Source organism: Lonchura striata, chromosome 32, assembly GCF_050655825.1.
Source record: "Lonchura striata isolate lonStrDom1 chromosome 32, ASM5065582v1, whole genome shotgun sequence".
NCBI classification, from domain to species: domain Eukaryota; kingdom Metazoa; phylum Chordata; class Aves; order Passeriformes; family Estrildidae; genus Lonchura; species Lonchura striata.
Genome location: NC_140734.1, coordinates 991,445 through 1,063,051, shown reverse-complemented (window position 1 = coordinate 1,063,051; position 71,607 = coordinate 991,445). Strand labels below are relative to the sequence as shown.

The 71,607-nt window shown below is 49.4% G+C and overlaps 1 pseudogene; it reads left to right on the top strand.

Annotated features, from left to right (window-relative positions):
• Positions 1 to 16,550: 16,550 nt before the first annotated feature.
• Positions 16,551 to 54,161, top strand: LOC144247831 (serine/threonine-protein kinase pim-1-like; annotated as a pseudogene).
• The last annotated feature ends 17,446 nt before the right edge of the window (positions 54,162 to 71,607 follow it).

Below are 71,607 nucleotides of genomic sequence, written 5' to 3'. Positions count from 1 at the left end.
GAAGCCGGGATATTTGAAGCTAACAGTAAAGAGAACCCTCAAGTAATCTTAATGGACACTGCCAGTTCCGGGGACATTTGGGTCGGGAATGACTGGGGATTGCAAACACAACTGATAGGAGAAACAAAGCCCCCAGGATACTGTAAGCATTTAGAAGACTCAGCTCAGCAGCCCTATTATCGGCCCATCCGACTCGAAAGGGAGCAGAGACCTTGGGAAGGGGAGGGTCATGCCGAGCATGAAGATATTAGAATAAAATGTAGCTGGTTAGATTGTAATTGTTTCCCTTTTGCTTGCTTTTCTTGTAAAATTTGTAAAGGGCTGTGGTGGGCTCACTGTAGAAAGGGGAGGGCTCCAAAAAGTGTGTGTCAGCGCTGCTGGCTAGAACAACGCAAGTTGACCTCTGAAATATTGAATTATAAGGTCGCCACTCGGGAATTGACTAAAGAATCTCTCGAGTGGTGGGAAATTTTTGTGAAGGGAATAAATCCTGAATTCCATTGCTACCACTCCAACGAGCTTTCAAGTCCATTTCTTACGGACATAGTCCAGGTCAAGTGTCGCAGGCTGGTCAAGGGACTGAGGTGCGACACCCCACAATTAAATGAGAAAAATTGGAACTCCCGGAGGTCAAAGTGGGAGAGAGGAAATAATCCCGCCCCTGAAGAATATCTCTGCTGTCAAGAAGATGGCCTACCCTGTAGCTTGTAGCAACCAAGTTGACAGGAGAGACAGAGAGATAGCTAGTGGGGATGAGGGACCCTCCCAAATAGTAAGAAAAAACACTGACCACCATAGGCACGGGAATGGTGACAATGGAATGAGAAAAAGTAGGAATGTGAAATTGGGCATGATAAGCAGCATCCCCTGCAGTGCGTACTACTCAGCCCTAAAGATTCTTACATTTGTGATGATATGCTTTCCTCTCCAAAGTGTTGCTACTGAAACCCATGAACCCTTTAAATGGACATTAAGTAGGTGGGAAAATCATGATACTCATTATAACCTGCAGACTGTGATAACCCCCGGGGCACCAAGCTTTAAAGCTGGAGTATGTAACATGACCAAAAATCCAAGCTGTGGGCGGCTGTTAAATTTGACAAGTTTCTATATGTGCCCTGCTTCAAATTTAGGGAGGTCATATTGTAACCTCCTCGGGCATTACTACTGTGGTTATTGGGGTTGTGAGACAATAGCATCAGCATGGGCCCCGGGAGGAGGGTCGGATAAATACCTAAGGGTGGGATATGGACCAGCTGGATGTGTAAAGCCACAAGAATGGCCATGGACAGGGAAAGATTTACTGGGGAACTGTACTTTCATATACCTCAATGTTACTCATCCAAATGACCCGGGGTGGCTGTTGGGAAAGACATGGGGAATTAGGCATTGGATAGAGGGACACGATTTGGGAAACCTAATAATTATTAAGAAAGAACCTATTCCCTATGACCCTGCACCAATTGGACCCAACAAAGTAATAAGTGACATTAAAACTAAGACAATTAACTACACAGAGACAGAGGTTATTACCAGCCATATTAACATAGATGAGCCAGGTGTTCCTAAACCCGAGCATGCCACCTTGTGGAAAATAATGCAAGCCACATTTGGCGTTTTAAACTATACATACCCGAACCTGACAGAGGGTTGCTGGCTCTGTTACATGATGAATCCACCCTTTTATGAGGCGATAGGATCCTCTGCCAAAACCAGAAGAATTAATGGGACAAACCCAAGAGAATGTCTGTGGAAACAGGGAAAAGATAGCACCCCAGGAATAACCCTAGCACAAGTAAGAGGGAAAGGGAAATGTGTGGGAAAGGTACCCGCAATAATGCAACACTTATGTGAGACGACAATCAGCATCAAGAGAAAAGATAAACTGGCAGAATGGCTCCTGCCAGCGCCCAACACCAAATGGGTATGTAATAAACTCGGAACCACCCCTTGCTTATCCATAAGGCTTTTCAATGAAAGTTCAGATTATTGTGTACAGGTGTTAATTGTCCCTCGCATATCATATCACCCAAAGGAGTATGTACTAGAGCATCAAACAACTCCCGAACACCATCTAGTCAAAAGAGAACCACTCACAGCATTAACAGTAGCAATCTTGCTTAGTGTAAGTGGAGTTGGAGTGGGAACGGGGGTAGCCTCCCTAGTAAATCAACAACAAGGTATGAAAAATTTACGAGTATCCGTAGATGAAGACTTAAGCAGAATCGAAAAGGCCATAGATGGGTTAGTAAAATCAGTCAGATCCCTCTCTGAGGTTGTGTTACAAAATAGACGGGGACTTGATCTATTATTTTTACAACAAGGGGGGCTCTGTGTTGCCTTACGAGAAGAATGTTGCACTTATGCAGACCACACAGGAATTGTGGTTGATACTATGGCAGAATTACGCAAACAAATAGAGCAAAGAAAAAAAGAGCAAGAAGCTCAGCAAAACTGGTATGAATCATGGTTTACTCATTCCCCTTGGTTAACAACTCTTTTGTCTACCATTGCAGGACCGGCAATTCTGCTCATCTTAGTGCTAACTTTCGGACCCTGCATCTTTAATAAGCTTATTGCTATAGTAAAGAGTAGGTTAGAGGCCGCTCATTTAATGATAGTAAGATCAAAATATGAATCACTCACTCAGGTAGAGGCCGAAAACTATCTAGAGCTTAGTAGAAAAGAATTAATACGGTTCAACGAACAAAAAGAAGGATAAAAAAAAAAAGGGAGACATTGTAAGAGAAGGGTGACCTTTTTGTTCGATGCAGCTGCAGATAGTAATTTGTTTCAAAGAAGTTTGTTTTTACAGCGGTAATAGGCAACAGGCTGTGAATTGCTGATAATACGCATTCCTAACCTTTTACAGCGGTAGTAGGCAATAGGCTTTGCAGTGCTTAACTGATAACACGCATTTCTAAGATAACACGTATACTTGAGACTGTGAGAATCCCCAGATCAAAGGACACCTGTGAGGAAGACAACCAGCCTTCATCCCACGACCACCAGGAGGCAGAAAACGACCACCTAGCAACAGAATGCGACTGCGCAGAAGAAACGAGTGAACTAAGGAAGGAGATAAGAAGAGCGAGCTAGGGGATCACAGGGCGGCAGTTTGGCGGAGCGGTTGCTCCCCTCTGTCGCCGCAGCGCTGCTTTTTGCTTTGCTCTCATATACTCTCTTAAATGAATTAAATAAATTCTGTTAATCGGATCAGATGGCCTCTTGTGCTCACTCATAACAGGCACCACCGGAGTTGGTGCCCCCTTCAGTGTGTCTGCAGCCTGGATTTTTCGTTTTTGCCTGGACGTGACCCGACCCTTTTTGCTGGTGAGTGAGGGGGTCCTTGGGGCTTAGATTCCTGCTTTTTTTAAGGGTTTTCCTTTTCTCCCCAGGGTTGGGGGGAGGGATTCCCTCTTTGGGGGGTTGTTCTTGCTCCCTGGGTGTAGGGGAAAGACCCCACATTCTTTTGCTATTGCTCCCTTTCCCGGGGTGTGGGGAGCTTGAAGGGCAGGTGGTCTAAGTTGTTCAGGGTGGTCTTTTCTTTTTTGTTGTAATTCTCCTGGCTGTAGACTTTGTGGCACACTTTAAAATCTGTCAGCATGGGTGCAAAGCTGACCTTGCCACAGAGGAGACTGTATTCCTAAGTTGTGGGCATCCTAGTTGGGGGGGATAAAAAGTTTAAAAAATCAGATGTTAAAAGGTTTGTCCGGTGGGTGTCACAGAGCTTCCCAGATATTTCTGCAACCATATTATACCAAGTCCCCTTCTGGGACCAGGTTGGAAGGGAAATCCTCAAGCAGGGGGATCCTTCCTTGTCCAAATTTACTTATTTGGCACTGCATATTAGGGATATTATTAAAAACAATTATGAAGCTCTGCCACAGCCATGAGCTGACAAACCAAACCCCAATTCTAAAAATCCTACCCCTCTCTCTTCTCTCTCTTTCCAAAAACCGGGGATTCTTAGACAGGCATCCTGGCTATATCCACAGGCAGATTCTGGCCCCTCTGAGAATCCTCGGAACCCCTACCAGGACAGTGCTGGCACTGCTCTGGACTCTCCCAGTTCCCCTGTTTCCCTGCAATGTACAGTCCCATCCCGTAGACATTCTGTAAGCTTTAGTCTCCCTGATTCTGTTCCTAACCCCTTATCCCACAGTCCACAAAATGGTTTCCCCTATTCTCAAAGGACACAAGATGGCAGGGACCGCATGGCTTTTCCCTCCACATGTGCTCCTTCTTCCCACAATCCCTTTCCAGGCTCTTCCCGAAACCCCTTCTGACCAACAGCCAACCCCTTCCACTCCCCAGATTTTCCCTCCCACTTCTCTCCCTCACCCACCTCAGTCACCTCCCCTGTTGAATTATTTAACATCTCGTCCCCCAGCTCCACCTCTGGGGAGAGCTTTCCATCAGCCACTCCCCCTGGCCCTGACTCTGCCTCCTCCTCCTCCCCTGGTTCCCTCGCTTTGGGGTTCGGAGCGGGGGGAGCGTGGGAACTCTGGCCTGCCCCATTCCCTGCCTGCCTTCTCTGCTGCCCCTGTCACCTTCACCCCACGGCAGGGGGGCAGGCCCCTCGCACAGTGGTCCCCCATTCCTCAACAAGTCATCAAAGACCTCTGCAAGGCCCAGAAGGAATTCGGCCGTGAAAGCGAGTTTTTTAGAGGGATGTTAAAGGCAACACTTGCCTCTGCAGAGTATGTTCCCGCAGACATGTGAAGTCTCTTTTCATGTTTAATAACTCAGGCTGAGTTTTTAGTTTGGGAGTCCGCATGGAGGCGGGAAGTGAGGGAGTTTTTGGCAGACCTCTGGGCCAATGCAGAAACCTCTACGGATGTGGATGGGGGAATGTTATCAATTGACCATCTGTGTGAGGCGGGGGACTGGGAATTTGGGCCAAAGCAGGCTGAAAAAATTCCCAGGGAGGCTTTAGTAGTCACTGCGAAGGCAGCGGAGAAGGCCTTTTTTAAACTAAGGCCTGCCGGCCCAACTATTAACTATTTATCTATAAAGCAGGAGCTATTAGAGTCAATTGTGAGTTTTGTGGATCGTCTATGCTGAGCCATTGAGGCACAGGTTCCGGACGAGGGCCTCAGGAGAGGCATGATCACCGAGGTTGCCAGGCAAAATGCCAACGAGGCATGCAGGCAAGCCATCTTGAGTCTCCCTCTCGATCCGGAGCTTACATTACAAAGCATGCTGGACGTCTGCTCCCGCAAGGTGACCATCCCACCTAGAGACTCTCAGGGGACTCCCCGAGCACCATCCAGGAGAGTCCCCTTCGCTGAAGCCGTCACCTCATCAACTACTCCTGCTCCCAAACGCTGCTTTTCAAGGCCACCTCCAAGAGGATTTAATTCAAATAGACCCTGCAATCTTTGTAATAAAAGAGGCCATTGGGCTCCACAATGCCCACTGAGGGATGACTTTTTAAAATTCTGACAGCAGCAGCAAGGGCGAGGTGCCCCCAACCCAGGGGGAAACCAAAAAAAGTAATAGACCAGCGCAGTCTCTCCCTGCGCGCAGAAATAAATATGGTGGGACAATCAACATCCGAGAAGGGGAGGGACAAAGACATCACCACTAGAAACTACACCCTATCGGATTTGACTACGGCTGACAAACCAGCCTATATGGGGGAGGATGTGAATTTCATTTCAAAAGCCTGGCTTGGCCGGAATCCCAACCACCCCACGCCCATTCTTAATACTCAATCCAATTTCTCTCCCTATAGGTTGGCCCTGATCAAACCTTTACATCTGAAGGATACCGACTGGCACTTTATTACTGTTGACACCAAGGACCCCGGAACCTGGAGGAACCTCCACAGTAAGTGTATCGTTCTTGGGGACACAAAGTTCAAGCCACTCGACATCACCATTGCACCAAGTCTGACATCTGCACATCCTAAACACTTGGTCTTGTGGCTGCACTGTGCTCACTCGCCAGTCTTCCTCCCCAAGGGCCAAATCATCGCCCAAGCCATTCCTGTATCTGGGCCTCCAGTTTTCCCCGAAGACATATGGAAGCAGACACCCGACAAAATCTACCAGGCGTGTCAGGCCCAGATACTGGGGAAGAAAAGACCTAAAATTTCGTGCTACGTGTGGAAAGGTGGGGAGCACAAATATCTCAATGGACTTCTCGACACAGGGGCAGACGTGACAGTCATCCCCTCACGGGACTGGCCATCACGATGGGAATTGCAGGATGTGGCAGGACAGATTCAGGGTGTAGGGGGTTCTCAATTGGCCAAACAATCAAAGAACATCGTAAAATTTGAGGGGCCAAAAGGACAATCAGCTTATTTGCGTCCGTTTGTATTGGACTATACGGAACCCTTGTGGGGGAGGGACCTAATGGCCCAATGGGGGGTCACAATTGACATACCAATCCCCCAGGTTTTTCGGGTAGCGGCCACTGAGGAGTGTCCTACTCAGAAGTTGGATTGGCTTACAGATACACCAATCTGGGTAGAGCAGTGGCCGCTCAACAAACAAAAATTAAAAGCGCTCCGGGAGCTCGTGGATGAGCAGCTCGCTCAGGGGAACATCCAGGAAACAACATCTCCCTGGAATTCCCCTGTCTTTGTTCTCAAGAAACCTGGCAAAGATGAGTGGTGCCTCCTCCACGACCTTCGTGCAATAAATAAAGTCATTAAAGACATGGGCCCTCTCCAACCAGGGACGCCATCCCCCACGATGTTACCTGAAAATTGGGAATTGGCAGTCATTGATATAAAAAACTGTTTTTTCCAAATTCCTCTACATCCTGAAGATTCACCACGTTTTGCCTTCTCGGTTCCTTCCACCAACCGAGAAACCCCAATGGAGAGATATCACTGGAGATGTCTACCACAAGGCATGAAAAATTGGCCTATTATCTGCCAGTGGTACGTTTCTTCATTGCTGTCCCCTGTGCGTGCAGCCACCGAGGGCGTGATAATACAACATTACATGGATTGTAGCCTTCGCTTGCCCAGTCACAGGGATCTTTTGTGCCGGCTAGCTTGTCCCCTTCAAGTGACTGGAGGGAACTACGAGTGTGGCTGCCCCCGGCTCCTCACTTAGAGCACCGGGTGGCAGTGATTGCCTCGGCGTGGGTGACAAAGGCACAGCAAAGCTACGAAGATCCAAAGCAAAGGAATAGGGAGCCGACACCTGTATGAGGTCTGCAGAGCTTTTATTCTCCCAAACCGGGAAAGTGACAGATGTCTCTCTACCTGGGGGTCTGACAGGGGATTATAAAGGGTGTGGGCGTGAGGGGGGTGAACACAGTGCAACCAATAGGAAGGGATTACATCAGTGCAGGGGGCCAATGAGGAGAACCTAGGGAGGGGAAAGGCTTCCAGGGACCAATACTAACAAGAACAGGGATGACTGACATCGAACATTCTAGAAGAAAATGGGGGTGGTTTCAGGGATTGACAGGGAGAGGGGGCTGTACAACTTGGACTGACAGGGGTATTGTTAGGTACAGAGGAAGATTGACAAACCTGTGGCGAGAAAACTTTGTGGCAAGCAGGTGGGGAAAAAACTTTCTAGGGAGGAATAGGGGACACATGGAACATACCAACAAGACCTGTCTAACAACTAATTTCTAACTTAATTACCAAAACCTTATAAATCCTTGTAAAACTGTCACACCACCACAATCTGCCAGTGGTACGTTTCTTCATTGCTGTCCCCTGTGCGTGCAGCCACCGAGGGCGTGATAATGCAACATTACATGGATGACATACTCATTTGTGCCCCCAACAGCGATTTACTTACATACGCGCTTAACCTGACAACTGATGTGTTGGTTGCTGTGGGGTTCGAGCTGCGATCAGATAAAATTCAACGGATGCCACCTTGGAGGTACCTTGGTTTGGAAATAAACAAGCGGACCATTGTTCCGCAAAAATTGGCAATCAAAAATAACATTCGCACCCTAGCTGATGTTCAGCAGCTGTGTGGATCCTTGAACTGGGTGAGACCCTGGTTAGCTATCACCAATGAAGACCTAGCCCCACTTTTTGATTTATTGAAAGGGGGGGAAGAGCCTAGTTCTCCCAGGGAACTCACCCCAGAGGCCAAGGCTACATTAGAGAGGGTTCAGGAGACAATATCTGCCAGGCAGGCCCACAGGTACAATCTGGGTCTGCCCTTCAAATTCATCATATTGGGCAGACTGCCACACCTCCACGGTGTTATCTTTCAGTGGACAGACACCCTAGGGAAGGGTAACCAGGACCAAAGGGACCCACTCTCCATCATAGAGTGGGTTTTCCTAAGTCACCACCGGTCCAAGAGAATGACACGACCACAAGAGCTGGTGGCAGATCTAATCCGCAAGGCTAGAGCGCAGATTCGGGAGTTGGCGGGATGTGATTTTGAATGAATTCACGTTCCCATTAAATTACAATCGGGCCAATTCACAAAGGCTATGTTGGAACACCTGTTACAGGAAAATGAACCATTACAATTTGCTCTAGATAGCTACACAGGCAAAATTTCATTTTTGAGACCGGCCCACAAAATTTTTAATTCAGAGATTCAATTCACACTATCAACAAAGCGAATTCAGAGCAAGAAACCCTTGAAAGCCCTAACAGTTTTTACTGATGCATCTGGAGGGTCCCACAAGTCTGTGGTGACTTGGAAAGATCCTCAAACTCAGCGGTGGGAGGCAGATGTTGTTGAGGTGGAAGGCTCCCCTCAGATAGCTGAGTTGGCCGCCGTCGTTAGAGCTTTTGAGTGGTTCTCTGAACCCTTTAATTTGGTCACCGATTCGGCTTATGTAGCAGGTGTAGTGTCTAGAGCGCAGGATGCAATCCTGCAAGGTGTTTCCAATGATGCCTTGAATAGGTTGCTCTCAAAACTAAGTTAGTCTCCCACCGAGAGCAGCCGTTCTATGTGATGCACTTCAGGTCACATACTGACCTGCCGGGGTTCTTGGCCGAGGGCAATAGGCGTGCCGATTCCCTCGCTGCCGCCCCCGTGCAAATGGCGCTACTCCCTGATAAATTCCAACAGGCTAAAATAAGCCACCAGCTCTACCATCAAAATTCACCAGGTCTGGTAAGACAGTTCCACCTTACCCGAGACCAGACTCGGGCCATTGTGGCCACATGCCCGTCCTGTAAGTCGCTCCCCCTACCATTGGTGAGCGCAGGGGCCAACCATAGGGGTCTGAAGTCCTGTGAGGTGTGGCAGATGGACATTACTCACATCCATTCCTTTGGGAGGATGAAGTACATCCATGTCTCCGTTGACACCTTCTCTGGGGCAGTTTTTGCCTCTGCCCACACAGGGGAGAAAGCCTCAGATATCGAAAAACATCTGATACAGGCTTTCTCTATGCTGGGCGTCCCAAATTAATCAAAACAGATAATGCCCCAGGTTACACCTCCAAGGAGTTCGCCAGCTTCCTACAGCAATGGGGAATAGAACACAAGACTGGCATCGCCTATTCCCCATCAGGCCAGGCCGTGGTGGAGAGGACTCACCAGAGTCTTAAACAGATGTTAAAACAACAACAGCCGGTAATGAAGGTAGAGTCCCACCAGGTTCAATTAGCGCGGGCCCTCTTTACCATTAACTTTCTTAACTGCTCTTTTGAATGTTTAAATCCGCCAATCACTCGGCACTTTAACAACTACGAGCAGGGCAAGGTCAGGGAAAAGCCGCCGGTCCTCATTAAAGATCCTGAGACCTGGAGGCAGGAGGGGCCCTATGACTTAGTCACCTGGGGACCAGGATACGCTTGTGTCTCCACGCCCTCAGGCCTGAGATGGGTCCCCTCCAAATTTGTCAGGCCGTATGTCCCCAAAGCCCAAGCCAAACCGGAGAGTACTCAGGTGGGACATGCTGCCTTCAGAAGGTGGAAAAAATCTTCCCTTTTTGTGTCTACCTCTTCCCTTTCCAGTTCCCTTGGTTCTTTGTTCCCTTTTGAGCTGGACCTCCCCTACCCTGATTGTTAGTGTATCTTGAAGTTATTTTTCAGATTTTGTCCCAGTTTAGATCCAACCCAGGATGTCACCCACACTGAGCCTCATCCTTCTCACCATCACGATCAACGTAAGACCCCAGCAGGCATGGATTATTCCTCAGCCTGAGGCTAACGTGTGGACTATGATAACACATCTCAAGAAAGAATCATCAGACTGGCTGGGGTCTCTTTTCAAAGGATGGGGACTCTGGTTGGGTCCAAACCCTGGTTCAAACTGGACTTTCACTTTTGTTAGCCTTTGTTGTATTTGTCATTAGCTTTAGTATTATAAAGGTTATTTTTACTTCTCTCTTCCCTTTCCTTTTAAACAAAAAAAAAGAGGGAGATGTGGAGTTGCGGTTTTATATGTTTTATTACATCTTTATTCTGTCATGGTTTGTTCCACTATACCCCCATACTGTATTGGTTTCTCCCTGAGTTTTCCCGCCTTTCCCCAAGTGCCGGTTTCCCTGGAAGGTGCCGAGTCAGTTCCCTGCCCTCTCCCAAGTGCCTTGTCTGTCACTCGGTGCCCCTTCCCCTACCTCTGGAAACTTCCATCCAGGGCACCGAGTGATTGGATGAGGTCCTGGGACCCCTACCTTGTCTTTCCCTCACTGGATCCCCCAGATGTCAATCCCCACAAGAGTCACTCCTGTCTGTTCCCCACTGGCTGATCGGCCCCCCTCCCTCTCCCTATGGAACATGTTGCCAGCACCCCCGAGTTGCACTTGTTGGCTGGCCCCCTCCGATGCTGTTGGATCCCCAGGACCTCCATAAACATGCCCCCAACAAGTGCCTCTCCTCATTTCCTCGCCGGGGGAATCAGCAGCGACCTCAGGACCCACAAAGCACTCTCCAAAGCCCCGCCGGGTACAGCGGAGGGTGCTTCCACTCGCCCTACTCGCCCCGCATCAGAGCTAGCCGGGGCTGAGGACAGGGGTCTGGGGCAGGGACGTGGCAAAATCTTTTTCAGCAAACTTCTTGACTCCTGAGTACAGACCATAGGGATGACATTAAAGCTATACAGAAACTTGTGCAATAACATGATAGTGACTAGTTCGAAAATGGAATGCATAGCTAGGTATTAAAAACTACAGAGATTGTTTCCTTGTCCTCTGTATTTGGCAAAGGTCAAGTAGCTTTAGTTGCTGATCACCTCTATGTGATTAAAAAAAGAAAAAAAAAAGTCAACAAAGCCCAATCCAGCTACTTTCAGTCTTAATTAAAATCTATCAATTTCTCCCTGCTTTGTGCTCCTGGTCATTACAGGTGGGGCTGCAGGGAGGATTTTTACTACTCCATGGCTGGATGCTGCAAACAAGTCCAGCTCCCATTGCAGGGGTGAGTAATGTGTCCTTGCTCACCCCACAGGCTGAGCTCTGGTTTTGTGTGATCCATTCCTGGAAAATAGAAATATTTCTCTTAAAGTCCCCTGAGAAGAAAGAACAAACCTACAGGAGGGAGTAAGTCCCTGGAAAAATCCAAACATCTGGAACAAATCCTGAGTGATCTGGAGAGATGCCGTGGTGGGTGCATTTCCCTCAGGCTTCCCCTGGGACTCAGCAGCCAGGGACGTTTTCTGCACATCTGGACAGGCCCTGCCTGGCACAGTGGGAAGGGATCCATGGCAGCCTCGCTGCCCCAGTGCTGCTCTCACGGCCTGCAGGGCTGTTTCCCAGCCTGGGCTGGCTGCAGCTTCTCCCCAGCCTCTGCAGGAAGGCATTTGGCACCAGCTGACAGGGAGCCCAAACTGCAGCACGGGCCTGACATGCCCTGCAATTTCCCATTCTCTGGGTTGATCAGAAAGGGCACCTGTTTGGAGAGCAGAGAGCTGTGGCCACCCAAATAGTTTTTAGAGATTTCCTAATTCTTAACCATTACTTTGACATTCACTGCCTCCTGAAGATGCCACCTTCCCAATGGGGAACAGCCCCACCTGATCCAGCTGTCCCTTTTCCTTTCCCCAGAGATGGAAGGAGAGGCTGTGCTGAAGGCTGAGTTTCCAGAGGAAGCAGTGGCTCACTGGCAGCCTCTGCTGCAGGAAGGGAGGCGCTGCCAGGCACAGTCACAGGAGGTAATTGCTGTGCCTCTGGGCCTGAGCCCTGCTGAGCCTTGAGCTGCCTTCTCTGCTGCTTGGCAGTGCGGGCACAGCCCGGACAAGGCTGGCACAGCCCAGAGGAATTGTTATGCTCAGGGCACTCAGGGTACTGAGCAGTCCTGCTGGGGTCCCTCTATGGGAGACACATCCCGAAACCTGGGAGTGACTGCACGGGGTGCCCATGGTGGGGGATGTTCAGAGGGGGAGAGCAAGGCTCCAGTGTGTCCTGAGAGGGCCTGGGTATGAGCCCTTGGGCTGGGGATTTATCCCAGAGGAAAGTGGGATGGAGAGATGGAAGAATGTAGGATGGGAATGACAAAAGCAGGAGAGCCAGAGGGCCAGAGGGATAGTTGTGGCACTGCCTGCTGCAGTTTTCCCCAGTGCTTTTGAAAGAGTTTCAGCTGTGGCAGTGAGAGATCCCCCAGGGCCCTGGGCTGCTCCAGCCTCCCCTCCAGGGATGTTGCACAAGGCAGGGATAGAATGTGAGAGTGTCCAGGAGCCACAGGTGACACCAGGAGCCACAGCCCAGAGCTCCCCAGGCCCCTGTGCAGCTTTGGCCATGTCCATTCTCATCTGGCTCCCACGGCCTTTCCCAGCTGCCTTGCAGTGCCCGGTTCCCTGAGGCAGAGGGGGATCCCAGCACACCATAGAAAATGTTCTCATCTGTGCTCCAGTCTAGATGAGGTTGCTGCGAAGCCTTCTCCATTCGCTTGGCTGCATAAAGTTGTGAAGCCCTTGGAGCCTCCTGCAGGTATGTTCTCACTGTCCCTGTTCTGTGGAAAGCAGCATTTCCTGAAGGAAGCAGTCGCTCATCGGTGCCAGCCCCTGCTGCAGGAAGGAAGGCGATGCCAGGCACGGGCACAGGCACAGGAGGTGATTGCTGTGCCGGGCTCAGCCGGGCTCAGCCCTCGGCGGGGCTGTGTGGCAGCAGCTCTTCCCCCAGGCCCTGCCCTTGCACGGCCCGGCAGCAGCCAAAGCTGGAGGCGCCTCGGCTTCCAGGCCTCTGGAACTGGACACAGCACTTGAGGTGCTGCTCAACCAGTGCCGAGCACAGGGGAAGAATCACTGCCCTGCTCCTGCTGGCCACACCATTCCTGATCCAGGCCAGGAGCCATTGGCCTTCTTGGCCACCTGGGCACTCTGCTGGCTCATGTCCAGCCTGCTGTCCCTCTGTCCCTGCAGGTCCCTTTCTGCCTGGCTGCTGTCCAGCCACTCTGTCTCCAGCCTGTAGCGCTGCAGGTTTGTTGTGGCCAAAGTGCAGGACCCGGCACTTGGACTTGTTAAACCTCACCTTGTTGGATTTGGGCCCTGGATCCAGTCTGTCCAGGTCCCTGTCCCTCCTACCCTCCAGCAGATCAACACTCCCAGCCAACTTGGTGTCACCACAGTTCCATGAGGCCCCAGAGTGTCCCAATGGTCTCCATGATTCCATGAGGCTTCTCAGTGTCCCAATGTCCCTTTGGTTCCATGGGACCCCTTGGTGTCACAAAGTCCCTCGGATCCTTCGGCCCTGCAGTGTCACAATGTCACCGTGGTCCCCCAAGGCCCTGCAGTGTCACCGTGGATCCTTGGTTCCTTGAGGTCTGGCAGGGCAGCAATGCTCTCCTTGGTTCCTGCTGTCTCCCATGACTCCCACTGTCAGGCTTTACAAGGATACCTGGTCAATGATGGGAGTGGCAGTGGGTACCTACTCGAGGAGGAAATCATAAAAATTCCTCCCAACCTCCTGTGCCAAGCCAGGTGCCACTTCAGATTAGGTATGATCCCGTGGATCTGGAGAGTCAGCCAGATGGTTTAGAAGAAAATTATCTGCCCAGTGAGCCTCCCAATTATGATTCATCTGTGAGACAGATCACCAGCTCTGTCCTAGGGTGACATCAAGGTGCTTGTATCCCCAGTCGTGTGTTCTGTTTATGTTTGATATTATGTTCTGTGCTTTCAGAACTGACTCTGAAAGTGAAGGTTTGTTTTGTCTTGTTATCAGCCGGCTCACCTCCCCCCATGGTCTGTTGTCTAGGAGAGGTGAGGGCTTGCTTGCTTTGCTTGCTTGCTTTGTTGCTTGCTTGCTCTTGCTCCTGCTCTTGCTCCTGCTCTTGCTTTTGCCTTTGCTTTTGCTTATTAGTTAGTTTAGCTAAGCACTGCAAATTTTTCTTTAGACTGTTTTTTTCCTTTCCCTTTCCTGAACATCATTCTTTCCTGCTCCAGACTGGGACCTAGGAAACACCGAGAGTCTGCATTTTGTGATCTGCAGCAGGCAGCCCAGCTCCAGACACTGAGAGCTGGGCAACCACTCCCAGGAGTGGACTTTCTGAATTTGTCATCTCTTCAGAGTGGTGAAAGAGTTTTTGTCATTTGATGTTGGTTTTTTTTGTTGTTGTTGTTTTTATTTTTTCTTTTGTGCTGGGGAGTGTTTTGCTTGTTAAATAAACAGGTTTTATTCACTTGTCTCTGAGGACAGTCTTCCCGAACCAGGTCAGGGAGGAGGGACCGTGGGGATTTGCTTTCCGGGGGCTCCTTCTGAAGGTTTTCTCCCAAAATTGCCCTAAACCAGGACAATCTCTAACATCAAAAAGGAAAGAAGGGCAATCACGGTAGGTGACTCACTTCTGAGGGGAACAGAGGGCCCCATATGTCAACCAGAGCCATCCCACAGAGAGGTCTGCTGCCTCCCTGGGGCCCGGGTGCGGGATATCCCTGAGAGACTGACTGGGCTGATTCTGCCCTCTGATTATTACCCACTGCTGATACCCCAGGCTGGCAGTGATGAGATTGAAAAGAGGAGTGTCAAGGCAATTAAAAGGGACTTTAGGGCATTGGGTCAGGTGGTTAATAGGACAGGGGCACAGACATTCTTTTCCTCAGTCCCTTTTGAGTCTGAGAAAAATGGTGAAAGCAATAGGAGAGCTCACATTATCAACAAGTGGCCCACAGGTTGGTGTCATTGACAAAATTTCAGATTCTTTAATCAGGGGGTGACTTTTACAGCACCTGGCCTGCTGGAACCAGATGGGCTCCATCTTTCTGGTAAGGGCAGAAGAATTTTAGCTCATGAATTGGCAGAACTTGTTGAGAGGGCTTTAAACTAGGTCTGAAGGGGGAGGGAGATGTAGCTGGTTTGTCTGAAAGCCGGCCCAAGGGTGGTAAGCCTGAGTGAGGGATGAAATCAGCAGCCCAGCTGAGGTGCACACAGCATGGGTCACAAACAAGAAGAGCTGGAGGCCATGGTGCAACAGCAGAGCTGTGATGGAATTGTCATCACAGAAACAGGGTGGGATGGCTCACGTGGCTGGAGTGCTGCATTAGATGGCTGCAAGCTCTTCAGGAGAGACAGGAAAGGGAGAGGAGGTGGAGCAGTGGCCCTTTATATTAGGGAGGGTTTTGTTGCTATGGGTGTTGAACCTAATGATGATGAAATTGAATGTCTATGGGTGAGAATTAGGGGAAAGGCCAACAAGGCTGACATCCTACTGGGAGTGTGTTATCGTCCACCCACCCAGGAAGAAGATGTGGAAAACTCATTCTGTAAGCAACTAGAGAATGTTTCTGGATCATCAGCACTTGTTCTTTTGGTGATTTCAACCTGGTGGACATCTGCTGGAAACTTAATAGAGCTGAAAAGAGGCAGTCCAGGAAATTTTTAGGGTTGATGGAAGACAATTTTTTGTCACAGCAGGTGGGTGAGCCTACAAGGGGAGATCTGTGTTAGATCTGATGTTTGCAAATAGGGATTGGATGGTGAGAGATGTGGTGGTTGGAAATTCTCAATATTTGGTGAAGTCAGGAGGAACACTAATAAGACTTTTACATTGGATTTCCAGAGGGCAGACTTTGGCCTATTTAGGAGACTTATTCAGACAGTTCCTTGGGAAGCAGCCCTTAAAAACAGAGGAGTTCAGGAAATGTGGGCATGTTTCAAAATAGAGATATCAAGGGCACAGGAACAGACTGTCCCTGTGTGCTGAAAGATGAGTCGACGAGGCAAACGTCTAGCCTGGATGGTGAAGGAGGTTTTGGAGGAACTCAGGAATAAAAAGAGGATGTATCATCTTTGGAAGGAGGGTCAGGTCCCTCAGGAAGTGTTTAATGGGTCTGCTAGGGCATGTAGGAAAGAAATTAGGGAGGCCGAAGCTCAGTTTGACCTTAAAATGGCAACTTCAGTAAAGGCTAATAAAAAATGTTTTTATGAATATATTAATGGTAAAAGGAAGGGTAAGGTCAACCTTTGTTATTTATTAGATGTGGAAGGGAATTTAATAACTGCAGATGGAGAGAAGGCAGAGGTGCTTAACGCCATCTTTGCCTCAGTCTTTAGTGAGAAGACGATTTGCCTTCAGGACAACTGTCCTCCTGGGCTGGTAGATGGTGTCAGGGAGCAGAGTGGGCCACTGTTATCCAGGGGGAGGCAGTCAGAGAACTGCTGAGCTGCTTGGATGTTCATAAATCCATGGGACCAGATGGGATCCACCCCAGGGCGATGAGGGAGCTGTCAGATGAGCTTGCCAAGCTGCTGTCCATCATTTTCCAGCAGTCCTGGCTCACTGGGGAGGTTCCAGATGACTGGAAGCTGCCCAATGTGATGCCCATTCACAGCAAGGGTGGGAAGGAGGATCCTGGTAATTACAGGCCAGTCAGCCTGACCTCAGTACCCGGTAAGGTCATGGAGCAGTTTACACTGAGTGTCACCACACAGCACTTACAGGATGGCCAGGGTGTCAGACCCAGCCAGCAGGGGTTTAGGAGGAGTATGTCGTGTTTGACCAACCTGGTCTCCTTTCATGACCAGGTGACCCTCCTGGTGGATGTGGGACAGGCTGTGGATGTGTCTATTTGGACTCCAGCATGGCCTTTGGCACTATCTCCCACAGCACACTCCTGGAAAAGCTGCAGCCCACGGCTGGGACAGGAGCACTCTGTGCTGGGCTCAGAACTGGCTGCATGGCCGGCCCAGAGAGTGGTGGTGAGCGGTGCTGCATCCAGCTGGGGACAGTCACCAGTGGTGTCCCTCAGGGCTCTGCGCTGGGCCAGCTCTGTTCAATGTTTTTATTGACCACATGGATGAGGGGATTGAGCCTTTCATTAGTAAATCTGCAGATGACACTAAGCTGGGAGCATGTGTCCATCTGTTGGAAGGTAGGAGGGCTCTGCAGGGAGACCTGGAAGGGTTGGAGGGATGGGCAGAGTCCAATAAGATGAAGCTTAGTGAATCCAAGTGCCCATCCCTGCATTTTGACCACAAACACCCCCTGCAACATTACAGGCTGGGGATGGTGTGGCTGGTCAGTGCCCAGGCAGAAATGGACCTGGGGGCACTGGTCTAAAGCCGGTTGAACATGGGCCAGCAGTGTGCCCTGGTGGCCCAGAAGGCCAATGGCTCCTGGCCTGGATCAGGAATGGTGTGCCCAGCAGGAGCAGGGCAGTGATTCTTCCCCTGTACTTGCACTGGTTGGGCAGCACCTCAAGTGCTGTGTCCAGTTCTGGGCCACCCAGTTTGGGAAGGTCATGGAGGACCTGGAGCATATCCAGAGAAGGGCAGCAAGGCTGGTGAGGTGCTTGGAATATAAGTCCTGTGAGGGACAACAGAAGGAGCTGGGGTTGTTTAGCCTGGAGGAGGCTCAGAGGTGACCTTATCACTGTCTACACTGTCTGAAAAGTGGTTGCAGTCAGGTGGGGGTTGGTCTCTTTCTCCTCACAGCAGCTGACAGAACCAGAGGACACAGTCTTATGCTGCACCAAGGGAAATTTAGATTGGATATTAGGAAAAATGTTTTTTATGGAAAGGGTGATAAAGTACTGGAATTGTCTGTCCAGGGAGGTGGTGGAGTCAGCATCCTTGGATATGTTTAAAAAAAGACTGGATGTGGCACTCAGTGCCATGGTTTAGCTGAGGTGGTGTTAGGGCATGGGTTGGACTTGATGACCTTAAAGGTCTCTTCCAACCCAGTAATTCTGTGTTTCTGTGATTATGTGACATCACAGAGCAGGCTGTGACATCACACGATGCCTGTAGGACATCACAGAGCAGGCTGTGAGGTCACAGAGTGTGCTGTGACATTATGGGGTGGCTGTGTTACATCACTGAAAGTGTTGTGACATCACAGGATGGGTCTGTGAGGCCATAGAGGTGCTGTGTGACATGATAAGTGAGTTCTGACATCACAGAGCAGGCTGTGATATCACAGAGGAGGTTTGACATCACAGAAGAGGCTGTGATGTCACAAAGCTATCTATGACATTTCAGGCTGGCTGTGTGTCATCACAGAATGGGCTGTGAGGCTACATAGAAGACTCTGCCATCATAGAGAAGGGCTCTGTGACATCACAGAGCAGCTGTGTGATGTCACAGAGAAGGCTGAGACAATAGAGAGTGGGTTGTGCCATCACAGAGCTGACCGTGAAATCACAGAGCAGGCTGTGACATTAAAGGGTGACTGTGACATCACAGGTTGGGTTGTGACACCACAGGGCAGATTTTGTGACATCACAGAGCAGACTGGGACCTCAAAGAGCAGGCTGTGACATCACAGAGCAGCTGTATGAAATCCCAGGTGGCCTGTTACATCTCAGAGTGGGCTGTGTGACATCACAGGGGCTGTGTGACATCCCAGGGGCTGTGGGACATCACAGGGGCTCTGTGACATCCCAGGGGCTGTGTGATTTCACTGAGGAGGTCACTCTGCCCCAGTTTCCCCCAGAGAAGTCCAACACTGCTCATGCACAGGGGGGTCCCTGTCCCCCCGGGTCCCCCCGACCCCGTCACCACAGCCTCCCCCAGAGGATGTTCCACGAGATCGACCCCAGAGCCCGACACAGGGACGGGGGCTGGGGCTGTGGGGGGTGGGACGGGGGGACAGGGACCCCCTGGCAGTGTCCCTGTGTCCCCCAGGGCCAGAGCCTGAGCCAGGGCTCCTTCACCCTGTTACCAACGAGGGCTTGAGAGCGCTGAAAAGTCCCCAGCAAGGGAGCAGCAAAAACCAGATTTAATATTAAGCGACAACACCACAAAGTTCCTTGGCAAGAGTCACTCTGCTCCTGACTGAACACTTCAGGCACCTCTAGGAAACAAATCAACCACAAATCCAAACAAAATCGAGGTAATCAAACCAGAAATGATCAGAGAACTGTCCCTATGTGTGGCATAGGGACACATAAGACAGTGAGGGCAAGGATAAAGGCAATATGGGCCAAAAGCTGAACAGAGGTAAAATTTAACAGGCCTTAACTTATACCTTAACCTTAACTTCTACCTTCAACTTCAAAATTTAGCAAAAGAACAGAGATTAACAGTATTTAACCTAACTTATAACCTACGACTTTTCAATTTAACAGAGGAATATCATTTAACACTATTTAGTTCAGCTTATAACTTATAGCAAAAGAACAACTCTTAGCAGCATTTAACTTAGCTTAGGCTGCATCACTTGACCTCACTTACAGGCCTGACTGGCTCAGCTATCCAGGGCACTCAGAGCCCTCAGGGAGCAGCATTTCTGCCACATTCCCCAGCACAGGCACTCCTGTGTGCACACAGACACAGAGAGTCAGTGCAAGGCACCTGTGAGAAATTCCCCTGAGGGCAGGGAAATGCTCCCTGAGGATGCTTTGGCATCTCCCCAGCAGGGAAGGGTTGAGCCTGGAGGAGTGGGGGGATCGGCCCAGGCTCCCTCGTTGTTTCGGGATCCCCGAGTGCAGCAAACGGGAGAGTTCCCGGCTCGGAGAGGCCCCACTCAGAGGGAGTCACTGGCCCAGGAGAGCTCCAAGGGCTCCTTTTGGAGCGCTGTTTGTAGGGCCCCAAGAGAGGGGCTGCAGTCCCAGCCATGTTTCATCCTGGCCACACTTGGCATCAGCAGCTTTCTTTGGCAGGGTGAGAACAGGGATGTTGTGCCACTGAGGGGAAACAAACAGTTCCCAGGGCTGCTCCTAAAGCAGCCAGGAGCTGGCTGGGCAGCAGCAGTGCCTGGAGCAGACAGTGTTTGTGATGAGCTCCAGAGGAGCTGAGCCCAGGGGCTGCTGGCCAAGGCCGAGGCCCAGCGAGGATTTCTCATCTGGCAGGGCGGCCTGAGAAGGGGAGGAGGGAATGCACCAGCACAGGAACCATGGAAACAAGGAGCCATTGTGACACTGTGGGGCCTGTGAGATCAAGGGACCATTGTGACACTGTGGGGCACCATGGAACAATGGACACCATTGTGACACTTGGGGGCCTCATTGGATCATGGAGACCATTGGGATACTATGATGCCCAATGGAATCAGCAAAGCATTGTGACTCTTGTGAGGCCTCATGGAACCAGTGAGACCATTGTGACCCTGGGGTCCCCACAGAACCAAGAGGACCATTGTGACACTGTGGGGCCTCGTGTCATCAGTGGTCCATTGTGACACTGTGGAGCCAAAGGAGACCATTGTGACACTGCAAACCCCCATGGTCCAAAGGTCCATTGTGACATTGTGGGCCTCATGGATCAGAGGACTCATGTGTCATTGTGGGGCCTGGGGAACCATGGAGACCATTGGGAAACTCCATGGCCTCATGGAATCGTTGGAACCATTGTGAAACTAGGAGGTCTCATGGAACCCAGGGGCTATTGTAACACTGTGGGACCCCATTGAACCAAGGGTCCATTGTGATACTGTAGGTCTTCTTGCAATCAAGGAGCAATTCTGACACTGTGGGGCCCCATGGAAACAAAGGAACATGGAACACATCTGGCTGGTTTGCCCTCCCGTGGACTGCCTGACTGGTCCAGCTGACCTTGGCATGTTAAAGGTCTCTTCTCCTCTGCTACTGGGGCTCACTGGGACAGGAAACACTGGGGCTCCCTGCTTTCCTTCCAATGGAAAAGAACTGTCCTTCTCCTCCAAGTGCCCATGGCCAGAATTGGGATTTTACATCCAAATGTCCTTTTATCCAGGGATTGTTCCCATAGGAATATTGCCAGGACAAATCTGTTTGGCAGTGGTTTCATGAGGGTCACCTCTCATCTGTCCTCAAAACACTGGGGAAGGCTCCATGCTTTCCTTCCTATGGGAAAGAACTGTCCTGCTTCTCCAGGTGCCCATGGCCAAAATTGGGATTCTGTCTCCAAAATTCCCTATATCCAGAAGTTTCCTGCAGACAAAACCTGCCATTCCTGACAAGTCTGGCTGACCTTGGCTTTGTGAGGCTCTCATCCGCCTTCCAAACACTGGGGCTCTGTGCTTTCCTTCCTATGGAACAGAACTCTCCTTCTCATCCAGGTGCCCATTTCCAGAATTGGGATTTCACCTCCAACATTGCCTGGTGTGACAGACTGGAGGAGATTGTTGGCTGGAAACATTTTGTGTATGAGGGAGGAAGGGGCAGGTCCAGCCTTGCCCGGCCCTGGAACCCCAATCCCCCCAGAGCCTCTATCCCAGCCCAGCAGTGTCTGCCAGTCCCTGCCACAGCACAGGCAATGCTCCACAGCCACCTCTGGAGCTCCCAGCCCAGCTCCTGAGTGACCAAATGACCCCAAGTCCTCCCTGGGGCTGGGGCAGCAGAACTCAGAGGCACCAGCGGCTCCAGCTGGGAAATGGAGTGTGGCATGGGGCTGTGAAAGCCCTGCCTGGGCTGTGCCAAGCAGGACACACAAGCCCTGACCCTCATCCCCCAAGCAACTCTCTCAAGATGACATTTAAAAGGAATTACAATTATTTGTGTACTCTGAGTTAGATTCACTGGAGAAATAGTGCCCCACAGCTCACTAAAATTCAGAATACTTGAACAAGTCAAGCCCCTGGGAATAATTTGATTTAAGTTTTCAAATCTTTTGTGATTAATTAGGCAGGCTTTAGTAGTGTATTCAAAGTGAATGCTTTATTTTTACAAAGACACAGAAAAGATTTGTTAGGTCTCGTTTCACTTTTTTACTCCACATAAAAGAATATGTGCAATCTCCACTTGACACTGAATCCAAGTACCTCCTCATGCAGTTGGAATAGATATGAAAATCAAGACCATTGATGGCTGACAATCCATCAGACTCTGTCCCTACCCCCACCCCACCATTTCCCCCATCCAAGCCCTGGCACTCAGAGCAGCCTTGTGCAAATCTGAGCTCCCTCCAGCCCAGGCTGCACCTGCAGGTTTCAGCTCCTTGGCTCCAACTCCCACCTGCTTTCCTTGGAGTAAGAGCTGCCTGAGACACAGAGGGATGTTCATTTCTTGTCAGCCAACAAAGCCAAGGGAAGGCAAAGCTCCATCAAATGCAGAAGTCATTCCTCTGCTGGCTATTAAATCCACTTTGCACAGTAGCCAGTCTCAGAGCAATGGAAAACACTTTCTATGCCCAGCACAGATCCCAAGGTCTGTGGAGTTACGTTAACCATATGTTGTGGCGCGGCAAAGGTCCCCCCAAACCCTCCCTGCCCCGATTCTGCCCAGATTTGCTCTTTCCACACACGAGTCACAGGCTGAAGTCAGGAGCTCCCTCCATGCCCAGAGGGAGGAAAAGAGAGAAAGTGGATGAAGAGCTCTCCTGTGCAGAGCCAAGGTCCAAGTGCCCCTGCAGTGGGAGCCACAACTCATCAGGTTTGTGTCCTTTGGGCTCAGGGATGGTGACACTCAGAGGCACAGAGAGGTTTCTTGCCAACAAACAGGAGTCGAACATTTGAACAATTTAATAACCATCACAGACTTTCCTTTTTCTTGGAACTGTTTAAACCTTCTCTGGACTGAAAACCCAGAAAAACACCAGCAGCTCAGACCTGTGGCCCACCGAGGTCTGGGACCCTGCATTCCAGTGCCAGAGGGACTGAGAAGAGACCGAGTGAGCCAACTACAACCCACAAAAAGGACTTTCTTAATTGCCATCTCTTCAGAACTCTGAGGGGGTTTATTTCATATTATTCATGCTTGTGAACACTTTACTTGTTAAATAAACTGGTTTTTTTTCACTTTTCTCCAGGGAAGTCTTCTCCTGAAAAAGTAGGGAGAGGGGCCGCTTGAACTTGATTTGTAGACGGACTCCTTTTGGAGGTTTCCTCACAAAATTTGCCCTAAACCAGGACAGTCACAATTGTGCCACTTCACCAGTGGCACAACTCCCCAGCCCCCCAGGAAAAGAAAGGACATGTAAAGTTCTCTAAACATTTGGCCTGCTTTGCTGCAAAAGTCGTGCTGCATACACAGTGCAGTGTGGAAAGCCAAGAGAAGCTGGAGCAGGTGGCAAATCTTGGGACAGAAGCTCGACCTTGTTCTCCATGAGAGGTTCTTGTCAAGAGCAGACAGGAGAAAATTCCGGGAGAAGTGGAACAGCTTTGCAGAAGTGCAATGAAAATGAAAGAAAGTATCTAAGATGTTTTCCTCTTTATTTCTATGCTCTCCTTTTCCATGTTGCACGACTTCTCCATGCCATGAATTCCAAATGGATCTCACCTCTAAGATGGGCCACTTAGCAATGTAAAATAGCATGAGCTACACGCAGTTTGCCTTCCCCTGTTTTTACTGGAAAGCAACGCTGGAGACATCAGTGCAGTGCTTGGGTCAGGTACGAATCCTACAGCAAGGGAATGTGCCCCAAGGGTGTTTGAGCCTCAGCAAGGACAATGCACAGCAGCGACACAGCAGAGGGGATTCCTCTGCCAGTGTGCAGGAGTCAGGACTCTGGATCTGGGCTCCACACTGCAAAGTTCCCGTGTCTGGACAGACGAAGGGGCTGTCCCCGGGGCGCGCGGGGCTCGGCCGTGGGGCTCGTGGGGCGAGCGGGGAACGGACACGCGGACAAACGGCCTCGGTGCTTCAGTTGCAGAGGCAGCAGCGGCGGCGGCGGCAGCAGCGGCGGCAGCAGCGGCAGCAAAAGCAGTTTTTCTCTTCTTTCTCTTTCTCTTCTCTCCCGCTGTCGGACACCTTCCCCTCCGTGTCCTTCCCCGGTGTCCCTCTCCTCTCCCCGCCTCCTTCTCCCCATGCCGGGCCGGGCCATGCCCCCGGCCCGCCCCCGGCCCCGGGCGGGGCTGCCCCGTCCCCGGCCCCGCCCGCCCCGCCGCGGTCTCGCCTCCGCCCGGCTCTGGCCGTGCTGGCGGTGGCGCTGCCGGGCGGGCATCAGTGCCTGGGGCTGGGCCGGCATCGCCGCCCTTTGGCTCCGCCTGGCCCGAGCCCGGCCCCGGCCCCGCCGCAGGGTCCGGCCCCGGCGCCGGCGCCTCCCGGGCCCCGCGGAGGACACACGCGGCACGGCCGCTCCCGCCGCCCCCGCTGCGGCTTCCCCGGCCCGAGCTCCGCCGCTCGGCAGCGCGGCCGCCGGCCCCGAGCCTCCCGTGTCCCGTTGCCGAGACCGAAGGCCTGGGGATGGCCGGCCCGAGGCGCTCGGGGGGCGCTCGGGGGCCGCTCCTGGCCCCGGGCCGAGCGCTGACAGCCGCGTCCCGCCCGCAGGGAAGGCGCAGGAGGCCCTGCAGGAGCGGTACCGAGTGGGTTCGCTGCTGGGGCGCGGCGGCTTCGGCAGAGTGTTCGCAGCCACGCGGCTCTCGGACGGCGCCCCGGTGAGCGGCGGGGCCGGCGGCGGGCACGGAGGAGGAGGAGGAGGAGGAGGAGGAAGGAGAAGGAGGAGAAGGAAGAGAAGGAGCAGGAGGAAGGAGGGAGAGGAGGAGAAGTGGGAAGAAGGGAGAGGAGGAGGAGGAGTGGGAAGGAGGGAGAGGAGGAGGAGGAGGATGGAGGAGGAAGTGAAGGAGGAGGAGGAAAGAGGAGGCAGAGCAGGAGGAGAAGGAAGGAGGGAGAGAAGAAGGAGAAGGAAGGAGGGAGAGGAGGAGAAGGATGATGGAGGAGGAAGAGAAGGAGGAGGCGGAGGAGGAGGAGAGGGAAGCAGGAGGATGGGGCTCGGCAGGGCGGGCGGCGAGCTCAGCCCGCTGCTGCCTTTGGCTTGCAGGTGGCCATCAAAAGGGTGCCACGGAACCGCGTCCGGCGCTGGGGCGAGCTGGTGAGTGAGCGGGGCCAGCGGGAACAGCCGGGCCGTGCCGGGCGGGATGAGGCGAGGCCCGGCATGGGGGAAGCCACCAGGACGCCTCGATGGGGAGCGGGCGTGGGGCCAGCGCAGGGCGCAGAGCATCCCGGGCTGGCTGAGGGGTTCCCCTGCCCTGGCACGACATCAGTCCCACTGGTGGCACCGTGGTCCTCCCGCAGCCCGACGGCACCAGCGCACCCCTGGAGATTGTCCTGCTGGACAAGGTGTCCACCGGCTTCCCTGGTGTGGTCCAGCTGCTGGAGTGGTTTGAGCTCCCCAACAGTATCGTGATGGTGCTGGAGCGGCCGGAGCGGTCTCAGGACCTCCTGCATTTCATTCGGGCACGGAGGTTCCTGTGTGAAGAGGTGGCACGGGAGCTGTTCCGCCAGGTGCTGGAGGCCGTGCGGCACTGCACCAGCCGCGGGGTCCTGCACCGTGATATAAAACCAGAGAACATCCTGGTTGACCTGGCCACTGGCCAGGCAAAATTGATCGACTTTGGCTGTGGCACCTACCTGCAGGACACAGCCTACACTGACTTTGCAGGTGAGCCCGGGCAGGGGTGTGCTCCCCGTCCCACCATCTCATGGCCCAACATCTCACAGGCCAAGCTGGGTGTGGCAGCGAGGATTCTCCCTTTTGCTGCCAGTCAAGGTACTGAGTCTTTACCTGAGTTGCTTTTGAGCGGGGCTGGGTGGGGAGGCATCTTCCAGCCCTGCTGGCGGCCTTTGCCCAGCACTCTGCCTGGGGCTGGGGTTGGAGCAGCAGCTGCCAGCCTGACAAAAGCACCCATGGGTGGGGGTAGCAGAGGAGGGGGCCAGGACCAGTGCACCAGCCAGTTTGGTGTGCAGGCAAGAGGAAGGGCTTGGACTGCTCCACTCACCTTGTTTTCATAATATTTTATGAAAACATAAAATATTGCCTTCATAATATCTTTGGGGCACTGCAGGTAGGGAAGATAAGGACCTGTTTTTTTCCCCCAGCCCTGAGTGGGTTTTTTCTTTATATGTCATGGTCAGGCCTTGCTGGGGCTTCTGCTGCCCTCTTCCAACACCAGTGGCTTCTTGTCCAGCCCTGAGTTTGTACACAATCCCAGGTGCTGGCAAGAGTGCAGCAGTCATCCCATGTGCCACTGGGGCAGCCCCTGCATGCCCAGGGATGCTGGGGCCAAGCTCTGGAAGCAGCAGCATCCCCCTGATGAACTCCATTTGTATTCCACAGGAACACTGTCATACAGCCCCCCAGAATGGACCCGCTTGGGCTGGTACCATGGCGAGGCAGCAACGATCTGGTCCCTGGGCATCCTGCTGCACCAGATGGTCTGCGGGCAGCACCCTTTCAGGAGGGGCCGGAAGATCAGCTGGGACCATCAGCTCTCGCTGCCACAGCGGCTCTCTCCAGGTGGATCCTCATCTCTGGCCACGGGGGAATACCAGTGCTGGGAGACAGCAGCGGGCTCGTGAGCATCTCGCTCTGGCAGCCGCTGAGGAGGTGGCACATGTCCTGCTCTCCTGCTCTCCTCCACAACAGGGAATTGATAGGAAAGTTTAGGCCCAGCTGGGAGCACAAAAGCAGCATGGCCTGGGCATGGGAAGAGTGGGGCAAAGCAGACAGGAGCCTTCTCTAGCTGACTGGTGGTTTCTGGTTTCTCTGCCCAGAGTGCCAAGAACTTATCAGGTGGTGCTTATCCATGCACTTCTTGGACAGACCTTCCTTAGAAGACCTGTTCTGTGAACCATGGATACAGGATATTCACCTGTCATAGATGAAGGGAGAGAGCCTCATGCACACTTTGCTGCAGGGCCCTGGTAAGTTACAGCTCCACACATGCCCTGGCAATCAGAAGCAAGGAAACCCAGACTTTTTTCCTTGCCTATATCAATGCACTGGGGTTGTTTGGTGGGAGTATGCAGCCCTTGTGCTGGAGCTGAGCTGCTCTACCCAGCACTGGTGGCTGCCATCCAAGGTGGTTTTGCTTGTCCCAGTTGCCTGACAGCTGGGGCCCTGGGCAGAACCCTGACAGCCTGGTCTGACCCCCAGGGAAGGAGAAGGAGCCCCTGGAGAAGCTGTACCAGGTGGGGCTGCTGGAGACAGCGAGGACGACATCAAGGATGACAACTTCTTCCTCAACTTGGACACTGGCAGCTGAAGATGATGAACTTTTGGCACCTTCTCCAAAGCCAGGCTCCACAGTGAATTTGCAGATGAGTCCACAGCCGGGGAAATGCTCCCAGATTTGTACATTGCTCAGACTGGCTGGGAACAAAAGGTTCCCCCTGTGCTGGGCAGATGCAACTTCAGTCAGCTGCCCAGCTGCTTTTTGGCAGGGCTGGGGGCATGGGTTGGGGTGGATACAAAATGGGAGTTGGCTCCTGGCCCTGCTAACAGCCCCCACCACCCAGCATGGACTGGGCTGAGGCTGGGGCTGGGGCAGCCAGCCCGACACAAACAAACCCCCATGGTGGGAGCAGAGGTGGGACTCCAGAACCTGTGCAGGGGCTGCTTTGCTTTGCAGGCAAGGAATGGCTTGGGCTGCTCCACTGCCCTTGTTTGCTTTGGGATCACTGTTATTTTGGGAGGTAGTGCAGGAGGGAAGAGAGAAAGTGTGGGCTTCTCTCCCCCATGGGTGGGATTTTCCCTAGCATGAGGGGGTTGGGCCTTCCTCAGATCCCTGACAGAGATAAGAGTTTTTTTATTGCTTCCCCTTGTCTCTAATCACTTTTCAACAGTTTGTTGTTTGTTTTTCTCGAAGAAGCGTTCTCTGTATGGTCCAGTCAGGATTGGGAAGCGATTGGGAGCAGCTGCAGCGTGGATGGGCCGTGCCCTTGGAGAAGGCTGAGGACATCATTTGGGACCAGCTTTTCTCCCAGCGGAGGATGGCGTGAGGTGAGTCCCGGCCTGCTTGGCATGGTGGGATCAGAGCTTTTGGGAGATGGCAACAAGCACAAGGAGGCTCCTGCTCTGGGCAGCTGCTGAGGGCTGGATATGCTGTGGCTGGCTGCAGGCTGGGAATGTCCTGCCCTCCTGCTCTGCTCCCAAAGGCAGCAGTGATGGGCAGCTCTGGGCACGGCTCTGGGCACAGCCAGCATGGCCTGGGCTCTGTGGGCAGTTGGGACAAGGGGACAGGAGCCTTCAGCTGACGGGTGGTTTCTGGTTTCTCTCCTTGCAGCCAGGCTCTGCGGGTGCTGAGGCTGCCCTGGGCTCTGCCAGGGCTCTGCTGGGCTCTGCCCTGGGCACAGCTGGGCTGGCTCTGCCCTCACATTGCTCTGACAGCTTTGCATCAGACGAGCCCGTTTGAGCACAGTGCCTGAGCTTTCTCCTTTGGCAGGTGAGTGAGACTCTCCTGCAGGCCAGGAGATTGCAGCTGGGGACACACATCCAATTGGCAAGGACCCAGACTCTCCACAGTCCCAGCTGAACCCCTGAATCTCTGCAGGAATGCCTGGATCTCCACTATTCATTCTTCATTTCTTTTTGGCTGGAATTGTGCAGTTGCACTTTCTTCCTCCTCTAGAAGTGCCATGAGTGGCCAAAGCTGGCAAGTGAGCCGTGTTCCTGAGGCAGTGCAGTCTGGAGCTGATGAATGGAGAGTTGCCCTTCCCACTTCCAAACCAGAGCAAAAGGCCGTAAGTGGGATTTTTCATCCATAAGAAACCCCTCAAAATTTCAGAGGGAATGTGCAGCTCATTCACAGAGTGAGAAGGAAGGTCATCTTCTAAAGGATTTGGGGTTTGACAGAGTTTAGATTCCCAGTCCTGTCTGGAGTTGGAAGGGCCCCAATCAATTTCCTATTGCTTTGACCACAATTTAAAATAACAATGTTGGAAACAACCCCCAAAAACTTTAAAAAAGGCTGCTGAGGTCAGTAAGATGGATCCATGCCATCAGCACATTTACAATGTAAATAACTGAGTTCTCTTTTTAAAAAGATCATTTACCTCTTAATGCAAAGTTACAGAAGATGTTTCACTAACACTTGGATTTTATTTTTATCTTTTACAATTCATCTAATTGTTTTTTTTTTTTCTTTTTCCTTTTTTTTTCCCTATATAGAGGTCCTGGCCCTCTTCCAGCCAAAGGGGAAAGGGCCCCACCAAGCCTTGTTACCCACAGATAACATGGTAAAGCTGAACACTAAAGGACCTTGTGGGCATTATTCTGGAATTAAAAAGGTGCCAGCTCCATGGACAACAGAATTATTGTTCCTAACTTGAATGAGATTGAGCAAAAAGAATGAAGAATTGTGTCACTAAAGTACTACAGATGTCTGTAATTTGTACCTTGATAGTCAGCCAGAACCTTTGTTTGCCAAAACACTACAGAGTTTCACCAAGGGATCAGTCATCAAAAATGTTTTGAAAATGTAAAGACCAAGGTAGCCAAAGCAGTCAGTGTCACTAATTGCTGGGTGTGTTCTCAGCTGAAGCTGGGAGGAATGGGGTTCCCTTGGAGGGCTCACCCTGTGTGGTGGCCAGAACTCTGTCAATGGGCTCTGCCTCGTAACGGAGTCAATGAAGGGACAGTTACAGAAAACTCTGCTGTGGGACACAGGAATACAATGATCAGTGAGACAGGATTCACTCAGATTTCCCGTCAGGAGAAACCCAACCCTGTTATAGTTCTAGAGGCAACAGTGTCAGAAGATTTCTGTGCTTTACCATCACTGCCAATGCCAGTAGAACTTGGGGTGCTGCAGCTGGTCAGTGTCAGTGTCACACCACTCCCAGCTGCAGGGCCACCATTTAGGCTCCTTCAGCAACAAGCACACGGAAGACTTAGGGCCCAGAGAACATTTTCCACTCAAAGAGTGTCTTGGGTTTCAGAAAGCAAAAGATTCTGGTTCGCCCTGCGCCCCATGTGTGCTGCCCTGTCCTGTGGAGTTGACATGAAGGAGCTGAATGGATTATTAGAATAGGTAGCAAATGATGCTGTTAAAATGTCCAATAGCACATCCTATGAGCTCCAACAAACACAAATGGGGACTCCAGAGAACTACACGGCCTCGGATTATCTACTTGCTGGCCAAGGAGGAACCTGGGCTATCAGGGGATGAGGATGTTGCACTGCTAGCCGTGATGGGTTTGAAGGCCAACAGCCAGGAATCACCTTGGCAGAAAGAGCAGTAGAAGAGTGGCAGAAAGAAGAAAATTCTTCTGGGTGGGATTGGCTTCATGGCTGCCAAATTGGAGGCTGCTGTGAAATGCATTCGTGGCAGGGCCTGTCATCATTGCAGTGTGTGCACTTGGTGAGTTGCTGGGACACTTTGTGCTGGGAAGTGGAGTATTGAGACCTTTCTTAAAAGATAGTGTCAAGAAAAGAGAGGCATTTGGTAAATAAGAGAGAAGAGCAACAATTTAGGCATGTTTTAAAAGGAATGTGAATAGCTCTGAGTAATAAACTGCACTTAATTGTAGAACAAGAGGAGATGCCTTTTTGCTTAATACTTAAATGTAAGCTGTGTTACTGAAAGAATTGTTACAAAGGTTGTAGTTGATTGTAGGTCTCAGGACCAGTCAAAGTACCAAGGCCTCAACAGGCTCTGAGGCAAAGCTCACCTCTAGATGAACCTTCCAAGCAAATGTTGTATTTGTATCCACTCATTTAAGAAGCATGATTAACAACATGATCAATGTATGTGTTCCTTGATAAAACATGGATTTATCTTTCTGTATTTAGAAACAGACAAGGCCCCATGTGGCCTTGTTTGGGGGTGAAGGATCAAAGTCAACTCCCTTGGTTCCTCCTTCAGCCCTGGCCAGGCTTTGGGAGAAAGCAGTCAGGAGAATGAAAGCAGATGTTCTCACACTAGCAGTGATGCCAGCTTGTTTGTTAAACAGTGTAAAAGCTGGGTCCTCTCACAGCTTTGGGGTTGGAGCTTCATTGGCTGCAGAGGTGGAGGCACCTGCAGGAATTCCCAGTGTCTGGGAGTGGCTCTCCAGTCCTTGCCTTCCCCCAGCTGGTGTGTGGCTGTGGATGATGCTAAAACCTGAGGCTAACTGGTGATGGATCTTTCCTTAATCACTCCAGGCAATCTCTGGTAACAATGACTGGATGCATTGCTGAGCTTTTTTGTAATGCTTTGCTAATGATGATGTGATTTGCTGAGCTTATCCTTTTGTAATTCTTTGCAGCTGTGCATGATATAAATGACACAATTCCTTCACTTGGTGTCTGTGTCTTTGGTGCTGACCCTGCCCACTGGTGAAACAGGGCCCCCTCCAGCCTAAGTGTTACCTGGGAAGAGAAAAGCCATCACTCCAAATGTCCCCCCTTCCTCCTTGTTCCCCCCACTTTATACCCTGAGCGTGATGCCCTATGGTCTGGGGTATCCCCGGGGTCAGTGGGGGCCACCTGTCCTGGCTGTGTCCCCTCCCAAGCTCTCCCGCAGCCCCAGCCCCTCTCCAGCATGGCCAGAGGAGGGGCAGGCCAGGCTTTGGCTCAGTGGGAGCTCAGCAAGAACAAAAGCATCTCTGTGTGCCCAGCCCTGTGCTCAGCACCCGGCCCAGCAGCGTCTCAGTGCCAGGGTCTGTGCCATCAGTCCCTGCCAGGGGTTTCCATGGCACCTGCCAGGCCAGGTGACCCAGGTGTGGTGTCCCAGTGAGGGCTGCCATGCAAACAGTGCCCAGCACTGCCCCTTTCTGTCTGCCTGACCTGGCCTTGGCCCTGGCCCTGGTGTTTGGTGCTGGTTCCGCGGCGCCTGACCGGCCCGCGCGGCACAGGGCAGGCGGCCACGGCACAAACCCACAGCAAGGGCTCCCCTCTGGCTCTGGGCAGTGACAGCAGCCCTGAGCAATGGGCTGGCGCAGTGGGCTCGGTGCAGTGTCCATGGCAGCAGTCCCTTGCAATGGCCAGTGCAGGTTGGGATGATGATCCACCCTCACAGCCGGCCCAGGGCAGGTGTGCGGTGCCCTTCCCCACAGCCTGTCTGCACAGAAGCACTTCCAGGGCTCTCTGCATTTCCCTTTGCTCACTCCTGAGTCACTCACACACCTCCCAAGGACCCACTGGGAGCTTTGAGCTGCAAGGAGTGCAAAGCTGGTCTGTCCTTCAGGAGTTGCTCTCATTCTGCCCTGAGCCAACTCTGGATTTGTGTTCATTGCAGAACTTCCTGTGTGTCTACAGCATTCCTTGCAGGGCTCTGCCTTGCGGAGGGGGAACCTCCTTGAGGTACCTGGGGCTTGGCACACACTTGAGGAGTGTGTCTGTTTTAAATAGGGAAGCTTAGGAGTTTTAGATTCCTTCAAAAAATAAAATAAGAAAACCCCTCTTTGCCTGAGCGCAGCCATTTCTCCAAGCACAGCAGGTCCCAGGTGACTGAGCAGAGACAGGACGGGCTTGGGCTATGTGGAGCAAGGTTGTCCACACTGCCTCAGACCTCAAGGCACAGCTTCTCTGACTAGGCCAGACATCCTCAGGAGAGTCCCTGGGCCAATATCAGTCGCTGAATGCTGCAGCCACCTCTGCTCTAAATAGAACAATCATAAAATATACTCTTCAAAGAGGAATGTGGATTTATTGGAAGCTCTTGCAAATAGTTTTCCATCAGTATTGTAGGAAAACTTCCTAATGGACTGCACTAGAGCAGAGGGAAATCAGGGCAGAGCCATGGTTTGTCAGGACGTGCTTGATCCCAGTGAGTCCCGTGGTGCATTTAGAGCTGAGCCCTGGAAGCTCAGGGCCTGAGAGGAGATTGCGCCAACCTAACCAGGAGTCAAAGTCCGAGGGAAAACCCAAAGTGTCTCAAAGCATGAATGGGTCCCCTGAGGTCCATCCACAACACAGACCCCTCATGGACTTGTTGGAGGAGAGAATTGGAGGCCAGGATGGCACAAACCTCTCAGAGACTCAGTGTGGGAAGGAAAAAGGGAAGTACCTTAAAAGAACTGCACTACCTTGAAGCATTAATGATCCCCATTGAGTGTTGTTACTGACAAAGAATCTCCAGGGACTAATTCCAGCAGATAATTGGAGGCCATGGCTGCACAAAGCTCTCAGGACTCCAAGGCAAAGCCCAAGTCCTTGGAAGAAGCTGCAGTCCCTGGGAGCATGAAGGAGGGCCCAGGGCCATTGCTGCCCAAGGCTGCCCAGGCCAGGAGTGCAGGGAGGCAAAGGCTCTGTGTGGGCAGCTCAGCTGCTGAGCAGAGCCTGGGCTGGCTGGAGGCAGCAGAAAGGCCAAGGCCTGAGCCCCAGCCCAGGGAAGGCAGATCCTGTCCCTGCCCGCTTGCTCAGGGCTCTGCCGGGAGCACTGGCACATGGAGGGGTGCTGAGGGCAGGACAAGGGATGGCAGTGCCCAGCCTGGCTGGGGCTGTGCCAGGAGGCCCCAGTGCCTCAGGACAAGGTGTCTCCTCCTCACAGCTCTTGGTGGCAAGACGCTGCTGGGCCCCAGGGCACCAAGGCTTGGCTTCTCCTGGGCACTGCCAGCCTTGCCAGGGCCCTTGGCCATGTCCAGCACAGCTTGTCCTGCGCTGTCCCACAGCTCTGCTGTGTCCCTGCAGGCTGCACACTCCCATCTCGCTGCCCCCGGGCCCTGCCCTGCCCCATCCAGCCCTGCCCTGCCCCTGCCATGCCCAGGCCATGTCTGCAGTCCCCCCAGCCAATGGGTGGGGGTGGGCAAGTGTTCCCGAGGGCACAGGGAGGGGACAGCTGGGCTGGACTGACCCAAGGGATCTCCCATTCCATGCAATGTCACGGTCAGCAATAAACTGAGGGAAAGGAAGGGGATAGGGCTGGCAGGGAGAGCTGTGGATGTTTTCTACCAAGACATTTCTCACACAAAACACAAAGTACACGTTCTTGATCCTGTCCTGCCAGGAGGTGGCTGGACATTGTCTGCTGATGGGAATCAGCAATAGGGGATTGATTTCATTTGTTGTTTCTTTGCTTCCACCTGTGGCCTTTGCCTTTTGAAGCCCTTGCTGAGGAGGGTGTAGAAGCCCATAAGATCAGGACCTGGTTTGCGTATCCCAAACATCAAAAACTGGATGGCTGTGGGACCAACCAAGGATTGGTAAGGACAGCCAAGACTTCTTGGCAATAACACACTGTGAGGAAGAACAGGCTGTGGCTGCAGAAGGGGCCATGCAGATAAAGGCAGAACTTTTCCAGGACAAACATCCTTGCTCTGGCTCCTGGGCATATGCAGGACATGGCCCAAGTGCAGGAATGAGAAGTGGGCATGGACTGTGGGGGGATCAACACCACCAAAGACCCCCAAAGCCTCTGAGCCATTTCCAGAAAGGTTTAGCAGAACAAACTGCACGTGATAAATCATTTGCACAGAAAGTGAGACACTTATTGCCAGGGCAGGGAAAAGTGATCAGTGAAGAGGTCCTCCCACCAAGCCCAGGCACATTTGTGCCCCAGCACCCAGGACATCCCATTGGCTGGATCAATGCTGGAACCAGGACTGGGGATCTCCTCTCTCTCTAATTTCCTTTCTCTCTGCCCCTCTGATTCACATCTCTGTGTCTCTCCTGTCTGTGTCTCTCTTCCCTTTCACCTTTCCTCTTGTGTCTTTATACAAAACCTACTGACATGCCCTTTTATAGCTCAGGGACTGACATCCCAGTTTCTATGCCAAATGCATAATGAATTAATAAAACTTTATAGGCCTTTGTGGACTCTCTGAGCTTTTTAATTTCTTTCAGCCACGAGCATCTACAAAACATGGGTGTCTCCTTTGCCTTAAGTTTGGGAGATCACAGAGAGAGAGGGAGAAAGAGGCTCGCTGGGCCCCTGATGGCCGCACACATTTAACCCGCCAGTGTTGTTCGGCTCAGCTTTTCTCTAACAGGCAGCATTAACCAGATGCAGCTGCGCAAGGGTTTCCAGCAATTTGGCATCATCCACAAAGGACTTGGAAGTGCATTTTGTCCCATGGCACAGGGAATATATGAATATTCCATTGTAGTCAAGGGCTGGTCACTGCGGGATGTCACCAGGGTGTGGCTGCCAGGAGGACTCTGTTCCATGGACAGCATTTGACCCTCATTGTTCAGCCAAATTCCCACTCACCCCATGTTCCATTCCTTCAGCCCATCTCTCTCCAATCTGGCTTTGAGGAGACCCAGCAGACCATGTCACAGACCCTGCTAAGGTCTGGGCAAACAACATCCCCTTCTTTTCCTTCCCACGTGGGTTCTGCCGTCCCTGCCTTGTGCTGCCAGTGCGTGGAATGGCTGCAGGAGGATTTGCCACATCCCCTTCCCTGCTGAGCCTGACCAGTCTGTGACTGTACCAATCCCCTCCCTGCCCTGTTTGCAGACTGGTTCTATGTCTGCCCTTCCCAAGTGCCCAGGACCCTCTGAGATGGCTCTGGCCTTTCCAGGGGCTTTGAGAGAGGTCTCACTGTTGCAGAGGATAGATAGATATGATTGTTATCTTAGCTAGCCGGATGTCACTTCTACCCTTGGATGAATCCTGGAGTGAAATGGACTGTTCCATCCCACCCCGCAAAAGATTGTGGCTCATCCCGCACCTCTGTACCTGCCCCTAAAACAGAGTCTGTAACCCCATTGGCCCATGCCTTGTCCCAGCCCACCTAGGAACCCCTGAAAAGGGGGCTCCGAGGGGCCATGCGGCCTCTTGGCCCTCTCCTCTCTTGGCCCTCTCCTCCTCTCTAGGACTCCCTCCCTGCCTGGGGCTTCCCCTCTCCTAAACCCTCCGTTCCTCTCTCCCCTCCCCCGTCCTCCTAAGCCCGGCCACGTGCTACGCCTGAGAGCACGAGGCTCGGGCATCCCTGAATTCTCCAATAAACCTCTTCCCCCAAGAGCAAGCTTCAGAGATCTCTGCCTCCCTACACCCCCACCGTGCAACAGGAGCATACTCATCCCACATCTCACCGTGACACTGCCCAGCCTTCTCAACATCCCTGACACCAAAGGCCTCTGCCACATCCCTCAGTTCCAGGTCAGTGCCCAGGGCATGGCACAGCCCTGTCCAGGTCCTCAGGGTGGTTCAGAAGGGAGGCAGCTGTGACTTCTCCCTGCAGACCCACCGCTCTAATGTCCCTCTGTGCAGTCCATGGCTGTCCTGAGCATTTCCCCTGGAGCCTCCCTGCCCTGGATATTTCTCTCCATGCAGCCCTCAGCACATTGCAGGAAAGAATTTAGGTGGTTTCCCAGAGGATGATACTCTCTGAGTTGTGAGAAGCGACGTTCACTTTTAAGGATTTTAAAGGTTTACTAAAAACTTTAACAAAATACAACAAAGGTCTGAATAAGGAAAAAGGACGGTGCAATGCTGGGAGTTGGCAACCCCGGCAGCCATGAGCTCATCTAGAAATTGGCTGCTCCCATTTTTGTACCCCTGGGGGTTGCCTCAGGCAACCCTGGCCCCTGCCAAGGTCTGTCAGTCGACTCTTCTTTGCCATTCATCCGTGGAGGTTTCTTTCCTGCCACTTGATGGGAGCTGAGGTGTTGTCATGCTGCACTTCCTAGTAACAAGCTTGCCCTTTTCTCAAATGTTTTATGCAAAGCCACAGGTACGCACCCTCCTTCCTCATGCCTGGACTACTGAGGCCCTCTCTTGGCAACTGTACGGGCTGGGGAAGATGGACTATGGGGAGAACAGAGGACATCTAAACAACAAATCACAACAATGCAACTATAAGTCAATAAACTTTCCTTAACATACATATAATATTAATCTCTGAATTGCAAGAGCCAACCATTGCATTAGGCATTTATAACAGAGTGAAGTGGCCTCAAGGCACTGTTTGTGCTACTGGAATTGTGCCACCCCCAAGTGCTGATGATGGTTTTCATAGTAAAAGGGTTTTTAAATCCTGGGGATTTAGGGTTAAAAGGAAAATTAAGCTTAGTAAGCCCTGGAAAAAAAAAAACCTAGGTACATGTAGGCCTTGTACCTTGCTAGAACTGCACCTGTGTAGCTAGTACATGATAAATGATATACTTGTTAGATGTGATGATTGTTTAGTAACTAAATATAATTACTGTTTAATCATAAGAATAAAAATGAGAAACTGTGGTCAGGGGCCTCAGAAAGATCATGAGAAACTCATGCTTGAATAAAGTCAATGTATACAATAGAACAATATAAAGTGAATCATTAATATGTAAGTTATATAATGATAGGATATAAAATAAATTCAGCTCAAAAGCCATGTGAAGTCAGATTTGGGTCTGTATCCCTGATTCCCAGAGCTCTCAATAAAAGCGCCTGCATATAATCATATCCCATGATTATGTGTGTTCCTGAACGCTGACAATCTGTTCTATGGTCCTTATCAAGTCCCCCCTTTTCCTGAGACACACTTCCGTATGGGAACTAGTTTCTTAATACTTATATTTCATTTTGGAGCATAGGAAAACTTTGTTTTCTAACATGTTTTCTAATATGTCTTCTTCTGCACTCTTGTTGGCTAAATGTTTCCCCAATTCCAGTTTGGTCTTATCCACTTGGTGTGCTCTGCAATGCCTGATGGCAACTTCCTCTGGTTTCTGGATACCTTCAAGTGAACCCAAGATTTGTTCTCTGTTTTTGATCGGAGCTTTGATATGTCAAAAGGTCTTTTTCTTTCCAGAAGTCCCATGTTCATGTACCACTCCAAAGGCATATTCTGAATAATTTCAAATGTAAACTAATTTTCCTCTACTCGATTCCAAAGCTCAAGTGACTGAAATTAGTTCTACTTTCTGGGCTGAAACATTAGAGAGGAGTGCTCCCAATTCGATTACATCGGGTTGTGGAGTCACTGCATATCCAGATATTTGGATAGGAAGTCTAGGGGCCTGGTGCTCTGACAGACCAGCTGCTCCTGCTGCCTGCTCTGCCTTTGGCATCTGCTCTACTGAGGGTATGGCAGCTGCAGCAGGATTTCCTGTGGGAAGAGGTACCACTGGTGACATAGCCCTGGGACTCCAGGGGCCCGTGGCTGTGCCCTCCAGCACAGGGGTGTCACCCACAGCGGGGCACGGGGGGAAGGTGAAGGGCATTAGAAGGGAGAGAAACCAGCGTCTAGGGACTGTGTGAGGGAAATAACAATTTATTTCCTTTTCCTTGAGTAAAGAATTGCCAGAGCCCTGCTAGAGCTGCTGGGGGATTGGCCTCTTGCTGAGGCCCCTCCTGTTTTTGGGACACCATGTCCCCCACGGGCAAGGGGCCCCTGTTCCAGCCAGGAGCAGAGGTGCTGTGCCTTCTGCCCCGGGCAGAGGGACCTGCTGCTGTCACCACCTCTGGCCACAGGTCCTCCTGATACTGGTCCTGCCCTGCAGGGATGGGCACAGGTGGGGAGTGGCAGTGAAACCCAGGGCAGGGGCTTTAACATGGACTGCTCTCAATGAGTCATTGAGAAATTACAGTTTTCCTTTTTCTGCCAACCAAGGCTGTCAGTATTTCTGTGTTTGCATTAGTGAAAAGGGTTAGGGTTAGGGTAGAGTGTGGGTTTAGGGTTAGGATAGGGCGTGGGTTTAGGGTTAGGGTTAGGTTGGAGTGTGGGTTTGTGGTTAAATGGAGAGTAACGTGGTGTTTGCATTCAATTGATTTTAATTTTTTCTTTCATGGTATTTTGCATGTGAAAAGTCTGACAATCAAGGACATATTTTTGGAATCTGCTATCTTTGCCCTTGATACTAGCTGAGTGACCCTTCAGAACTAAGGGAAAGCAAGAACTCTTTTGGCCATTTTTTAGAGGGAGAAAACACCAAACCCAAACCTGTTTACTGAATCCTCTGGAAAATCTGACTTATCCAGGAAAACATGATTAGGAATGTATCAATTTTCTGTTTGTCATTCATTCAGACACCTGTGAAGCCAGAGCAGTAATGCTCTCTTTAATGAATTAACACAGCTGATTGCCATTAAATCACTTGAAATTATGGCCTCAACTTTCAATGATATTTTGAATATGAGAATTTCCATTTCAGGGAGGAACAGAATGCATTTGCACAGTCCCAGTATGGGTGGATTTTTTTCAACACACAGATTCTCTCATTTCCCTTTCTTTAGCCTTAAGCATTAAAGTCAACCATCTGCTTTGGAAATGCAACTCGAATGTAACTCTTTCTACTATTTTGCTTAACTTATTTTTAGAGGCTGAAAGCATTCAGTTATAATTTGCTTAATAGAATTCTTAGTCACTGTGGGACTGGAAAAAGATCACAGAAATTTCTCCCATCATAGATTAAACAATATTTTAAAACACTATTTTAAAGACTATTTATCAATATTTAATTTTTGCTTTCTGTGTAACTTTTTAAAATCTGTACTTTAAAACAAGTATTACCTAGCAGGTTTTCAGTTCAATTACAGCAGTTGCTTTTCAGCAGGCTAATTTTCCTGTAGGACTAGACAAGGAAAGTAACTTAGGAAATTGATTTTTCCACATTGTTGCAATGGAGGAATGGTATTCCCCAGTTTTGTGCTCACCCTGATACAGCTCAGACCATGTGCCACTCACTGACTTCCCCACCACTTTTCCTGTGGCAGGAGGAGAGAAGAGCACAAGTAGGTAAAGATCAGAGGTTGAGCTAAGAACAATTTACTAGAAACAGCAGTGAAAAAACCCCCACCAATGGTAATAACAACACTAAAAGGAGAGTGTACAAGAGGTGAACGAGTCACACGTGATTGTTCACCATACAGAACTGGGCACACCCCACGATTTACGGCACACCGGCGGAGGAAGAACAAACCCCTTCCATTTCCCCCTGCCACGTGGCAGGTGATATCCAGTTACCCCAAGGTCCTGGCCGTGCTCCTCCTGGCTGCTGCAAAAATTACCCCTGTCCTGGCCGGATCCAGGACACAGGATCTGCCCTGCGGGTCCTGGCTCTTTGTCTGGGTGAGAGCCCCCCATGGCATCTGCCTGGCAAAAGGGACTTCAGGACAACCTATGACTTATGGACATTCCCCCTTCTGCCCCTGTCCCTGCTCCCTTTTTGCCTCCAGAAAACTTTGAACAGAAGTAGCACTTAGGTGCAGTTCTGCACATGCTGAACTGGCAGGAAGGTGACCCACATGTCACTCTAGGCACACAGGCAGCAAGGACAAAGAAAGTTTTTGAGGGGCCTGGGTCTCAAGGTCTTTTGCTCCAGGAGTACCACCTGTTACTTTCAGATTCTGCTCAGGCATAACCAGTGACCTTCTTTTTGTTCTACACAAGACATAACCATGTGTGGCACATCAACTGTCACTTTTTTCCCCATTTATTTTCAAGTATATCCTATCAATCAGGACCATGGTGGCTCCTGCTCTGAGGTGCATTGGCCATTCCTGTAGTACATTATTTGGTTGTCTTTTGAGAAATAGGCTCAAAATACCACAGGGTTACTTCCTTCACTCCCATTCTTTGAGCTAAAGATGGAGTTATTTTGCAAGGCAAAGGCACTGACGTATGAACAGTGCAAAGGGGTTAGTCAAACCTGGTTACTCCTGAGCAGGGGTGGTCATCAATAACCTTTAAAATATATAGAAAGGCTGTTGGGCATTCTGGAGTCCAGTGTAACACCTCCATGGATTCCTTCCATGATTCATACACAGGCTTTTCCAATAGTTCATAACTGGGGATCCATAATCAACAGCATCCAGTCATTCCCAAAAAGGGACACAGATGTGGGCTCTGGTGTTTGACAAATTGCTTCCTCCCTTTCTTTCCCCAAACTTTCTTTCCCTTGTGAGTGGGGCAGCCAGGAGATCAGACATGGGTAGATACAGACATGGTCTTGAAAACAAACACAAGATGTCATAGAAAATGTGCTTTGGATGGTAATATTCAACACATTCTCAACTACATGCTCTTCTTCTCTCTCCCTGTAATGACTGGACAACACTTATTTTTGGTGCCAGCCAACTTAATTCAGACATAATCTTGGGCATGGGGAGAATGACAATAAAACCATCATAAAATGAGTATAAAATGTTTATCTACATGTGTCAGTAACTTCAATGGCCAGCTGCAGTCAGCACAATTATCAGCCTGTAATTGTGCTCAGGGCCAGTGTCTTGGTTCAACAAGACAGGAGTCTGTGAAAGAGGGCAAAGCCTCCTGTGCAATGGAGAACGGCAAACCCCCCTCCCTCTGAATTACCAGGATCTTTAAATTAAAAGGCTCTCAGGCAAAGATGTGGGAATGGGAGTAACAATTCTTTACTAGGAGAAAACTAGACAACAATTTAAAAAGGCAAATGCAATCGGTACAAACAAAAACCAGTGAAAAAGTCCAGAACCTGAGGAGTCGGGGTGCCAGTAGTTCTGCTGGGACAATTGCTCCCCTTGCAATGGTTGATGAGTTGCAGCTGAAGTGGTGATCTTTAGAAGGGTATAGTTTTCCTTTGAAGATCTGGTGGCAGTGGGGCCGGTCTTCCTCTGTGCCGGGGTTGCCTCCGAGCTCCGCCACCGCCACCTCAGCGCGCTCCGGCTGCTTCGCTGCGAGTGCCGCCGAAGAGAGCTGCTTCCCTGGGAATCCCGCGAAGAGAGAGAGCCAGCTGCCTCTCTCCCCAAAAGCTACCCCTTTAAACCATAATAGAGTGCTTGGCTTCCCCCTCTGGGTGGGACCCCTCACAATAGGATGGTGTTACATTTACCAGCCCGGCAGTGAGTCAGTCAATAGTGTATAAACAAACCATTGCCTCTACGGGGCAAACCATTGTCTCTGAGAGAGATGACAAAAACCTGTCCAACCGGTTTGCCTTCAACAGATGACAAATAGAATACAAGCTTATCTTACAACCCAGGACAGCCAGCGTGGGCCTTTCCATGTCAGCTCCTCCTGCACAGCACATGGGGGCCTGGGCATGCTGCTGGCTTGTTTCCTTTTAGGAGACTGGGATGAGGAAAGGTCGGGGGGTTTTGTCAAAGAGGTGATATTTGAGTGACTGTGCATGTGCTGGAAGCCTCACAGACTGACTGGCCCATGACAGGATGGCCCAGTGCTGGGGGGGCTGCACCTTGCTGCCCTGGTTAGGTATGTTAAGGTGCTCCTTTGCCTCAGAGAGAGCAAAGTGCAGCACTTTTGTGCAGAAACACTTCATTAGCCCTGGTTTGCAAAGCTGCTGCAGCAACTGGTGTGGCCAGAGCAGCCCTTTCTGCACTTGGAAATGAGCTGAGTCAGTCATGGGCTAAGGCAGGGCATTCCCCACGTGTGCACATTTGAACTCCCTGTGCCCCGACTGTGTCACGTTCCGCTCCTCAGTGACATCCCGCCCAGCCTGGAACATGGAACTCCCCGTTTCCAAGGACACGTGGCCATTGTCACCAGCACACAGCAGGACCGCTCAGACCCTTCGGCAGCTGCGGTGAGAGCGGAGGTGTCAGAGCGACAGCGAGTGTTGGTCCAGCTTAGCTGGTTCTAGCACACGTTGGTCAAGAGGCTGATCCACACACTGAGTGGAGGTAATTATTTACAGTTCTGTGCAGAAATGGGGGGCTCAGGGACAAATTGACAAAGCCAACACCACAAGAAGTACAGTGTCTTTAGTATTTCTACATTTTAGCAAAGAAAGGAATTAATGTTCATTGACTGCAAGTTCCCAAGTTCTCTTCATAATTAGTATTCTGTCTGCTGTTGGGTAATGATCCTTTCACTTCTCATGTTCATTAGTCTGCATGCTCAGTCTCTCCCTTCTTTTATGTCAATGGTTTCTGGAGCGCATGGCCATGGTCTGCCCCTGCTGGAATGGTCTTTTACCTCATAGGAGGTGATTCAGCACAGTTTCTGCAATGGCTTTATGAGTTTGTTCCTTTCCTTGGGGGTTCTGCCAGATGTCCTTGTGCCCCTAAATTCTGCATTCTTTGTGCCCACCATCAGTGGTACATCCTTCTTCCCAAGCCTTGCTAACCTCCCCGGTGTCTGAGGCAGCTGAAGCCTGTCAAGCCCTACACCTCAACAAGGCAATTCAGCCAAGAAGTAACCTGCCTTTCAAAGGCCTGGCCATCACTCCTTGGCTACTTCTTGTTGCATGGGAATAATCTCCCTTCTTGTTGATGAGCCTTGAAAGCCACAAAGGACAAACATCAAAGAGCACATTTTCCTTACTAACATTTTGCATTTTGCAGATTCTTCAGCAGGACCAGTGGCTGTGTGGGAGCCGGAGCAGCCGAGGCAGAGCAGGATGGCGGAGCTGTGGGCCTGGGCACGATCCAGAGCGTTCCCCAGGGCCCTAGTCTGCACTGCGTCCCGCAGGGCCCCCGACAGCACTGCCGTGCCCGTCAGGGTGACCCAGAGGTGCCAGGACCAAGAGGTGAGGGGCAGGTGTCGGGCTCTGCGGGCTGCCAGCGGGTGGGGGCTTGGCCATGGTGTTGGTGTCAGTGCTGCCGACCCCTCGGGACCTGTTGGGCAGGGCTGGGGCCCCACTGGTGCTCTAAGGGCCCCTTTGAGGCAGCTGCCCGGGGGAAGCCACTCGCAGGGATGACACGGAAGAGGTGCCAGTGGAAGGGGGAAGTTCTCTGATGGATGTGTTTCTCAGGGATGACACTGAGGAGGTGCCAGTGAAAGTCAGATGTTCTCAATGCTGGGACACTCAGGAAATTCATGCTCTGGGCATGGCTCTTGGGCAAAATGCATGGATTTCTCATTGCTCCATGTTTGCACTGCACTCACCAAACATGTCAGGATAAAGGAAACTCTCTAACTGTATTTTTTAGCATTAGGAATAACCATTTCTTTATTCTCAGCTGTGATGCATAGTGGAGAACTCCAGCCACATGCACACCATTTACAAAGCTATTCCAAACAAAGAAATTTCAGCATTTTTTGAAAACAAAAAAATTAATCCTCATTGGTTCCAAATTACATAATTTCTTCAATTAAGTAATATTCTATCTTCTCTTTGGTATTGATGTCTCCCTTCTGGTGGTAATTCATTCACATCTTTCAGTCCATTCATCATAGCTTTTTAGATTTTATAACAGACAATTTTGCCTACAGAATGAAGCAGTTGGATGGCAGTAGTTGTTTTCATTAAAAAATGTACTTAGGCTGATGAACATTTTAGTAATTTTTAACCTCCCGCAGAATGTGATACATTCTGTATTAAATTATGAGATCGGCCAAGCAACACAAATTTTGTTATATCTGATTAACCTAGGATAAACTGCTTCCATTTCACAGCTGCAAAGAATTGCATCTAGAGCTGAGGACAAGAGCAAGGGTTTTCATGCATATTGCGAGTCAAAATTCACCTTATGCAGATTAAATTCTTCTTGGAGCTGACTCCAAGATGTGCTTCCTTAGTACCAAATAAGTCTCGGCATCAGGTCGTGTCAAAAATTCTTAACTTTTTGTGAACCACTCTCACCTGGATTGTTAGCTGAACACTGGCCAGTTCAGTTGTACTCAGGCGCTTGATTTCAAGGGAAGCCTGTGCCTATAAATTCCAGAACTGGGAAAGGGTGACTTGCTACTTGAACGCTTGGCTGCGTTAGAGGCCAGGTGAGGGTTGCTCTCTCAGGGCAGTTCTGTAGCCTGCTGCTTGCAGAGGGAGAACTGTGTCAAAGCAGCCCTTTCTAGTGATGTGACAGCAAACCTTCACAAATACAGCTCTTGTTTAAAACAAAGGGCATCGTTAATCAGCAGTAATGGAGAGAAGGCTGAAGTTTTTACAGAAAATATCTTTTTCCTTTTAGCCAAATGCCAGGGAGGCATCGCACAATGGAAGTGCACAGAATGTCAACTTGTATAACCCAGCTGGAGGTATGATTGCCTTTCACATTTTGCTCAATGTCTGTAAGATTTTCAACTTGGTAATTCATTTTTGCAGCATATTCTTGGGACAGGGGAATCTCTTGTGTTCAGAGATCTCAACTGGAGGTGGTATGCCCTCAGGTCAGCCTTGTAGTCTCTTGTCACTGCACTTAGCCACTGGTTTGTTTTTGCCCTGTGAAAACCTGCTAGTCCTTCCTTGTTGGCATATTGGTTGATGGGATGCAACTTGGAACATTGAGGTCAAGGTTTAGACTACTCCTAAATTCACAGCCTTGGTAGCTAAGGTTTTGCTTTTGGAGTATCTAGGCACTGTCATTATCCTTTAAATTTAAATGGGTAAACCTATGCAACCTTGAGAATGTTGCATAGAGAATTTCATAAGGTCAGTGTGGGAAACTTTGCTTGATTTAATTTTTTTCTCTCGGTCATTAATACATGAGTGTTGAAACAACACTGTGTTGGGTTCTTTTCAAGGAAATTGAAAGGAAGATATTGATGTCATCTTCCCCACGGATTCCATCATTTTCCCCAAAGCACAATGTGCTTAGGTGATGTCATTTGTTATTAATCTGTTCTCAATGCTGTTTCCCCAAAGAGCCTGGCTCCAGGCAGACTCGAGGCACACATTCCCCTTACAGGCACTCAGTGGTGCTGCCTGCAGCAGTGAGCTGAGCCAGGTACAGCCAGCTGCCCTGAGAAAAGCAGGCTCTCACCTGGCTGTGGCTGCAGGCACCTGCCAGCTGGGACTTCCCTGCCACTGCAAGTGCAGCTCTTGCTCTGCCTTAGCCTACTGCAGAGCATTTTAAACTAGCGCCATGGTGGCTTTTTGCAGAGACAAAACTAAACTTCACATTTCTCATTGGGGACATTCTGTTTTGCATGTGAATGATGATTTGTGTGATTCTTGGTGGTGGTCTGCACAGATCCTAAGGGAATATTTAGCATTCGGTAACTGGGGTGTGAGGACTGGCAGTAGTGAGACAATTGTGGAACTTGGCACCGCTTTGGCTTTAGGCTGGCACAGAGAAACTTAGGTGAGACAGGTCTGGTTGCTGCTAGGGTACAGGGTGCCTTTGCAACATGCTCCATGCTGTACCAGTTAGGGACTGGGCTTTGTCACAGAATCAGAGAATCAGAATCAGACTTGGAAGGGATCCACAAGGATTTGCAAAGGCAGCTCTGTCCCCAGGAATCCCACCAGGTGCCTGTGAAACTTGTCCAAATGTTTTCCGAGCTCTTGTGGACTTGGGACCATGAGCAGTCTTGTGGGGAGCCTGTCCCAATGCCTGATCACCCTCTGGGTGAAGAACTCTTACCTAATTTCCATCTTAATGCTTGCTTATGGCTTCAGGTAATTTTCTTTAGAAGTCATTCAGGGATATGGTTTTAGGAGGTTTTTTGTTTAAATGCTGTGGGAAGTTTCTCTATCCACATTGGATTGAACTTCTCAACACATTAGCAGTGTCTACACTCGACAACTGGCATGTTCACTGTGTTCTAAATAATTGAAGCATGTGATGTTTGTGCAATTAGGTTTGCAGACAAATATCAGAGAGGCATGGTCCAAGGAACAGGAAGTGGAGAAAGGCATTAAAAATTTGAGCTACATTGAAAGACTGAAGGAGCGTGTCAAGAAAGGTCAGTCTCTGTGTGTGTGATGGAAGAGACAGAGCTCCCGGATTTCTCACCAATATGCATCAAGTCTCCATCAGCCACTAAGCAGGAGTTCCTGGTTTCAAAACAGTGCTTGCTGTGTCATATCCCCTCCCTTGACCTGCTGGCCATGCTTGACCTGATGCAGCCCAGGACACGGTTGCCTTTCTGGGCTGCCAGCACACGTTGCCAGCTCATGCCCAGCCTCTCATCCACCAGCACCCCCAAGTCCTACCCACCTTCATCCCAGGCTCCTCATTCCATCCCAGCATCCATGCCCAGCTGGGATAGGGCATGTCCCAACCCCAAAGATGCAGCACTTTGCACTTGGCCTTGTTGAATCTGATGAGGTACCCAGGGCCCTACTTGCCAAAGTTCTCCATGTCCCTCTGGATGGCATCCCAGGCCTCTGGTGTTGTCAAACTTGCCAAAGAAGCATTTAATCCCACTGTCCATATCATTCTTGACATAGCTTAGTGCTTGAGCTTACAAACTGGAGAAATCAAATGAAAACCACCATGCATATAAAGAGTTTTTCATCAATACCTCACCTCCAGTACCACTCCTTCACAAGACATTTTTAATGTCTGTTTCTTCCTAGTGCTTTACTGTCTGGATTTGTACTGATCTATAAATTCTGAACAAATAGAGTTTCAACAGTCTCGGTACATCCTTTTGCATTGACTACCTTGCTTCCTCCCACTCCCCATTTGACAATTTGTTTTCTGTTTTTTTCTTTACTGAAGTGAAAATACCAGAGCTCAGGAGAGCCCCACACAGCTCTCCAGATCTTGTGCCCGAGAGGAAGAGAACGATGCCCATGAACCCTGCAAAATACATCCGGAGACTTTCCAGTGCTGTTTGTCAACGACCCATCAGAGACAGGGTGATTCATTTACTAGCTCTGAAGAATTACAAGAAGTCAGAGCTACTCGCCTGCTTAGAGAGAGAGGGAGTTGTGGAAAAGGACAAGGATTCCCTTGGAAAGATCCTTCAGGAGGTGAGATCCTGGAGCTGCTGCCAGCAATGCTAACTCTTAGCAGTCTTACTTCAGGGTTTCAAATAGAATCTAATGGGAAGTTTAGGAAATGCTCTTTGTTTGCATTTTTCCATCCATTTTACCCAGTTTCCACCCAACTGCAAGTCCATGTGACAAAAAGAAAGAAATCTTCAAAACTTTGGAGGCCTTGTTGCTGTTTTTCTAGAATAGCTTACAATGTAAATTCTTTGTAAATTTGTTGCTTCTCATGCATTATTTTAATCCTCCCTCTTTTCCTTGCACTGGTAAACTGCTTCATGAAGTAACTTCAAAGGGTGAAACCCTCAACTGGGTGAAACATTTCACTGAGGTCCTTAAAATATCCTGGGACAAGTTTCAGAGGAGAGAATTTTGGTAGCTGCATAGGGCAGTATTTCATTTGAAGGGACTTGGTGGCCTCTCAATGGTATTTGCTTCTACTGGGCTCTGTGGGGATTGCCTTCCAGGGAAGGGTGTTCCAGGCAAATCCTACATGATAAAGATGGTGGCCCAACTTTGAACACAGAGTTTCGTTGCTGTTGTGTGCATTGAGTCTTTGACTTCCTTGGCACCTATTATTTCTCATAATTTTCCAGTTGTCTTTTTAGTGCCACTGGTATTTCTTTATTACAGCCATTCATATGATTCACATGGACTGAAGGATGCAGTGGTTGTTTCCTTCCTTTTTCAATATTCCCCATCAATGTAGGCTGTTGCTGAATTATGCAAGCATTAACATATCGAGTAGCAATATTTCCTTTTGAGCTACGAAAAAGGTGATGATAAGATTTCAAAGCTCAGCTCCTTAGAGGGTAAGAGATGAAAAAAATGTCTCCTTTCTTTTTATTCCTGTTGATGTTTAAGGAGATTTTGAAGGAGTATTTTCTTGTTTGCAGTGTGAACTGCCTGGAGATACTGGTTTGCATTCTGAAAGGGCTGTGTGACCAGCACTACATCCTGAAAACTGTTATTCACATTTCTCTTAACTTCACAGGGAGGTGGTGTTGTTTTTTGCTATACATGAAAAACCAGTAGGGAGAACTTGCTGACCTCTTCTATAGTGTACCTTGATTCTCAAAGCTGCGTTAAAGGTGAAAAAATCTGGATCCCTGGTGCAGGGAGAGGTTTTCATAGTGTCCATTTCCTCCATGCTTGCAGCAGTTTGGCATTTACTTACATCCAAATTTCTACAGCCCAAATGGACCACACCTCTTTAATATTGCTGCCTCTTACATGACAGCTGCTTTGTTCTTCACATCAAACAAAAGGCCTGGAAAAACGGTGCATGATTTTCTTTTCAGCTTTGCTTTAGCTTTGTACTACCAGTTTTACATCTGTAGTCTGCCTTTAGGTGTAATGAATATTGATGTTTTAAATGTCTGCCCGTAGGTAGCCAACCTGGATGCAAATGACAATTCTTTCAGTCTGAAGGAACATTTCTTCAAAGACATTCAGGTTGATTGGCCTGGCTACAGTGAAAGAGATAGAAAGACATTGGAGGTGACCCTTTTTCAGTAAGTTCAGCCAGGACAACAACCATTTCAAAAAAACCTTCTGGGAAATGAAGGTCTGTTTTTGAACTGAGGAAAGAACAATGACTGTTGATATTTTTGCCTTGTAACCTGAAATGCTGGACCATCCTTACAGAAAAACAGCTCCATCTCCACATGCCACCAACACCAGCCAGTCACTGTCTCTGGGACCTTCTGAAAGAAATACTCCACTGAGAACTGCTCAGGTATTTTGTGAATTTTTAAACATTCCCTACCATATATGATGTTTTATCCCACTTGCTCGTGGTGTCCAAGCTGTGATATGAAGCAGTAGTGCTGTCTGTACATCATATAAACCTGAAGTGTGTACTTCTAACAGGATTCCTGTATACTTTTCAAGACGGTTACAATGTCAAAGCCTGCAACAAGCTTGCACCCATGATTTGTTTCTCATGGTGCATAGGAAACTCTGCTAAGGACAAGATGTGGACATGGTTTTGGTACCTAGCTGTGTCTGTGAAGTGTTCTTGATGATATGGCAGCTCTAGTACCTAAATCATGCATGGTAATGCCAGTGCTACTGTTTGAAGAGAAACCTTAGGGAAGTCTAGCATAAGGACAAATTCCAGTACTGAGGCATTTGTAGGAACCTTGTTTTTCTGTCCTAAGCAGCATTTAGGCTCCCATTTTGATTCAGGCTATCCCATGTGTGAGGAGGGGACTCAGAATCATTAGGGAATACCTTGGACTTGTCAGGCTAAACACCAAGAGATGGCCGATACAAGAGGGCAAGGAAAATGTTTTGAAAGGATCTTGGAAAACACTGCATACAAGGTATATTTTCTATACCTTAAAGAATTCTCTTTAAACAGCCCTGGTTTTCCCTAGCTCTTTTCCCAGCCAGAGCAGGAAGTGCTGCAGGGCCCAGCATCCTCTTATGTCCTACCTCCATGCCTACAGCACTTGTGTCAGCAGGCTGGCACAGAGCTGTGTCTGTCAGTCCTGCTCTGAGCTGCTGATGGTGGGAGCAGTGTGTGCTTGGTAGGGAAGAGGCTGTGATCCAGGCTTTCCTCTGGAGAGCAGCAGGAATGAGACCTGCAGCCAGGTTGGGGCTTCTCTCTGTTGTTATCATCTCTGCACTGGACACGCTGCGATCAGCACCGCACCGGCGGCTTCTTGGGGCCGCTTTAGTGAATCGTGTGGCTGTGTGACAGCAAGAGTTGAGTGTGTTCCTGGTGTGTCTAAGCAGAAATAGGGAGCAAGATAAAACCAGCCTGAGCTCCTCATTTTGGGTGAGCCTTTGATAGAGGTGCTGAAGGGAATGTCTTTCTCCCAAAGCCATTTAGCTACAGAGTTGGAGGAGAACTTGCTGAATACTCAGGTGAGAAAGTAAGAATGAAATAGAGAACATATTGAGCTGCAGCACCTACTTGTATGACAGGCCATTTTAGGTAAGAAAGGTGTGTGTTCAACCATTGCCAGGCCAGAAATGCTGCTTTTTCAGTGCAAAACTAATTGGCATCATCTTTGCAGAAACGGCCTCTGGCTTCTGCCTTTATCAATCCTGTGATGACCAAGAAGCAGAGGACTGACCAAGAGCCCAGTGGTATCCAGCCAGCAACTGGTGGCCGCTCTCCTTCTTCCTTGGACCTGCCTTCCACATCCTGCTCAACTCTGAACCTGTCTCCAAGTGTCAGCTCCATTTCCACATCCACCCGTCAGCTACAAGAGAAAGATAAAATTCGGATTCCATCTGGAATCCCTGCTCCTCTCAGGGTGCAGGGGAAGACTCCCAGTTCCAAAGGTGAGAAAACAGAGTTAGACAGGGGGAAAAAATTCCATCCTTTGGATTTCGATAAAATGCTTGCCATGAGCAACGCCAAAGACATGAGCAGAGAGTGCAGGACACAAGCAGAAAAGGAGTCACACAGTCCAAGTGCAAAGGGTATTAAACTGATGGACCACTTTTAGATATGCTTCCATTTCATTTTTTACTGGATATCTGTATGTTTTTTTTAATCATATAGAGCCTCCCATCCATCGGCACCTCCAAGTCCTCCCCACCTTCATCTCCAAGCCTGTCTTGGTGTCAGGGAATGTCCCAAACCCAAAGATGCAGCCCTTTGCACTTGGCCTTGTTGAATCTGATGAGGTTCCAAAGACCCCACTTCTTGGTCCTTCCAGACGGCATCCCATGCCTCTGGTTTGGGCAAACTTGCTGAGGGTGCACCTAATCCATTCTAGAGGATGCACTTGCTGAGGGTGCACTTAATGTCATTCTAGACATAGCTGAATGCTTGAGCTTACCAACTGAGAAATCATATAAAAGCAAAATGCATAAACATCGTTTTCCATAAAAACTTCCCATCCAGTATCACTCCTTTACCAGCTTTTAATGACTGTTTCTTTTTAATCCGTTACTGTTTGGATTCTTGGAGATCTGTAAATGATGGGCAAATAGAGGCTCAAAAGTCTTGGTACATCCTTTTGAATCAACTTCCTTGCCTTCTCCAAACCTCCAGTCTGAACTATTTGTTTCTGGTTTTCCCTCTCTTTAGGTGAAAAAGCAGAGGTCAGAGGAGCCCAACAAAGCAGTTCAGGTCCTGTGCCTGAGAAGAAGAGGATGATGTCTGTGAGACTTGCAGACATTGACTGGAGCGGTTGCGCTGCTGTTTACGGCCGACCCTACAGGGACAGGGTGATTCATTTACTTGCTCTGAGGGATTACAAGGAGCCAGAGTTACTTGCTCGGCTGCAGAGAGATGGAGTCAGGCAAAAGGACAAGGATTCCCTTGGAAAAATCCTTCAGGAGGTGAGATTGTGGAGCTTGTGCCAGCACTTCTTCCACCATGCTATTCTGCTGCTCATAATTTTACTAATTCCTCACATGTTTAAATTAGAGACTTTTCCAATACTCCTTCGAGTTAAGTTCTACTGGGATGTCTTTCTCATAGGCTTTCTTAAAATGCACACCCATTGAAAGATGCAGTAGATTCTTCCTTCCTTTTTAAATATTCCCCATCCACATAGGCTTTTGCTGAATAATGCAAGCATTAATATATCAAATAGGAATATTTCCTCTTTAGGTAGGAAAAAGCATTTTGGAACCTAGTCAAAGGACTCAAATTCAACATGGATACACTTTCAATTGATCCTACGGTGACTTTAGGGAACTGTTTCCCTGAACCTGTGAGGTCTGTTGCTGTGTTTGCCCAGGGCAGTGGCAGGGATTTTTCACCCTGAAGACATTCACAATATAATGAGAGCCACATTTTGCCATCCCAACTGAAGTAGCCCATTTAGGTTTCTGTAGTTTGCATATACAGGTGTAATGAACATTTGTTTTCCAAAATGTCTGCCTGTAGGCTGCAGACCTGAATGCAAAGGATAATTCCTTCAGTCTGAAGGAACATTTATTTCAAACCCTTCAGACTGATTGGCCTGGCTACAGCAAAACCGAGAGAGCGAATTTGAAGTTAATACTTTCTAGGTAAGTTCAGTCTTTTGGGGAAGGAAAAGAGCCTTTTCAGAAGAAAGCCCTGGGAAATGAAGCCTAGGTTCTTAGAATATGCTGAGGCAGCAGGGACCTGCCAGGATCCTGGCCTTGCACAGGACACCACAAGAATCACACCAGGTGCCCAAGAGTGCTGTCCAAACACTTCCTGAAGACTTGCTGCAGGGACCAATGGCCTGGGGAGCCTGTTGCAGTGCTCAAGCACCCTCTGGGGCACGAATGTTTTCCTGATATCCTGCCTAAAGCTCCCTCAACTCAGCTTCATGCTGTTTCCTTGAGTCCTGGCACTGAAGGTCTGCAAGCAAAGGACTATGACAGTTGATATTTAGGCCTTGTAACTTCAAATATTGGACCATCCTTACAGAAAAACAGCTCCATCTCAGAACCCCACCAGCAGCAGCCAAGTAACATCTCTAGGGCCTTCTGAGAGAGATGCTCCAGCAAGACCTGCTCAGGTATTTTGTGCATTTTTAACATTCTGTACTCTGTATTAAGTTCCAGCAGACTTGCTGGTGGTATAAAATGCTGGTGATGTGAATGTGCAGGACCAGGCCTAAGCATGTTTTGCCTCAGACATTCCAAGTGCTGTGACAGGAAGGCTGTGATGAGAAGAGAGGATCCTGCAGGGGTGGAGCAGCACTGTCCTGAGCCAAAGTTCTGCTCTGCCTGAAGACTTGAGCTCAGTCCCCACCCTCAACTCATTCCCTGGAGGAGGCCTCAAAGGGCTGGCTCTGCAGGAAAAATCTCCTGTAAATAAGAGGCCGCACCAGGGTGGGGCAGATGGGGCCCTCTCGCTCTCTTGTCCCTCTGTCTGTCTGTCACTCTCATTACTGACTCCAGCTCTGCACTATCCACGTGGCTGCACCACCACAGGAGCTACAGAATGGTGATATTTCCTCAGTCCCTCCTCTGCCTCTATTTCTCTCCTCCCTCACTCTGCCTGGGCACACAGGGCTGTCCTGTTCTGCTCCATCCTCAGTTTGGAAGTTTGCTGTGGGTGTGGGGAGCTTGTGGCTCTGTGTTGTGCCTTGTGAGTCAGCAGCTGTGAGAAGGTCCTTGGGAGGAGCTGAGAGATGATTGAAGGGCACTGAGCAACAGTGAGGGCTTGTTGGTAACCACTTGTGACACTCTCCTACAAATTCAAGGGCTTGTTAGCCAAGAGCTTTTGAGTCTGCACAGCAGGTAGCCTGCTGGATTGAAGACAGCTGCTCCTAAAAGCACAAGAGTTTCTTGACATGTGGCTGCTGTCTTTGTTCATCCTGATGAGAATTCACAACCAACCATCACCCCCTGTACTCCTGGATTCTAAGAGTGAAGCACTAATCTCATTTTTAACACATAAAACTCTAGCCAGGTGCCTCTTCAGTAAATCATGTGGATGTTTGACAGCAAAAGCTGAGTCTTTTCCTGGTGTGTGCAAGCAGAAATTGGGACCTAGATAAAACTTACTGGACCTCCCCTTTGGGGAGGCTTTGCTGGAGCTGCTGAAGGGAGTGTCTACTTCCCAAAGCCTTTTAGCAGTCGACTTGGAGAAGGACTTGCTAAGTCCTAAGTTGAGAAGCCCGGAATGCAATAGAGCAGATATTTACCTGGAGGTCCTCCATGTTTGACAGCTATTTTTATTTAAAAAACATGTGTTTTCAACCTTTGCCAGTTCACAAATCCTGCTTTTGTAGAATGGGAGCAAAACCTGATCCGGGTCAGAGATTAATGAACTGTTTTGTTATTGTTGTAGAGACGGCCTTGGGCTCCTGGCTTGACCAGTCCTGCAATGAGCAAGAAGCGGAGGATTGAGCAGTAGCTCAGTTACCTCCAGCCAGCACCTGGTGGCCACTCTTCTTCTTGGGTGCTGGCTGTGACATCCCATTCTACTTCCTACCTGTCTCCAAATGTCGGCTCCATTTCCCCTGCAACCTTTAGGCTCAAGAAAGACACAAATTTCTGAGTTCTACAATGATAGCACTCGTGTGTTGAAGACTACCATGTCAAAAAGGATGTGAAGAGAATTCAGGAGGCTGAAGCAGTAGTGTCCCTTGGATCTCAATGAAGGTACCAATGTGCAGCTTTTCCTAACTCCAGTGTGGATAATGATGGAGTAAAGATTTGATGATAAAGAGAAGCCTCTGCATGAATTAAGGTGCAAGAAAGACCATATTCCATAGTCAGTAGTACAGACATTATTAATAGTAAATGTCAGCTAAGGAGATAGAAAGCTAAAGGAGGAGATGGGCCAGGTGGGGAGAAGTGCTGAGATGAACACCGAGGTGGGTTAGGCCCGGATGGGCCCTCCCTTCCTGCAGTGCAGCTGCACAGGCTCAGCTGCAGCAGTGCTGCTGCATCCCCTCATCGTATTTGCAGTGCAGGAGGGGAGGGAGAAATGTGTGTGGGTGTGTGTGGTATAAAACACTGGGAATTGCTCCCAGCTTGTCTCAGAGCAGTGATGTTGGCAAGGGCAGGCAGGCTCCTGCAGCTCTGGGGCTCTGGGGCAGCTGTGGCCTTTGGAGCAACCAGGGCCCTGGGCCCCGCTGGGTACAGCCAGGGATGCTCTGGGGAAGGCTGAGGGCAAGCCTGGCCCTGCAGGGCAGCAGTGCAGTGAGGCCTGTGCTCGGGCTCTTGCTAGCAAATGTCACTGGGCAGAGGCCAGTGGACGAAGCTACTGCTTCTCGGGAACCTCTCAAAATGTGGAAAGGCATCTGGAGTTTTATTTTCAGACTTATCCTGCACACCAGTCAGGTGCATCTGGCCTGGGATGCATCCCTGGCATATGTTGTTGTCTGTCCTTGTACTGAATTTTAACTTGTTAAAGATTTATGCCTTGTAAATATTTATCTCAGGATGGTTTGAAGTGTTTATTCCCATGTGGAATGAGTTTTTGTCATTGCAAAGAGAACCAGATCTTCAGGCCCAGAGGAGCAAAAGCTTTGGTGTGACAGTGTTGGGATGTGGCATCTATTATTCTCATTGCCACCTCATCTTGGGTTTGTATCATGAGCTTGATAAACCTCACACCTGTTGATTTGAGGGAGAAGGGATTGAAGAAGGTTTGACTCCCTTCAGTGGCTTTAAGCATTAATGAGTTTTGCCCTCTTTAGGAGCTGCTGTGCTTTGGGTGGTTGTTGTTGTTGTTGTGGTTTCAGACTTGTCTAGAGTTTGTTTTTAGGTCTGTAATACACAACAGCCTCAGTTTGCAAATTTCCCAGAAGAATGGTGGCTCACATAGAAAAATACGTCGAAAGTCAAACTGAGAGTAATTTTTTTTTTTTTACATTAATAAAACCAGACTGGCCTGGCTTGGTAGCCTCTGAGCCTGCCTCAAGGCGATTGTAAAGAAAAGGTAATGAAATTCTAAACTCTGCAGAAATGTTGACATGCCCTAATTTTCTTTTGATTTCTCCTTCCTAGGGTAGCCCCAGCTACTCTGAGATGAAGAGCAGATGCCAATACCTCCACAAAAAGCTGTTCCACATTCAGCAATGAGTATCTGAATTTGGCAAGCAGCAAGTGGAGTCCTGGCACCAGTTGTCTGCTTCAGCAAAGAAGCATCTAGGAATCTGGGCTGTTTTATTTTAAAAGTAGATTAAGGTTTTAGGATTCTTCAAGTTAGGATTCAGTAGATGATTATTTCTTAAAAGCATAGGATTAGTTAGCCTAAGATTACAGAATTTAGTATTGAACTTTAGCAATAAAGAAGTTGCATTCTTGTTAACTCCTTCTCTTATTGCCACTTCTCTCCAAAGAAGTTTTTTTTCCCATACCGTTGGGGGATGGGCCAATTAAATCTGCTTTCTAAAAAAACCACTGCAAAAGTTCTCTGCCAAGTTTACCCTAAACCAGCCATTTCTGGCACCCCATGTGAGGCCCAAGAAAGAAGAAAAAACCTGTAATTGCATTTTGGTTGTGCTTTCTCTGTAGTGGTGCAAAGCTGTCAGTAACCATGTTACTTGAAGTGGTAATGTCTGTCGGGGTGGGGGCCTTCATGTGTTTCTAGTCCCAAGGCTGTTTTGAAGTTGTAATAGCTTTCTAGTCACTAGGATTATTTTCTTATCTAAAAGCAGCTCCACTATTGTTCTAATACATAGCTTTTACAGTAGAGGGGCATGGGTTTGAATAGCTATTGTGCTAGGTACAGTAATAATAATTTATAGTGATTTTATGAAAGTACTGAAGTCTGTTCAAGATATATTTCGTTTATAGTTTCTCCATCCTATCCTATGATCCAGTTTCAGTAGCATGTTTTGGGGGTTTATTAGAAATTACACCAGTTTATTAGAGGAAAAACATGGGCTGAAGCTTTCCAGCCTTTCCTTTCCTTCTTCTCCTTAGGATCTGTTACGTCCCTTTTTGAAAATGTTTGGTTTCCCTTGAATGTTAAAGACACCACTTTCCTCATATTTAATCTAGTAAACTTCCTCTATAAAGTCTACAGCTTCTCGAGACTGAGGGCTAAGATGTCCAGAGGAGCTGATGAGTCCCCTAACCCAGAAGTAGACCCAAGCAGGGAGAATTCTGAGTAGTGTAGAAAATAAGAGTGAATGAGTCAAACCCTGAAAGAATTTTCTGATCCCCCAGCCTAGGGATTTTCATATGAACAAATTCAGAACCCAGATGAGGTGGGAAAATATCTAGAAAGAGCTACCATGATGACTTTAAGGTGAAAAAGCTCATTGCAATAAGCTAGGCCCTAGCCTTTGCTTATCGCAGACTGCTAAATACTGTAGAACAGCAGACAGAAGCAGGGGGCAAGGAGATAAATCTGCAGCTACCCCAGTAACTCAAGCTGCAGTCAACAGCCCAGCTACTCAGGTTATAGCTAAACCAAACTATGAACCTAAGTCTGCAGCTAAACAGACAATAACCCTTAACCCAATCAATACAAGACCAAATGTGAAAAACGTACTCTACAGCTGGGAGCCAAAATCTGGCCTAAAACCTTTAACAAAAACTACCACTAATTGAATCTGCTTTCTACAAAAACCCTTTAAAAGTTCTCTTCCAAATTTACCCTAAATCAAATCAACTTGTCTTGATCTACTGTTTTCTGCCTGTTTTCCCCTGACATTTCTTAACCCATTGGTTCCTCTCAGTGGCTGTTTCTCTTCAGTAGTTGATGGGCTTCTCTTCTTTTTTCCTGCAATCCCCTACTCAAAATCATGGGTGCCAAAGCAGTGGCCCAAGAAGCCCCTGCCTGTGCATCTGCTGAACAGAAAGTCTGTGCTCAACTTGAATATTCTCATTAAAATCCCAAAGGACTTCCTGCTGCAGTTTGTGGGTTTTTTTCCATTCCTACGTAGTCTTCATAGTGCTCTAAATAAATAGGTACCCTGAGGGAGTGCACGTTGCAGGTGAGCACCCACTGCATAGCCTGCTTCAAGTAGATCTCATGGATCTCATCTCCATCTTCATCACCTCACAGTCACTATGACTCCTGCGTGGAAGAGACAGGCTGCCATGCTGCTTTCTGCTTTTGGTCCTTTTTTGGCAAATAAAATATTTTATTTTAGAGCATTCAAACCCTGGAGTTTCTTCCTGCTTTCACCTATTTGAATTGCCTTGACATCAAAGCACTGCCCCCAGACATGACAGCCTGGCTGGTGCATGTTTGTGCTCACAGACCAAAGGTGCCACGTTGTGTCCGTGCCCCGGCTGTCTGTCCATATCCATTGAGGCAGACGGTGGAACGGGGGGACTCTGCCAGCTCTGTGCTGCTCGGGGGCCGGAGCAGCACAATGTTCTGTGTTGGAAGGCCTCCACCGAGCCCAGAGGCTGCCTCAGCCCCAGCCGCCATCCTGTGCATGGTGGCAGCGCTGAGGGCTGTGGCAGGGTCACTCTTCCCCAGAACTGTTTCCCAACTTTTCCTTTCCCAGCAGGGGACTTGGAAATGTTTCTTCTGTCCTGACTTACCCTGTTTCCACCTTGTCAATACACAACTTGCTGTCTTACTCGCTTTATGCTTAGAAGGTTCTAAGAAGAGGATGAGCAATATACTGTGATTATGACACCCAAAAAGAAGGCCAGAAAACAGCACTCCATAGTGTAGGGCCTATAGAGTAGCTATTTGGTTTATTTGACAGCAGAGTGAGGGCAACAGCTCCACCAAAAACACACTTGTCCATTCCTTGCACACTACAAGCTTTTAAACTTTTTAACTTAATGTACACATTATACTTTCCTAACCTACATATTGCAACATATATTCAAATTAGATCCTTATATAAACCCTTGTAGCACATGTGCAGTTTCTGCACGAGGTGGTCATCTGTGGATGAGAGGGAGACACGACATTCGTTTTTCACAGCGGCTTGTGATACCTTTTAGGGAGTTGCAGAAATGATGATAACTTGTTAGTATAAACAACCAGCAGGTGGTGTTTTTCTATTCTGATTTTCTGTTCTTCTTAAGGACTGTTTGTGAGAAAGATGTTTTTGTTAATTAGCCAATCAAGTAGAATGTCTATAAAAGAGAAAGCTTCTGTATTAAACCTTCTGCAATTCAGTCTCCTGGTGAGCTTGTGTCACTCTGGGCTTAATGATGGCAGTTGTCAGCCTCCTGCTGGTCATTTTGGATGAAGGCTCAGAAGGCTTCCTCAGGCTTCAACTTTTTTACCTCTGTTTCTGCACATGCTCTAAAAGACTGTCTGCTCAAATAGCCAGTGGTTAAACAGCCTTTTGCAGTTAGCTTGTTCTGCTAAATTTGCTGATTTCTAGAAAGTGCTTCATTCCCATCCCCGGGTACAAAGGAACTACTTCTTTCTGCACAGCTTTTAGCATAGCTCAAGTACTACTCGTTTCCTTGGCACCTAAAAGAAGGAAGGGAGGTAGGGGCAAACCAATGAGAGTGATGGGTCATTATCTTGTTAGCCAGGTATCAATTATTAGATTAAGTAAGGGGTATTCTTGTCCATAAAGTACGTGTGGGGATACCATAGGGACAGAGCCAACGTGTGGATTTGGAGCGTTGGGGCTGGTGCCAAAGTCCTGCTCTTGAGAGGGGTGCAGGGACATAGGCAATGTCAGAGGACAATGACACACAGGGGACATGAGGCCCTAATGGGCCAAGCATGATCCTGCACAGGATGGCAGCAAAGACACTTCCTCAGCGTGACCTTGGCAATCCAGGGCACCCCAGAAAGGGCCGAGGAGTCCTGTGTGTAACCAGGAGGGATGACTGCCATCACTGTGGGTCCCTGCATTCCCCAGTCCCTTGCTGGCCATTCAGTTCACACTGGGGACCAATTGTGCAGGGACCTCCTTTGAGTTTAGAAGGGATACCAGACCAGGCATGATCTCCACAGATGAGAAAGTACCCAGTAGGAAGCTGCAGTGGAGAATTGGAAGAAACTGAAACATGTGCTGAAGTGTAATTACACCAATAGGAAGAATTTCTCTATAATGGGAGACTGGAATTTACTGATACCGGATACTTGTTAGGATTTTGTTGTTGCATACTAGTCCAATTAAAAACAATGCATGCATCAGCTTGAATTGATCCCAGAAGTTCTAACTCTTGTGGTTCAAGAGGAGCAGGGGGAAGGTGAGGAACCCAAGAATCCCAATTATCCACATTATTTTGGGGATTTGTCACCTTATAAGATGGTATGTTCTGAGGGCAAGGCCAATTGTCAACAGGTATCCCTACCAGACAGGTAGAGAATGGATTTCCAGGGGAGGCTAGAGACAGACAAATAGCACTCTGATTCGTCAGCTTAGCTAAAGTAACCCATATGTTTGTTCTTGGTTGTGCAGGAGCCCAAGCATTAACTTGCAACAAGATTGACAGTATCAAAATCAAAAGTATCATTTTGTTCCCTAAAACATTATTTATTTCCTGTAGAATAGGCTCAAGCCGAAGTCGTCCTCTGTGGAGTCTTCGGTCTTCGGCAGAGGTGTCAGCAGCCGTGTTGAAACAGGACGTGTCCACTTACTGGGAACCCACAAGGGCCCTGTAGGTGTAGACACACACATATGACCTCTACCCATATAATTTACAGGTGCTGGTCCTGACCATATCCCTGTAGCAGGATGCCTATACATTGCAGTCATTGGCTTATCAACATCTTTCTGTTTTGCAAGTATCCCATGTATATAGGCAGGTGGCATATCGTGAACAGCAAATATACAAAGATGATTTAAAGTAAACAATGCTTTTCCCAATCTTTCCTGAGGATCAGTAATTATCTTAAATTTTGCAAGATACTGTTTTAGAGTTTGATTTGCCCTTTCTATTATAGCTTGTCCTGTGGGAGAGTGTGGTATTCCTGTCATATGCTTAACACCCCATTGCTGCATAAAGCTATTAACTTTCTTCCCTACACATGCAGGACCATTATCTGTTTTAATAACTCTAGGTACCCCTAAGGTAGCAAAGCACAGTGTTTAATGTTGAATAACATGAACTGCTTTCTCTCCAGATTGTGGGGAGGCCCAAATGAAGTGACTGTAGGTGTCAATGTCTACATGGACATTATGTAAATGCCCAAATTCATTCACATTAGTCAAATCCATTTATTACAACTCATTGGGGCCTAGACCTCGGGGGTTTACCCCCAGGCTAAGGCCTGGTCCGTTGTGATGACTGCAGTCTGGATATGCTCTGACACTTCCTTGGGCTTCCTCCATGGTAATATCAAAGCAACATCATAGCCCTTCTGCATTCTGATGAAATGAGGCATGGGCATTGTGTGCTTTTGTAAAATTGTCCATGGGTACAGTCACTGATACCAGCTGATCAGCACGAGCATTGCCCTCCCCTAATCCTTCCATCCACTTATGACTCCTGATGTGAAAAATAGCATAGGGAGCGGATCTCTGTCTAATAGCTGATTGCAATTGTGCAAAAACTGTATTCAGGAGTTGATTCTGTACTTCTCGCAGCAATGCATCTTGAATATGCTGTGCTACTCCAACTGCATACAAGGAATCAGACACAACATTTATAGGATCATGCATCCATCAACAAAATGCACAAAAATAGCTAAAAGTTCTAAATTCTGCAAAGTGCCTGATTTCTGTCCCTCTAAAATGATATGATTCCATTGTCCTTGCTCATTCCAGGTGAGAGCAGCTTTTCGAGACTTGGGGCCTGCATCTGTGCATACAGGGATAGCATCCATCACTGGTGTTTCACTATATTTTGGTTGTGACAGCCAAGTCTGTGATGACATCCGGCATAAAATAAATGAAGATAGTGGAGACAATTGCATTTCTGCACCAGATTCTAAAATGCTAGCTTGTAACTCAGGAGAGTGTTGCAAAAACCAATCCAGATCATTCCGTTTTATTGGAAAAAATATTCTTTGTGGCTCTTCTCCAGTGACCTGTAACACACGCTTCTGACTTTTGCAAATTAACAGTGCAAGTATATCTCTACGTGGCTGGATGGAATTACAAGGTTGTATAGGTCCAAACACCCATTCTAATACCTTTATATCCTCCTTCTTTCCCCCTCTGTCTTTTAACTGCTGAATGAGAGCACCTAACAGGTGTTTTGGCTGAGACAGAATAGTAATGTCTATGGATAAGTCAGGATCTCTGTGATCCACAGCTCTCTGTGCAACAGCAGTAGCAATATCCAGTACAATTTCGCATTGTTTGTCAGGTAAGTGAATTGGTGTAGCAGGATTTGTGCCGTTCAGCAGTGGTCGCAGTTCATCAAGATCAGTATTAGAAATACCAACAACAGGACGAAGCCATTCTATATCCCCCATAAATCGTTGCATGTCATGTAAGTTTTTTAACTCCAGATGCAAATCAACTTTCTGTGGCCGAATATGCATGTCAGAAATCACCCAGCCTAAATATTTCCAGGGAGCAGAACCCTGTATTTTCTTCGGAGCAACACACAAGTTTTTACTCAGTAACTGCGCAAGAATGAAAGCCTCCTGCTAGCAGCGAACAAGCTTTCTTGTGCCAACAGAATATCATCCATGTAGTGATATATCACCATGTCAGGAAAAGCAGCTCCAACAGGTAACAGAGCAGCATCCACAAAAAGTTGGCACAGCACAGGACTGTTGCTCATTCCCTGGGGAAGGGTCGTCCACTCATATCTGCTCACTGGTGCCTCACGATTTAGAGGGTAAGGTAAATGCAAATCTTTTGGTATCCTTTTGGTGAAGGCCAATTGGAAAGAAACAGTCTTTTAAATCAATTATAAGGAGATTCCAACCATCAGGCAGCATAGCTGGATTTGGGAGACCTGGCTGTAAGGCCCCCATTGTTTCCATCTGGGCATTGACTGCACATAAATCATGCAGCAGATAAAATTTTCCTGATTTTTTCTTAATAACAAATATTGGAGTATTCCAGGGACTAGTAGAAGGTTTAATGTGACCTTGCTGTAACTGTTCAGTAACAAGGCAATGAGCTTGTTGTAGGCTTTCTCTTTTTAGCAGCCACTGCTTGATCCACACTGGATCATCAGATTTCCAGGTTAGGGGGATCGGGAAAGCCCAAGTAGTGACTGCTACTAAAAATTATCTTTTGTCACAAGGAGAGCACCTAGTTGCATGAGAATGTCATGGCCAATTAATGCTTGAACATTGTGTGGTAATGACATAAGAGTAACAAATTGTACACAAGTGGGACCATCCAGTGATAAACAAATTTTGTCCTTGCTCTTACAAACTGAAGCTGAACCTCCTACTCCCTCTACACCAGAGAGCATTTGGAGCAGAGGCCAGCTGCCAGGCCAGCTGGCAGTCCTTGCTGACAATGGTGATGTCAGCTCCAGTATCACGGAGTGCAGATAGCTGCAGTCTCTGTTGGCCATTTTCCAAAAGAACAGGAGCTTTTGGCCGTTCCTCCATCAGCAAACATAGTCAAGCAATACCTCCTGTAGATCCAAAACCCTCTCATCCCCTCTGCTGTTGCATAACGGAAGAGGCAGCTTCTGTCAGCTGCAGAGTGGGTACAAGCTGAGCAATTTTGCTGCCATCAGGAATAATCAGAGGTAGATAAAATGTCACAGCAACAATAAGGATTTCACCTGTAAAATCAGCATCAATTATTCCAGGTAATACAAAAAGTCCTTTTAAACCTGATGAAGAACGACCCAAAAAAAGTGCACCACAAGGGTTTTCTTTATGCATCACTGGTCCTTGGATCCTGGTAGGGATCTTTACAGGCTTTCTATTAATTAACGTAATGTCTATTGTGGTTGCCAGGTCCAGGCCGAGGCTTCCACTTGTGGCTGGCCAGAGGCAGCTGGCTGGCTGTAGCTGTTTGGGGCCTGCCACACAGGAGCCACTGCTGGGGTCTTCGTGCCACGGCTCTTCACGCTCCTCATCGCGTTTCCCGATTCTCTGCAGGCTTCAGTGGATTGGGAGTTCATGGAACATTTGTTACACCACACTGTCCCTTCTCTGGAGTTATGACAAAAATGTCCTATTTTCCCACACCTGAAGCACTTTGGACAAGGTTGTTGTTGCTTAGAATTATTTATAGGTTGCAATGGAGTTAGAGCAGCAAAGGCTTGTGTTTGGCCTTGCACCAAATCTTTCCCTACATCCCTGAGTGCCTCAACTAACATTGCCTGTAGACCTGCAGGAACTCTCAACATTCTCTCTAGCATTTCCTCTACTGATGCATCAATGCTCATTGTATTAAGAACACTTCTGGTAGAAACATTACAATTTTCTAGGATACACTGTCGTAAGAGACTTCCTTTCATAAATCTTGTACACAGGCTTGGTTAATAGCTTCAGTTACCCTATCAACAAAGGGGGCAAAAGATTCCTCTGTGCATTGCTTTATGGACATATAGGATGGAGACACTAGTGTTATTCTAACCCTGCAAATTGCTTCTTCAGCTAATTGCATAGCAGCTTTTAATTTCTCAGCCCCTACTTGTGCCTGCATCTCAATCGTGGCAAACTGTTGTGTACCCATCAACTGTTCAACTGTCACCCCTTTTAAAGGATCATTTGGCTGTCGTAGAATTCCAGCAAAACGATCACTCAATTGAAGCCAGTGAGATGGCCACAGCATCAACTGAGACTGTGTCATAATCATTCTCATGATACCCTTAATGTCTTCTGGAAGAAGCAAACCTGAGCCCCATATGTAACCAAGCATTTGCTTTGCAGGCTCCCTGTGTAACCCACAGTCATTAACTGTTGCTCTTAATTGTGAAAGTAATTTCCAATCTAAAGGATGATAATTAGCTGTCATCCCTCCTGCTGGATTTGGTGTACAGACAACAGGGAAAGCCTGAAAATCTGTGTCAGTAATAGCAGAATACATGTCATTATCCTTATTACTTAGTGCCTTTTTTTTGATACTTAACCAATCTATTCTGTGTATTATTGGTAATTCTTTAGAAGTTTCTTGTTTAGCAAGAGCACCAGTAGGTATCATTAGAGCTCCTTTATGGTGGTTCTGAGCAATTTCATCCTGCAGCTGCTCTGTCTTGCTGTCCAGGAGTCTCTCATTCCCTGTTGCAAATTGTTCACTCCCAGGGAGGGGATCTGTGGGCAATTGAGCAGAACTAGAGGCAGGATTAATAGCAGGAAGAGCAGTAGGTTGCTTCTCATTTGGTCTGCTCCTTATCTCAATAATATTCCCTACTGGAGGAGTGGGATTGTAGTCTACCCCTAAGGAATGCATTCCTGGATTATTCACTCCTTCCAAGGTTGCAGTAGCGACAGCAGCAACTTTCTTTTCTGCCTGATACCTCTGCAAACAATTTATGACTGAACACCAAGCCTTCATTAGCTTTCAGGCAGCCATATCACCATCTATCACCTTAAACCAAAGAAAGTTCCCTAATTCACTCCATTCTTTCTCATCAAAGAGATCCCCCGAGGCTTTAAACAAGCCTTTAGCTGGGCCATAATATGCCAGTGGATCTTTATCAAGATCTATATCAGCTAATTCACATTTCTTTAAGAAACTAGCTCATAATTGAAGAGTTACATTGCTTTCCATTATAATCTATCCCTTTTTAGTGCAGCCTTTTGCACCTTGTAAGCAGGGTAGCTCCTCCCAGATGGCGAGTTTTGAGTTTTGCAGACTCAGGCACCAGAGTGACTCTTTATGACAGCATCTGTCTCCTTTTAGCCTGCTGAACGCTGCTTTTTGGTGTTGTACTGGTCTCACTGTCCTGGTCACAGAGCGACTGGGCAGAGACCAAGTCCCTGGGGCGTAGACCGAGTCCCTGAGTTCGGGCACCAATATGATGACGGTGGTGGGGAAACAAGCACGCAATCAATATGATTGATACCAAACTCTCCTTTAATCAAAAAGCCACTTAACTTATGTAGGTATTTTACAAGCATAATCAGCAGTAAGCTCTCATTGGTTAATTTACAAAGGTCTTTGTTTTATTTGCCCTACTTGCAGTTAGAGCTGTAGCTAAGTTTTCAAGCCAAGTTCTCATCTCTAAGTCACGTCTTCCAAGGCCATTTCATCTTTGTTGAGCATATCTTCAAGGCTATGCCTGTCCTTACTATCTCATTCCCAAACCTTGTAAAACTATGCAGTTTCCCAGGCCTAGACACATAGCCGGGTTTCCAAGCTCTGTTCCCAGGCCAGACATAGCCTTATTCTGGAGTCTTCAACAGAGATTTTTAAGAACAAGTATTCCATAGAAAAATGGCCTTGTTCCAACAACTGTTCTCCAAAAACCCAGCTGCAACCACACTTGATTTCCAGGTCAAAACACTTGGTGCCGCTGCCCTGGGCTTCCCCATAAGGCACATGGGGGCTTTGGAGACCCCATAAGGTGCACAAGGGGCTTGGGTCCCTTTTGAGACACACAGGGATATTTTAGATTCCCTCTGAGACATGGAGGGCACTGGGGTCCACTGGAAGTCATGCATGAGATTTGGAATCCTATGTGAGGCATGCAGGGGGGTTGGGATCTCTCCCAAGGTGTGCAGGGCGCTGGGGGTCTCTGCTGAGCACAGGACGGGGTTTGGGGTCTCCTTTCAGGTGTGGAGAGGGCTGTGGGCTCTCCTAAGCGTGCCAGTGCTTTGCGTCCCTCCTGCTGCAGGCAGTGGGGCTGGAGTCTCTTGTGAGGCACGCAGGGGACGGAGCCCTCCCGGGTTCCTGCCGGGCCCATCCGGCTCGGGGCTGCCGCGGCCCAGGGGCAGCCGCCGTGCCGGGACGGCTGTGGCGAGGGGCCGAGGCGGAGCTGCCCCGCCGGGTCGCGCTGCACGGGCACGGCACGGGCGGTGCTGAGCGCCGGGCAGGCGGCACCCCGAGCCCAGGGGCCACAGCCGCGGCCCTGCCTCCATCGGGGCCGGGCACAGACAGCCCCGCAGGCAGAGCGGCGGCACCGGCACCGCTCAGCGCCCGAGTGGACGGAACCGATGCCAGAGGAGCCCGGGGGGCCCTGAGCGGGGCCCTGGCGCTGCCCGCCCGGCTCTCCCGGGCCTGTGGCCATCCCGGGCGCCAAGGGCTCACTCTGTGCCGTGTTCTCCCTGCCCAACGGGGCTCCGGGTCAGCACCCGGCTCCTGCCACTGCCTTGAGAACGCTGAGGGGCATTCGGGGGTGGAACTGAACTTGCCAGGGAGAGAATTCATAGGACACTTGTTTAGCCCTTTTACAGACTTGTTTAGGCTCTCTTCAAGTTGAGAAACAACTTAAAATCCCAGGCTAAATCATGTGGTTTAACCTGTGGGGATTCCTTGAAGATGCTTTGTCACTCCCAGTGGTGCCGTGTTGGAGGGTGCCACGGGAGACAAGACTCATGCTATCATGATCATCAAGTCTCAGTTTATTGTGACAGATTACACAGTTTATATATGTTCGTTAATTAGCTCATACATGTTGCAAAAGCCGAGCTCATGATTGGTTGCTATGTGACTTGTACTATTATCTTAAAACTATCTTTGTGAATGATACTCGCCTGTCCAGCTGGCCTTGCAGTTAGAACAGTGCAGTACTTCTTTGTTCTTCTCTATCTATTTCTATATACCAAGCAGTTTCAATATCCTGCTTTCTGCACACTATCTGCTCTTCAGGGTTATGCGAACTTTGCAGCGGTCACGTAGCCCTCCCTATTTGGATTAATTTTACAGTATCATGTCCCCTGTTGTACAATCATTCCTCTGTCAGGCTCTCTTCAGTGCCAGGCCAAATCCCAGCGAGCACCAACACCCAGGAGCTCTGATGCATGCAGCAGGGCTGGCACCAGGGAAACGAGACAACATCCCTACAGCTGCCCGCTCTGCCTGCAGGGTGTCACGCAACAGCAATGTTCCAGCAAGAACAGGCATTTGTACATCCTCAGGACGATGTGCTCTTGTGGTCCTGGTGGTGGATCAGAGACAAAAGACAAAAGTGACAGACTAAACTTGACTGCAAGAGAGGGATGGCTCAGCAGAGGACCTGGGGACCTGTGGTGCCAGCCAGTGACCGGCCACTCGGACACAGCAGGAAGGCCCCAGACTATCACACTTCAGCTGGCAGGGTATAAAAGCCCAGAGGTTCTTTGTTCAGGGTCCCCCAGAGGCACCAGCTCAAACTGCCACTGTTCCAGCACAATAAAATTGTTTTAAGGATCCAGAGGTCTAACACTCTGCTATGGAGGACATTCCACATTTCCAATCTTTTGGGCACTTAGGACCTTCTGATTTTGCTTTGCACTCAAGAAAAATAAACCCCCAAATGTGCACTCCTTTAGTCTTTCCTCCTTTTATGTTCATCTGATTTTTAAATTGTTGTCTGCTATCTTGTGCTTATCCTTCCAAAATTCCTGTGCCTATTTAAGTCCAGCCTGGGATGGTGCACACAATTTGTTTAGTTCTGCAGAGATAGATCCCCAGCAATCCTGCTGACCACACCCATTTCAGTGTTGCAAAAACCTAACTCTGGGCTGCAGTATGTGAATCCCACTCTGGTGTGTGAGATGGCAGAGCACCAGAGCAGGCACTGAAGAAGGGGCATTCTGTAGATTGGTGGAGTCACTACCAGAACTCAGTCTAGCTCTTAAAACTCCGACACCATACCAGGAGTGGGGAACTCCCTCACTATGGGCATTTACCAAAGCAGAACCTTTAGAGCCACTTGCTCTAAGGTGCCAGACATAAGCCACAACAGGGACCGGGCAGAGGAGAGAGGAGGCAGCTCTCCGTCTTGAGGCTCCACAAGAAAGAGTTTATTTCAGGTGAAGAGAGCAGAAACAAAGAGCCCCAGGCACTCCTGTGCAAGATCCACCAAGAGCAAGTCCTCAGGGGAGAAGTGACGGGATCACATCCAGCGTCTGGAGACCATTGGGGTAGGAGGGTGGAGAGGATGGGTCACAGGGGCCAGTGGGACCTTGAGGAATTGGGGCATCCCAAAGGGGTGTTGCAATCAGGGATTGGCCTGATGTGACAATGACAGGGAAGGTTCGGGGACCATGGGGCTGGGTTGCTGTGACAGGCAGGGAAAGAGCTGGAACAAGGGGTGGGGAATGGCATGAGGGTCAGCTTTGAGGGAGGGTAAAACCCAGGGGTGAACAAACTCAGGGAGAACATGGGGGTACAACAGAACAAACCATCTAACAAGGAAACAATAAAATAAATTTGTACGTCTACAATCAAGAGCATCTGCAGGGACACAGTCTGACCAGCAATGTCAGCAGGCAAAAGAAAGGTTTTGCTGAGCAGTAGTCCTTGGATGAAGCAAAACATTTACAGACAGGGCAGTCTATTTGTACAGAAGGGGGTGCACTCTGGGGGTACAGCTAAGGCCATGAGGTCACAGCAGGCTCTGGGGTCACAGCAGGCTGAGCTCACAGCAGGCTCTGAGGTCACAGAGGTCCCAGAGCCCCGTGGTTGCAGAGCACCACAAGGCCCCAGCAGGCAGTCCTGGAGCACAACTGCTGCGGCAGCAGCGGTGGTGGCAGCAGTGGTGCTGACATTGGGACAGCGGCCTCAGGACAGTGGTGGCAGCGAGAGCGGCGGGACTGGCACAGGGCAAGGCACCATGGCCCTTGCTCTGCGCCTCCTCCTCCTGCTCCTCCTGGCCGTGGCCCTGCCTGCCAGGGCTGCCCAGGCTGCTCCGCTGCAAGCGCGGGGAGCAGGTGAGCCGGCAGCCTGGCTGCCCTTTCCCAGGACAGCGCTCCCTGCTCCCCGGGAAGCGCTGGGGATGGTTTTCCCTGGGCTTTAGGGAGGGTTTCCTCTGTGGGAGGGAGTGAAGACTCGTGCGCCCTGGGCTGATCCAGCTGCCCTCCCAGGGATGTGGCCCAGGGCTTACAAAAGTGTGGAGACTGGCCAAGATACAGCCCAGAGCTGCCCAGGCCCCTGTGCAGCTTTGGCCTTGTCCTTTCACATCTGGCTCCCACAGCCTTGCCCCGAGCCCCTTGCAGTGCCAAGTTCCCACAGGCAGAGGGGGATCCCAGCACATCAGGAACTGGTTCTCATCTGTGCTCCCTTCTAGATGAGCATGCTAGGAAGGCTTCTCCAGCACCTTGGCTCCATGAAGATTTCCTGCCTCTTAAGTCTCGTGCAGGTATACTGATAATGTTCCTAAAAGAATAATCACTGACAACCTGGCAGGAACCAGCTGACAGAAGCTTCTGTTGCTATTGAGTTTCAGGTGTGGCTGCAGGGAGGACCTTTCAGGCTCCTTTCCTGGTTGCTGAACACAAATCCGGCTCCCATCGCAGGGGTGAGTTGTGTGTCCCTGATGACACCACAGGCTGAGCCATGGTTTTGTGGGATCCATCCATCTGAAATGCAAATACTCCTCTTAAGGGAAGAACAAACCTACAGGAAACAATAAGGCTCTAGAGACATACAAACACATAGAGAAGATGCTGAGTGATCTGGAGAGACGCCATGCTGGGTGCATTTCCCTCCCCCTTCCCCTGGGACCCAGAAGCCAGGATCTTTCCCTGCACATCTGGACAGGCTGTGCTTGACACAGTGGGAAGGGATTCATGGCAGCCTCGCTGCCCCAGTGCTGCTCTCACGGCCTGCAGGGCTGTTACCCAGCCTGGGCTGGCTGCAGCTTCTCCCCAGCCTCTGCAGGAAGGCATTTGGCACTAGCTCACAGGGAGCCCATGGCCCATGCACACCCTGAGATCCCCTGAAATTTCCCAGTCACTGAGCACTTCTGGAGGGGCAGATGTTTGGAGGAGGGCGGGCCCTGGAACAGCCCCTATAACCTGGTCTTTATCCTGAATCTCATCCATGACTTAGACAAGGTTTTCCTCCTGAAGATGCCCCCTTCCTGCTGGGGAACAGCCCCACCTGATCCAGCTGTCCCTTTTCCTTTCCCCAGAGATGGAAGGAGAGGCTGTGCTGGAGGCTGAGCTTCCCAGAGGAAGCAGTGGCTCACTGTCAGCCTCTGCTGCAGGAAGGGAGGCGCTGCCAGGCACAGTCACAGGAGGTAATTGCTGTGCCTCTGGGCCTGAGCCCTGCTGAGCCTTGAGCTGCCCTCTCTGCTGCTTGGCAGTGCGGGCTCACAGCATTACCTGAGCCCCTTGAAGTGCTCACTTCCCCATAGAAGGGGGGGATCCCAGCACACCATGGAACATTTCCCATCTGAGCTCCTTTCTAGGTTGGGACCGTGACTTGCAGCGTTTGGAAAGACTGGTAAACCACGGTTTAAGGATCTTGGAGTCTGGTAAAGGTAGGTTACAGCAAACCTTTCCTAACAGAGAAATAATTGTCCAGATAAATATTTATGTGAGATTTCCTCTAAGATCCTTTGAAGTTTGATGGATTCTGGAAATCCTCTCCCCCAAATTCCTACTCCTGTGCCCAACAGCAATCCCACAGGAGGATCGCTGTCAGTGGGAGGAAGGAGCATTTAGCTGTCCATCTTCCACCCATGTACAATGTCAGTGTGTCCTTCTGTGTGCTCTGTGCAGCCCCAGAGAAGAGCAGAGAGGGAATGGGCTGAGCCCAGGGCTGTGCCCCGGGGCTGAGCCTTTCACAGCTCCTTTGCTGGCCCCAGGGAGCCTGAGCTGCTCCTGCTGCTGCTGCCAAGCCCTGGCCTCGGCTGGGGCTGGGTTTAGAGCTGCTGGCAGCTCCAGGGAGTCCTTTCTGCCCCAACTCTCCCACAAGGGGCTCCTTCCATCCCAGTGCGGGGCCACCGCGGGCTCGTGGTCCCCCTGCCCCTGCTCCTGAGTGCAAGGCAGAGCTGAGGGAATGCCTTGGAGGGCACCAATCACCCAGGGCCACTCACTGCCACTGCGGCCTGAAGGAGAATCTTCAGCAGTGTCACCGTCCTGCCTTTCTTTGCAGCTGAACGTGAGGATGAAGAGGATCTGGATTCCCAACCCATCCCCATCACTGAGCCTCTGGGA